General features: G+C 41.3%; 1 protein-coding gene across 1 annotated transcript; it reads left to right on the top strand.

Moving 5' to 3' along the window:
- The first annotated feature begins 19,470 nt into the window (after positions 1-19,470).
- Positions 19,471-70,125, top strand: LOC148034609 (Transducin/WD40 repeat-like superfamily protein). The gene is made up of 2 exons (XM_087679544.1): positions 19,471-20,082; positions 68,200-70,125. The coding sequence occupies exons 1-2, from the start codon at positions 19,732-19,734 to the stop codon at positions 68,995-68,997; spliced, it is 1,149 nt and encodes a 382-aa protein (XP_087535670.1). The 5' UTR covers positions 19,471-19,731; the 3' UTR covers positions 68,998-70,125.
- Positions 70,126-72,089: the final 1,964 nt, after the last annotated feature.

Genomic DNA, 72,089 nt, shown 5'->3' with positions numbered 1-72,089 from the left:
CTAGAGAATGAAACGCAGGAACTCGTGAAGATGCAAAGAGAATACAGACTCCTGATTGTGCAATTTGAAGAGTTGACTGCAAAAACCGATATGATTGAAAAGCTTATGGCCGATTTTACCACCAGGGACGAGGAAAGAAAGCAGGAGTTAGAGCTGTAGTAGAAAGAGATCGACCAATAAGCTGGACCAAGGAAAGGAAAAATAGGAAACCATGAGCAAATAGCTAAAGAACCAGGAGCAAAAACTCGTGTCCCTAGTCCAGAGGCAGGGTGAAAGCATGGAAGAGATGAAGAAGAGAGCCGAGGAATGGGCTGGGAAAAATGAAAGAAGGGTGAAGACACTAGCGTGGCGCCTAGCTCTGGTAGAGAAAGAGAAGATCCTTGCAGAGAGCAAAGAAGAAGCCACCCATGTAGCCTTTAATACCCAGCAAAAGGCTTTCCTAGATACACTGATGGACACCACCCACCCTGACGAAGGAGAGTCACTGAAAGTGGTTAAGAAGAAGCTTAGTATCACACGCAGGGCTACACATGCCACCCCAACCTGCGGAGCTTAAGTTGAGCCTGGATGATCAATGAAAGTACCTGTTACTGGCCGGCCTAACCCCCCAGGAAATTGATGTGATAGTGAATTTGAAGAGGGAACGCAACAAGGAGACCAACAGGGGGATGAAGCTGAACTTTAATTTGATATGGGAAGGTTTAGAGAAGAGGTGATCTCACAACCTCCCTCGCCGCATTCCCAAGAGCAACAACTGGTCGACATATCTACAGAAAGACAAGCTGCGCTTAAGGAAAGAAGAAAAAAGTTAGTAGAAGAAACCAAAAAGCAGCTAAGGGCCAAGCCAGTCATGTAGCTATCCGCACCCCTCCCACCATGCCCTAAGGACATTCCCGCAGGATTCCACGCAGAACTGGTAGTTTGGGAGCGATAGGAAAGAGAAAAAGAGCCATTCACTTTCAGCTTCCTCATGCCCAATCATGAAAGAAAAAGCAAGAGGAACATCACTCAAGGACATGGAAAAAACGACTCACTTGAAGAAGCACTTAGCACTACATAAAATACGCTCACTGCACTTAGGGGTCCTCAAGTGAGGCATGCCCGGAGGCTTCAGTCGGCCCGCTCTGCTCCTAACCCCCTAGCCCTTTTTCTCCCCCACTTTACGCTTAGGGCCCATCAAGGGTAGGACATATCTAGGGAGGTAACACTTGCCTATGGTTAGACCTATCACCCTAAGCTACTTGCACCGCACCTCCCTTTGCACAAATGGGGTCCTCAAGTGTGGGATCCCACCCAGGCTTACATGTGGTTAAATCCACCTCCCCATTCCACTAGCATGAGCATGATGCATCACACAATAAGGTAGCGACCCCCCCTTAGGTAGTGCACTGCACCTTCTCCTTTCAGGCATTACAAAAAGCGACAAACCACCAACTTCAGAGGCCCCCATCATCCACTTGGCATCCAATTGGCATCTCTGACGGATATCATTACCAAGCCTCCACAAGCACCCAAGCCTACATGTGGCCCTACCCTCACTCGAATAATTTGCCAACTGCCTACCATTCCCCAACAGCAGCCACAAGTGCCATGGGACTGACACCGTCTCGGAGGGGGGTAATGTTAACCGAAGTCAAGATGGTGGAGAAAGATAGCGGAAAAAGGAAGGAAAAAGTGGATAAAAGAGAGAAAAAGAGCAAAGACATGCAGGCATCCTCTAAAGCTAAGCTAGGGCAAAAAGTGCAATTTTAAATGAAAGGCGCCTCAAAAAGCTCTAAAAACTCTTGTAAAAGAGTGCCAGGCTCCCTCCTGTGCCAAATATAAAATATTAGATGGGTGTAGGTTAGAGGCATAAGGCTAGAAGATGGAAATAGAGAAAGGACCTTGCCACAACGGCTAGTCATGTAAAAAAAGGGATGGGTACCCATGGGAAATTAGGGTTTTGCATATAAAACCCAAAAAGGGAATGAGAGCTCATTCTTTGGTGTGTGACTAACAAGAGTTCTCTTCTTCTCTCCTCCTTGCTTGTGTGTGCTCTTGAGAGAGAGTGTGTGAGAGTGTGAGGGAGTGACTGTGTGAGAGTGTGAGGGAGTGAGTGTGTGGGAGTGTGTGTGCTCTTGAGAGAGTGTGTGGGAGTGAGGGATCAAGAGGGTGAAGCTCTTCACCATCTCCTCTTCTCTTCTCTTCTCTTTTCTTATGCACGTGGCTTTGGTGGATGGATCTTGGAGATAGAGGAGGCTTGAGGATGCTTGAGCTAGCATCTAGGATCGTGGAGCTACCCGTGTGTGCAAGAGAGGAGGCAACTCATTTCGGCATCAAGGCAAGCTCACTACACTAGTAGGATCAACGGCGCGTTGGTAGGTGAGAGATAGCCATTAGAGCTTGCTTGGAATGCTTGAAACAATAAGCGGTCCATGGGTCTTGGCGATTGAGCGAAAGCTCCCACATCGAATAACCCCAATGGCATTGATGGCACAATTGTTAAAGTAGAGGATGGTTTCCTTCTAGGGCAATCGACAAACAGATGGGTGATTCCACACTCTAGGTATCTAAGGTCAGCCTTCTCTCTATTCGCTTGCTCTCTCTCGAGGCAGCGCGAAGAAATGTGTCTTGGTGTGTGATCGCAAGTCCAACATTAGATTGGCTATTGGTTCTACCCTCCCAGGCCTCTGTCCCTAAGTCTACCTAACACCATCACTAGCACTAGTGATCGATAGTCCATGAGGATGGGGTTTCCCTCTTCCTCATACAAAACGTAAGGATTCACATATGCCTCCTCATCAGCCGGTTCTTCCATGTAATGGATCGGAGCATTGCTCGATGGGTGGGTTATGAAAGGTCCAAGTGGCCTAGGGATGTGTGTGGGATTAATCTCCTTTCTAGAGATGGCCAGTTTCATATCATTAGGCGCTGGAAGAGCCAATGGGGCTCCCCTTCCAAGGAAGTTTGGTGGTCTATTCCCTAGGTATGGCTAGTTGTACGGTTGTGACTATGGAAACCTCCTCGTTGGTAGCCTACCATGCATGGCGTCAAGGCCAAACCTACCGCAATTGGTGCAAGATTGAGACCTAGGGTCCTGACATTTTGCTAAGAGGTGATTTCCACCGCAATGCATGCATTGGACATGTGGGTGTGTAGGTCTCCTCACAATCTCTTGCAGCCTTGCTAGCTCCATCCTCAACTCTGTTAGCTCTTGACTTTGGTCAATGCCTTTCACTTTATCTTGGATGCCTCGAACTGACCGTTTGCCAAATGTCGTGGTTCTCTCTTGGGATTTGGAGCTAGTATTGTCTCTCAATTCGAGTTCCTAGAGCTTCTATATTTGAGCTAGTTGTCCACTCGTATGGCCTCTTCAAAGATCCTAGCTAGCGTGTCTCTCGGCAAGCTTGAGTTGCCCGCCAAGGTCTTATAGAGTTCCCCGTTGTGAATTCCATTTACAAATACTGTGGAGACCGCTTTCTCAATGGGTCTTTCATTAGTCGGGATTCTCTTAATAAAGAGACTCTGACATGGGTAATGTAATCCTTGACGTCCTCCTTGTCCTTCTACTTGACATTCATCAACCTAACTATGAGATTGTCAGAATACCCAGCCTCAAAGAACCTCTTGATGAAGAGACTCTTGAGGTTGTTAAAATTCTTACACTTTGCCACGTCTGAGTTGGTGTGCCATGTCCTACCCTTATCACCTAGGCAAAGGTTGAGAAATCTTGCACGCATTGGGCAAGGTGTGTGAGGCCGTTAACTTCGAAGACTTGCTTGAATTGCTCTACAAAGTTGTACAAATCGGCATTTATCTAGTTGCTTCATGACTACGGGATTTTTGACTAGATCTTGGGGCCCTGGGTGACTCCTACCGTTGCAAGCAATGGGGTTGCTAAGGTTGTTGCATTTTGCTCTACATCAAAGTATTATCTATGAGCCGCTTCTTCATGAGAAGCTTGCTTAGCATCAAATTTGCCTCTAGTGCTCTCTCCCTTTCTGTGTTAGGTCCCGTACAATTCCTATTGGCTAGAGCAAAAACATGCTGGACTTCTCACATCTCAAAAACATGCTGGACTTCTCACATCTCAATGTCTTACTACAACATCCGAGTTTGCTGCTCGTGGTTGTAAGCTACTATCTTCCATACTAGCTGTGCTAATCTCCTCTCCTCCTCAAGGTCTACTATGATGTCTTTCGATGGCCTACCATGGTGGTCCATCCTGGTTTGTAAGTCCTATTTGTTCACCATCTGTTGAATGTAAATTGGGAAATCTTCCAAGTCAAGCTCGTCATTCTCACGGTTGGAGTTGGATCTTGACATGTCTACAGCCTCTTGCTCCAGCAGGATGCAGATGAGGTTGAATAAGTTGGGCAATGTTGTGCCTCCAATGGTGTCAATCCGTCGATGCCTCTAGCGTTCTATATTGGCTCTCTCTTGGTCCTATTAACTGGGGTTATTGATCATTTGTCTAAGTTTGAGGGTTGTCTCCTATTAGAGTGGGTTCGTTTTGCTTGTTATGTATGAGTGTGTTCCTTCTTATTACAAACAGCCCTCAACTTACGTCCACTCAATGTGTGCATGGTGATCTTTTTGTGCATGGCACAAAATCAAGCTTTCAACTTTCAAGTGCACTTCCAGTGATAAACAATATGGGGTACGAATGTAGGATGATGAATGTAGCCCTCGCTCTCCCCATGTTCTGTTTTCGGCCAAATATGGCTCTAAGCACAATTGTAGGTTGCTCTTATGGGTTCCCTAGGGCCCCTACTGCGTCTCTTAGCTTGGTTAGGGTGTAATCAGGATCTGTGGGTCAATTTGGGACTCTAAATGGGTGGAAAGCTAGCGGGTTCTCTAGCTGTCAATTTTAGGTCATCAGGTCGCACTTTCCATACTCAAGAGGCTTTATGAGATGTCAGATGCATCTGGAAGGATGTCAAAAGGTTTCCCTACCGTGAGAGGTGCTCTACCTAGTCCAGGATGCACTAGATCTGGCAAATTTTCCTATCAGCTTCTGGTCCAATTTGCAGTGTCAAATTATCAGAATCAGATTGTTCGATTTCGGTTGGTTCAATTGTCTAAATTGAACAAGCCACATGTCCAATCTGAGGGGTTGGTTGGTGTCCGAGTGGTCCACTTTTAAAAATCAAACTGTCTGATTATTTGAAATTGGATGTTCAAGCTGTGGTTCCAAACGAGGTGAAAATCAAATTGTCAGCAATTCTGGGCATGCCAAGCCACATAAAATTTCAGAATGTAAGAATAGATAAGGGGCAATGTTTGTATATACATGACGTAGTTGAAAAGCACCCGTATGCAACGATTGATCCATGCTTTACCCTGGATCTCTCTCAAGCTCTCTCTCTCTCTCACTCACACTGCTGAGATTGAAATTGAGTCTTCACCGCCTCTTCCTTGGGTTTTAACCCCTCGTTCTAGTATTTGATTGTTGCCTCATTCGTGCTCTTGCCTTGTCAATGGATTTCGATCCCTTTTTTCCTTTGTTTTTGCATTGTTTTGGGCATATTTATAGTAGAAACCCTAAAGCGATTCACTTTGATTTCTTGGTCCTATCCTACTCTAAATGCAACAAAAATCAAATCTCAAGTACTGAAATGATTTATCCTACTTGCTTAATCATTAAATACTCAAAATACTTACTTGCTTCAAAGATTAAATTCCCAAATCTCCTACCTACATCAAGCACCGGTTCGAGGATGAAACCCTACTTCGATGCTTGATTTAAAGCGCACAAGTGCTCAAGCTTGAATCCATTGGTCCAGCAAAATGGAATCAAAATGAAGTGGTAGCCCCTCAAGCACTTTAGTAGCTCCACAATTCATGATGATGCGAGCTCAAGCAAGCTTCTCATCAAGCTCCATCCACCATAGCTGCACGTGCAAGATAAGAGAAGAGAAGAAAAGAGAAGAGAAGAGAAGAGAAAAGAAGAGAAGAGGAGAGGAGAGGAGAGGAGAGTAGAAGATGGAGAGCTTCTCCACCATGGTCCCTCACCCTCACACACTCAGTCCCTCATACTCTCACACTTGCTCTCTCAAGCATAATCATAAGCACTACAAGATATAAGCCTTATATCGACGTTAAAAGCGACGAAAATGTTCATAAAGAAATTTGTCCCCATTGTCGCAAAAAGTGTCGATATTGGCGACACCATAGAACAATCGGTATCATCGTTGTTATCAACGTCACTATTTGCATCGGTAAGAGTGTCACATTTGCGACACACATACCGATGCAAATAATGACGTTGATAACGACGCTTTGCGACACATTTTGCGATGCTAATAGCGATGTATACAGTTAAATTTGCGACGCTAATAGCGATAATAGGGAAAAAAATTTGTGGCAGGGTAGCAAGCTCCCTTGCCACATATAGCACAATGTGCTTTATTTGGGCCGTACAAAATAGTTTTAATAATGTGTATAATGCTTGTGTAAAGGCAAAGTGTACTTAAATCATAACACTGATACATGAAATAAATACATGATTGCATAATGAAAACGACTGGTACAATCATGGCAAGATACTACTACTACATAGAAAATGTCTACACAGATCACATGACCAAAAAAGAAGGGTATGTGAGCTCCAGGGATCCAAGGGCGAGCTATAGATCCTCGCCATCCGAAAGCTTGTCTCGCTGCAAAGGAGCATCGAACGGACTCTATAAAAAAAGAAACAACTACACATCAGTCCACCATACAATAATGCATTCTAATTAAACATAGTAACTACGGACAAGAAAGATGAGTGACTTACAGGCCCGCCGTGTCCATACAATCGGTTAATCAATGCAGTGAGACCGTGCCTCTCTGCATATCGAGTCTCAAGGTAGGTGGGATCGCGATTTGTAATGGAGTGCTACAAAGAAAACAAAATACAACTGTTAGAAATACGATTGTCAGTACAAAGGATATTGCAAAAAAATAAGCAAGCAAAACAAAAGAAAAACTTATAAAGTCCTCCAGATATGTCCTGTGGCCGCCACTCCCAAGATGATGGACCACTCCGGCCTCTAGTCGTGCCCTCGCCACCTCACGCTGTTGTCTCCAACGTCCTAGAGAATTTGTAGCCTCCTCCTTGAGTCGGCGCTAGTCATCCACGTCTAGCCACTCGGGCTTTGAAGCCCCACTCTTGAGTGCCTTGTGTGCATTCGATCATCTGTGTGACATATATGCACGCATGCACTGCATCATCCAGCCCGTAGAAAACCTATCTGCTACAGCTGGTACCGGAAACTCCTCATGCAAGGATGCTACTATGTAGTCCTTGCTCCCCTCCGATATGTTCTTCCAATGATCCAAGACGTTGTGTAGAAAAACTTATTGGCACAACTCCCTCATGCAAGCTATCACCCTCCTCCCCTCATCATTTAGGATGATGGCTCCTGACCTATCATCTACAAGGTTGGCATACCTCTCTCGGGTATGCCTAAGATGGGTCCTCTCCCACCTGCGACCACGCTCCTGGGCATATCTAGAAGACCCCTATACATTTGGTATACTTATCGGGGTAGTATCTATCAGAGTAGCACCCATAGGGGTGCCAACTACGGACGGCTGAACGGAGTGACTAGAGTAGATGTCCCCATAGGTGTGACAAATCTCGGAGGTGACACAACTCCAACAAAACAATGAGATGGAGATACCATGTTCGTAACTCCACAGCAACCACCTAAGCCACATTCTCTCAAACTGCCACGAGAGCGAGGAGTAGCACCTATATCCCGAGCCGACCGTGGGCTCACTGCATCCGGATCTCTGCAGTATCCCCCTAAACCACTCCCTCCATCTGGCCCAAGTCTGGAGCGTCGACCTCGTCTGCTAGAAACTGAGGCATCAGACCGCGCCGACCTAACGGTGTCCGAGATAGCTCTTAGTCCGCCATATCTCTGAATCTCGCCATCTGATCTGGAGACATACGCGTGAAGATCTCCTGTAGCTCCTCGTCGCTCATCCCTCGACTCATCCTGATGATCTAAATATCCATAAAGGTCACCTGCACATACAAAAAATGATGTTAGCATAATCAATATAAATCATACAAAGCATGGTAATATAAATCTTTAAAAAATAATCTTACTTAAAATGCATATCTTATGTATCCTTATAAGCAATTTGTCAACGAATTGAGTAGGTGGATGCTCCAAGTATGAAGTACCCTATGGTCCCATGTCAATCTCCTGACACAACTCTGCATACATTGGAAGGTGGATAGACATGTCACCACAAAAGGATGAGTCCACCTCGTTCTCAAAGAATTCTTGGACTTCTATATTTCTATCATTGTTACCCGATGCTGCCTCCTCTACACGCTCCAAGCTTTCGGTGGCCTCCACCCCTTACAATATCATCCCCTCTATTTTCATATTGTCTTTATCTATGCTCGGAACATCGCTTTGATCATATACTCTTGTACTTTGGGGAGCTGAAGGTATAACATACCACCATCGAGGTTGTTGGGGGTTTGGATAGAAAATTACCTATTCACAATCACGTACAAGAGAGATTTAACTATTGTGACATGTTCATATGAGTTCATGCACCTGTTCACAATAGTCCGGCAACACAAATGTGCCACGCAAATCCGTGTCCATTTTTTTTCAAAATCTATTTTGAGAAATCTAAATGGACCTCGTCAAACTGTTGCTCCAGCTCCTTCAAGTACCACTTTGAACCACTACACATTAAATAGGATCATGGAGAAGCTATGGTAATCTACCGTGACAATACTTTGCAAGTTTCCAAAATACTCCATCTCATCTATAACCGTGTTTGGATCCATTGCTCATCGTCGGCTCTCTTGCTCAAACCTTGCCATGATACCACAATCTATTGTGGAGCGCATTTTGTCAATACGCTCCACACAAAAATGTCGTCCGCGTGACCACGCTACACTATATATTTTGTACTGTACATTGAAATACTCAATTAGTTGTCGCATATAAAATATAGATACGACAAATCCTAAACATGTCATCACCTTTGGACTACATCCCCTTGAGAATTTCCACTCCTCGTTTGAGACCTCCGCCCCTTCGCGAGACCCTACGGTCAAAGCTCCATGCAACCATCGCATTGAAATAAACCACGACATCTCCTCCACGCCCTTGGGATATCGAATCGGTCAATGGCGCGTACTATGTCGAAATTCAGATCGCGCTTCCTCTTTATTTTTCCTAGCTTGCCGGTACCTAGCGAACCACGTCTCCATAGAGGCATAGTGCAACATACAAAAGCGATTCACTTTCTCCTCCATTGTTGCAACATCCATTCTTTTTTCTACCCCATTTCCAACCACCACATCTCCGGTCAGTCTATCATCGTCCTTCAACGACCAGCATATTGTTCTTTGAATCCACTGTTGGTAATCATTGTGAAATATGCACTAGCGCCTCAGACACCAACCAACCTTCAGCCATGCTACCTTCTGGCCAAGCTCATTGTCGCACAAAGCCTTTCAGGATTTTCATGAAGCACTCCAAGAAGAACATCCATCGCGTATGGACAGGTCCAGCAATCTCCACTTCATTTACAAGATGCATAAGAAGGTGGATTTGTATCGTGAGCGCATGCACGTATTTCTCAAAGAGACAGACCATCTCCACTCTGCTCCCCGGCTCACGGATTCAATAGAGGATGTCTTAATCTCCTTCTGTGAGATCCATTGCACTAAAGTCGACAACCTGTAAATCGCCCCGCGTATTTTTGGAGTAAGGCATCCTGCAATCGCGATTGGTAATACAAACTGCCACAAACGAGAAAGCATTATGAACAACAACTACACTCCAAATAGCAAAATACGCATGTCACTTATAATCCATTCGAAGTACAAACCTGACATATCTTATGCCAATCATGGGATTTTAGCCCTGATAATTGGTTGTCTTTAGAAAACGCAGTTCCTGAGAGAACGCATCATACCCGTCGGAGTACGGATAGACTAGACTATTTGCTTCACAATGCGGTCTTATTTAGTGGACAAAACCCAAGGAGCGCAAGGTAGTTGCAAGCGACCCTCAGCACTCGAGTGCGGCCAAAGCGCCTCCATCTTGCCTACCTTTTTCAAATCCATTCATGCCCCTACAATGTCTCTCTTTCCTATGATGTGGTCCCATAGCAAGCTGCCCACGTTCTTAAAAATATGCATGAGATCCAACAAGTGGTCGATCTGTAAGTGGGTCCAATATGGCAACTCGTAGAAAACTGACAAACATCGCATTCCATTTGGATGTGACTCCGTGTGGACCATTTTCAGCTCGTACCAGCTTTGGGCATTCATACGTGCTGGAGGTCGTCCAAGAAAACCTTCTCTAAGTTCATGACCCTCTAGCAAGAAAGCGGCATGTCCTTGATATACCATCTTCTTCATGGTTCATAACCTTCAGGAGTCTAATTGTGGCCCGCACAATGGACATGCATGATAACCTGAGGTAACCAGACCTGTCCCAACACCTCTATCCAGTAAATACAAACTTGAACGAGCTATGATAGATATTACCAACAAGAACGGAAGCCTACTTACCTGAGCACTCTCTGAATCCCGAAAAGTCATGCATGGTCCACATGAGAATAGCTCGAATATTGGTGGGTCATCGACCATCGCACTTACTCATATCTTGCATGGTGACCCCCTCCTCCCACAAAATCTTAAGCTCATCGACTAATGGACGAAGATACACGTCCATATTTTTGACTTTGTAGCGGCCGGGAACAAGTAAGCTAAGGATGAGATGTCCTTTCTTTGTAGAAAGCCATGGAGGGATATTGTAGTTGATAAGGACTATAGGCCACACTATAAGAAGTTGAGCGCAGACCAAATGGGTTCACACCATCCATAGCAAGACCGAGCCGAAGATTCCTTGGCTCTCATCGCGCAAAGCCTGGGAAGGTAGAGTCAATGTGGCTCCATGCGCGTGAATCCGTTGATATTCATTGAACTCCATCTGTGGACATATTCTGCGCATGCCACGTTGTCAAGCTCGCCATGCCAGACGTAAGAAACATGTGGTTTATGCGGGGGATAAGCGAAAAGTGTCTAAGAACTTTTTTAGGGATGGTTTGCCCTTGCAAGTTCTGTCGATACCTGTGAGCACCACACTTTGGACATGTCTCCATAGTCTCGTATTCTCCTCGAAACAATATGCAATCATTGATACATGCATGGATGTTGTTGTAGTCCATGCCAAGCTTTTGTAAAATATGTCATGCATTATCACAAGACTCAGGCATAGTATTTGCAAGTGGTAATATATGATACTTTAGTAACCTGAAAAAAAATCATAAAACACCTTGAAAACGTAGAAATGTTTTTAATGATAGTGCCAAAAATCATAAAACACCTTGAAAAAGTAGAAATGTCACTCTCGCATCGCTCCACCCATATTTTTCTTGCACACTTAGGAGTGCAAGCAATGTCTTCATGCGAGATACTCGGCACCCATCATATAATGGTATGGATGCTTCCTCTCTAAGCGGATCGAAAGTCTCGACATCCATGGGCATCAATGCATCGATCATTACTTCCATCTCAAGCTCCAAGATTGTAGGTAAGTTTGGAAGGCTGCCTGTCTCCTATAGTATTGATGGTATAAATTGGGTAGTACCTTCCAAGTGGTGGATTGGCTCATGCACTCCATCCATCACATATCCACGAACTCTTCTAACTAGCCGCAAAGGGTGCACTCCTCCTTGGGACGAGACGTCACCTCCCTGGATAGAAAATTTGCCAGCCACACCAAATGTTTTTGTATATGGTATTCAATTAGCTTGCGAATACAATGCATGATTGATATGCACTTTTCTTACCATTTGCTCAAAATCTGAGACTGCCTGATCAATGATCTCAGATTGAAACTCGCTAAAGCGTCATACGCGTTCTATAGACAATCAACGTTTTCGTCTAATTGCCAACTTACCTTGAGAGCAAGGACATGGAACATGCTAATTAAGATACGCCTCGCGATCTTGAACATCACGACCTTCATCGTTTTCCATTTTGTCTATGTTATGACAAATAATTTGTTTTTGTTATCATTCTTTTTTTCTTTCCTAAATTGTTTGAGAAGGGATTTCTTCTCTTGTAACTCAACAAAATTAACGTATATAAAGTCTCCACCCACCCATAAATTAATGTATGCCGGCAGAGTATTTCCCATCTTGTGGTATTACACCGGACCTCGCCACCACTCTCTCTTTGTTTTTTATCCATTCATTCTCTTTTCTCCTTCCATCTCTCACTCTTTTTCTCTTTCTTTATTATGTTGTATGTTTATTCCCTCTCTCTCGTTCCTTCTTTCTTTTTCTCTTCCTCTCCCTCTCTCTCTACCACTACCACTACCATAAACAAGAAAAGAAGAAACAACAACAACAACAACAACAACAACAACTACTACTACTACTACTACTACTACTACTACTACTACTACTAATAATAAGAAACAACAACAACAACAACAACAACAACAACTACTACTACAACTACTACTACTACTACTACTACTACTACTACTACTACTACTACAAACAAGAAAAGAAGAAAAAACTACTAGTACTACTACTACTACCACTACTACAACAACAACAACAAACAAGAAAACTAAACAACAATAAACAAGAAAACAAAAAAAAATACTACTACTACTACTATAACAACAACAATAACAACAAATAAGAAAACCACTACTACTACTACAACCACGATTACGACTATGACTATGACTACCACTACGACTACGACTACGACTACCACAACAACAAACCACTACCACTATAATAAACAAGAAAAGAAGAAAAAAAAAACAACAACAACTATTACTACTACAACAAACAAGAAAACTAAACAACAATTATAAACAAGAAAAGAAAAAACTACTACTACAAACAAACAAACAAGAAAACTAAACAACAATAAACAAGAAAATAAAAAAAACTACTACTACTACAACAAATAAGAAAACTATTATTACTACTACTACAATCACGACTACGACCACGACTACGACTTCCACAACAATAACAAACAAGAAGAGAAGAAATTAAAAAACAACAACTACCACTATCACTACCACTACCACTACTGCTACTACTACTACTACGACTACCATAACAACAACAAACAAGAAAATAAGAAATTAAACAATAACTACCGCTACCACTACCACGATTACCACAACAACAACAAACAAGAAAAAAAGAAAAGAAGAAATAAAACAATAACAACAACCTCTCCCTCCCTCTCTCTCTCCCTCCCTTCCTCCCTCCCTCTCCCTCTCTTTCTCTCTTTCCTTATTATGTTTAATGTTTTCTCCCTCTTTCTCTCGTTCATTCTTTCCTTTTTTCTCTTCCTCTCCCTCTCTCATTTCCTCTTCCTCTCTCAATACACATGATTTTTAACAAAAACAAGTAAAAGAAAAAGAGAAAAAACAAAAAAAAAGCAAGAAGGAACAATGCACTCACTACAAAGGCACAAGGATAGATTCGGCGGCTCCTCTTCGCGACGGCGGCTCCTCTTTGCCCTCTGTACACTTCCTCCTCTTCTTCGCGAACGGTGGCGGTGGCAGTGAGAAGCTTTCCTTCTCCTTCTTTCTCTCTTTCTCTCCCTCTCCCTCTCAAATGCAAGATGGAGTTCACTCTCTCTTTCGCTCTCTCTTTCGTTCGTTCGCGCAAAATAACGTGCTTGAGTTTCGGCCACCGTTTTTTTCGTTTGAGCACCGTCGTTATTTGCGTCGCAAATAGCAACGCCACTATTTTGCATCGGAAAGTTCCGTCGCTATGCCTCCATATCCTTATAGTGAAGCAAGAGGATAAGAAAAGAGCTACTTGTGCCACACACCAAGAATGAGCTTCTCATTCACTTTTTGAGTTTATATACAAGGCCTAAATCCCTTGGGCACCCACCCCCTTTGTCCTCTTTTCCTATTCCCTTCTATTTACCTTATCCCTCCACATATACCTGTCTAGACTTTACAATTTGCACAAGAGGAAACATGGCGCTCTTTTACAAAATTTTTAGGACATCTTTAATTAAACTTGTGCATTTCTTCTTTTGCATTTTTCTAAGATTGCTTTTCCGCCTTTTGCCTTTTCTTCTTCTTGTTGACTTCATTTGGTCCGCATTTCGGAATTTTCTTGGATTTTATTTTGCTTTTCCTTTTTTATTGTCCTATATTAGGGTTAACAAACCTACCATATTATGAACCTTTGCTAGTTAGTGATAGAATGTTGAATAGCCCTTGGACTCCAAAACATGGGTCCTTAATAGCTCCCACATTCCACAACCTAATGCAATATACCTCAAGTTGCTACCGACTTAACTACTCTATCTCATCCAAAGGCTAGGCATAGAAAGGTTACCCTTCTGCCATTTGGTGACATAGACCTCATTTGACCTAAGTCAAGACCCTAGGCTCACACATGGCTTCTCATAATAGGGGCCTTACAACTTTGAGCAACATGGTTACCATATAATAGCCCCTTTTTCTATAGTATATAGAGAATATAATTTTTGTTTATAATCTCAATTGGATATGCATCATGGCTTTAATTTATGCACCCACCAAAGGAACCTTTTGATCTCTTCATTCTACTATCAAAACCTAAGGAACCTTTATAATCTCAATTGGATATGCAGCATGGCTTTGATTTATGCACCAACCTAAGGAACCTTTTGATCTCTTCATTCTACTATCAAGACCTTTGAATTCTAAGATATTACAAAACATTTATTTAGGCCTATTATTTTTGCTTTATTGGGGAGTTTAATTTTTGAGGATTTTATTTCCATTTTATAACATGTCAACAAAACTACTTTGTGATTTAAAGACTTTCATCCTTATTTTTATATTTCTTTTTTTCTAATTTGAATATCCCAAGTATTGAAACATCCCCATCACTAGGATAAAACTAATCCCCTATGATTCCTCTTTTCAAAATAAAAATAGACTTACGTTATCCAAATTAGTGACAAAGTAAATTTGTAGCTTAGGAATGTTTGGATTTGCTCTTTTGAGATAATTGTGGATAATGAACATCGTGCATTGATGATAGAAAATTGAGATATTGTAACCAGCCTTCCAAATTATAAGAGGGTTTAGGTTATATAAATGACCTCCAAGCATAGAATGGTGCTACAAAGGGTTGTCAAGAGAAAACCCTTGAGAATTTATAATGAATGCACGACACTCTAGATTGTAACACCCAGTGCTACCATAATTGTCAACCTTACATGAAATGAATAGATAGATTAGAAAAAACTGGCTAGAGAAGTAAATATACCAAACCAATTCAAATTTGAAGATAAGGACCCAAATCTAAGGTAAAGATTCAATAATAAGTAACCAAGTGAAACATAGCAACTAATGGTATAGTAGCCTCACATACTCGAAGAAGAACATACCATCCAATAGGTGAAGAAGTGTGGCATGTCATTACCATCAAAGTTATCTAGAAACACCCTATTCAAATGATGAGAGGGAGGCTCTCACAATCATATACATGTGGAGATTAATAAGTGACAACATTACTATTCTAAAATCATTACATTAACATTACCATCCATCAAGCTTCAATTGTCTTTGATTTGTCATATGCAAACCATGCTTGTGACGAACTGAATTCATTTGAATCTAATTTGACATAGTGTTTCCAAATGTTGAGCATAATTGAGAGCCCATGATACTCACCTTTTTCTATCTCATAATGGCATACTATAATGCAAAAAATACAAAAGACTTGTTGAATACATATACGTATATGTACTATAATCTCTCCTCTCTCTCATCACTTTCCTTTTAATGGAAACTTGGTGATGTCTTTTATTTATTAACTCTTTTGTATCTCAATATCATTCATTATCCTATTGGATTAATGTATTATCCATGCATATATAAAGGAACATTCTACTTACATGCAAAAGGAGATATGTGTGTGTGTGTTAAGGATGCAAATGTACCTCCATATATGCGCGCCCACCGGCCCATAAATGTATATGTGTGTGTGCATGATCCATTGGTATTGAATGCTTCCAATCCATTACAATATTGTAAAATCTTCCATATATTTGTGTAAGCCTTGTAGTAGTGAGTCATAGCTAATTAAACAAGTGCCATTAGAAAACATAATGGATATCCAATGTAATGAAAAGAAAACCATAAGAAACAGTATCTACTTTTTCATTGTATAGGTGCTCTCTCTCTTACAATTCAAAAAGTTTCAAAAGTATTTCTTATGAAAAGATAGTCCAAATGACTACTTACCTCATGTCGATTAGGATTATCATACTCGTTGCTATCATGAAGTAGACCATTCTTTCTCTTTATGTGGAGGGAATTTGAAGAGTAATGTATGTATATGGGAATTGTGCCTTTGGGGCATAGAGTATGATTTATACCATCCAGATGTATGGACATGGAGGTTGGAAACTCCTAATAAGATCAACAAAAGAACTAAATAGTCACACACACACACACACACACACACACACACACACACACACACACACACACACACACACACACACACATTTAAAGACAAAGGCAAACTATACAAGCCTAGCTTGTTGTCATTGTTTGAAAGGTGAAGACCAATATCTTATTACTATTTTATTTTGGTTGTAGGTTCAAAAAGCCTCGCGAACCTCCAGAGGGCTTCTTGAACCTACCCTTTCCCAAACCTCTCCTTTTTAATTAAAATCCCATTTTTCTCATGTTTAATTACCATTTTTGTCTTTCCCCTCCTCTTTTTAATTAAATCCCCCTCTCTCTCACGTGTAGCTTCTCTCTCTCTCTCTCTCTCTCTCTCTCTCTCTCTCTCTCTTCCCTCTCCATTTTTTAATTAAATCAAACTTTTCACAACATCTCTTTCTCCTACTTAAATTAAAAGTTTCTCTGTCTTCTCCCCTTCTTTTAGTTTGATTAAAATTTTTAATTTAAACTTCCTTTTCTTTTTCACTATTTTCTCCTCTTTTAATTCAATATTCTTAATTTTAAATTTATTTTTAAATAAAAAAGAGGAGAGAGAGAGAGCGAGGGGAAAGAGAGAGAGAATTATAGAGAGAAGAAATATAAAATTTTAAAGAGATAAAGAGAATAAAAATGGAAAAAAGAGGAGAGAGAGAGAGAGAGAGAGAGAGAGAGAGAGAGAATTAGAAGAAAAGGAGAGAGAAAAAAAGAAAAATTTAAAGAAAATGAAGAGGGAGGGGGAGAAGAGGAAGAGAGAGATGGGGGTAATAGAGAGAGAGAAGAAAAAATGGAAAAAAGAGGAGAGAGAAAGAAAAGAACAGAGAGGGGGAGAAGAAAAGGGAAGAGAGAGAAGAAAAAGAAGAGAGAATATGAACAAGGAGAGAGTATTATAGAGAGAGGGAGTGAAAATTCAAAAGAGAGAAAGATAGAAAATAAAAAAATTTAAAGAGAGAACAAAGAGAGAGAGAGAGAGAGAGAGAGAGAGAGAGAGAGAGAGAGAGAGAGAGTGTGTGTGTGTGTCTAAGATGAGTCTTAGAGAGAGAGTTTGAGATGAGAGAGGGAGAGAGAGTCCGAGATGAGAGATCAGAGAGAGAGAGAAAGAGAGAGACTTCTGATTTAAAGGGGAGGAAAGAGGTACCTCTCTCTTGCTCTCGCTCTCTTTTTCCCCTCTTTTACTTAGATTAAAAATTTTAAATTAAACTTTCGTCTATTTTTTCTCCTCTTTTAATTAAATATTTTTAAAAGCCTTCTCAAAATTTTCATTCTCTTTTCATTAAATATTTTAAAAAGTATTTTTCTAATTTTTAACATAGTTTTTCACATACTTTGAGAGAGAAGGGAGAAATGGAGAGAGAGAGAGAGAGAGAGAGAGAGAGAGAGAGAGAGGTATCTTTCTTTCCCTTTTAAAATCAAAAGTTTCTCTCTCTCTCTCTCTCTCTCTCTCGCAAAGTATGTAAAAAAACTATGTCAAAAATTTGAGAGAGAGAGATGAGATGAGATGAGAGAAAAAAACTAAAATAAAAGGTAGAGTGAGGGGGAAGGGGGAGAGAGAGGGGGGGAACATAGAGAGAGAGAATTATAAGGAGAGGAAAGAGAGAATAAAAAAGGAAAATAGAGGAGAGAGAAGGAAAAGAGAGGAGGGGGAGAGAAAAAAGTGGAAAGAGAAAAAAGAAAGAGAGAGAATATGAACACAAAGAGAGCATTATAAAGAGAGAAAAGATAAAATTCAAACGAGAGATAAATAAAATAAAAAAGTTAAAGAGAGAATGAAGACAGAAAGAGAGATAAGAAGAAAAAAGTGGAGAGAGAGAAGGAAAAGAGAGGAGAGAAGGGGGAGAAGAAAAGGAGAGAGAAAGAGAGAGGAGGGGGAGGAGAAAAGGAGAGAGACAACATAGAGAGAGAGAGGAGATGAGAGAAAATAAACTAAAATAAAAAATAAAAAATAGAGAAAAAAATTTATATGAGAGAGAGAGAGAGAGAGAGAGAGAGAGAGAGAGAGAGAGAGAGAGAGAGAGAGAGGATGGGGGAAAGGGGGGAAGAGGGGGGAGAAAGAGGAGAAATGGATTGTTGAGCGAAGTTGTTGTTGCTAGCAACTTTGCTTGCCACTTTGTAGTAGCGAAATGGCCTAGTGTTATGCACACACAGAACGTTAGCGTATATCAAATTCACTCTTTAAACAGTAAAAGCCCATGAGTTAGTAAAGGTTTTGTGGAACAAGTGGCATGTTTTTTAATAGAAGAATGATTTCATGAGTTTTTGAAATATACTCGGTACAAGAAAACATGTAAGACTAATTGCCTACATAAATGCATACATGGATGATAAATGCATGTGTATATATGTACACAAATATATGTGTACATGTGAAACAAAACACTATATATAGATGTGTGCACACATGCACAAACATGTATGTATGTGTGTATGCATACATATGTTTGTATAAAATTGTGTATACAAACATTGTGTGTGTTTTAATATATCATATCTTTAAATATTCATGCATACATATATAAGTGTATATGCAAACACATGGAGAAGAGTGTATATATATGCGATGCTATTTATGGCAGGTTATTAGATACTCTTACAACATATTATATATGTAGCTTATTAGATACTCTTACAAGTTACAATGTCTTACACAAGTAGAGCAAATCCACCAGTCCATCCCTTTGAATTGAACCTGGCTTCTTACATTATGCACACAAGTTCAGTGCTCACGAAAAACTTTTTTCCTAGCCAATGGAAAAAATGAGTAGGCATAATCCCAGCTAGTTTTGAGAGGGAAATAGCCGAATTTATAACTAAAACGCTAAGAAATTCACTGGTTTTTATGAAGACATGCTTCAATTTCAACCAATTTTTTGAGAATCTTGCCTGAAAAAAACACACTAAAGAACGCTTTTATGTGAGCACTGCACAAGATGCCTTAACAACTGCTCTAAAGAGTGCCCGTGGATATTTGTTATGCCCTTGAAAGATATCGTTGGATTTTTCAAAGTTAATTTTCAAACTTGTCGCTTTGGGCAGACCTTGCCTTCATATTTACTGGCTAAAACGAGTGATCAGCGATCTGTTCATGATAATTGTCTCTCTCTCCCTCTCTCATCAAACCGTCGAGTTCTGATCGCGCGTCTCTGTCTTTTAAACCTAATTGTCCGCAGCTTTGACCAGAATCTACGTACAGCTACATAGCTCGAGGGCTTTCGTGTCCATTCCGGGATCTCCAGGCCAAAGCTGTGATTAATCTGCTGGAGAAGTCGTGGGCATGATGGCACAAGTCACATTAGACGGCAATGGAGATGCAGTGGAGTTTTGCCCTAACCCTGCGTTTTACCATCTCTTGGCTGCTGCAACATACACTCTGCAGGAAGGGCCACACCCTACTCGAGCTGGCACGCTTTCCTTATTTTCCGTATACGAGAAAGAAGAAAAAGGGGAAGAAGAAGAGGAAAAGGAAAACGGAGATGGTGGCCGTCTTTGTCCTAAGCTTACGAAGGTGCACCAGTTGGCTACCAATGGGATTTTCGACATCAAATGGAAACCGCCTCAAGCTCCAGATGCCCCTTTGCTAGCTCAGGCCAGCGCAGATGGAAGTTTAGTTCTTTACGAGTTGAGAGTAAGTTGTCTGTTCTTTTGAAATTCCAACGGCTATTCCTCATGATAACGGTTAAAATTCTCATTCATATGTGGATAGAAGTTTGATTTTTTTTGTAAGATGAGAGTTCAGTCGTCTTGCGCTGTACAATTGCGATGGCTACTCATAAGTGCTAGGTGGTCTAAAACAATAGAATTCACCAGAGTTTAAAAGTGTCTAGTGCACTCTCGATTCCAAATAGCATAGTCATTTTGGGAGTCCAAATGAGTCACTATTTGCCCCATATATGGAATGCGCACTCTAGGTCTCTTTGTGACAAACTTTACCATGCTTCTACCATGCTTCTACCTCTCTTGAAGAGGTCATGTATCCATCCGATGTTTTGCAGATCCCCCATAAGTAGACCCAAGCAATGAGAAGTGCCTGTAGTCCACAAGATCTTAGAGAACTCTCTCTCTCTCTCTCTCTCTAACAAAACACCCATAGCCACATAGTTATTGCCATTGCTGGTGACAACTTGCACTACAATTTTTTGCACTAATCACCAAAATGGCAGCTTGATGTGCATATATAGATCTATGCTCCTATAATCATTCTCCTTGTTATTGCTGATGTAATAGTGGCACAACACACAAGAATACGGTTCCTTTGCATGAGAACATTAAGATGATATATACATTCCTTCTTCTCTCATCTCTCCATCCATCACATAAGATAGTGTAGCCATATATTTATCAAGTTCCCTTCAAACGCTATCTACACATGTATAGCTTGTTTATCTTTGATCATATGTTTGCAAAGCCTTATGGGATGGGCCTTTCCACTTACATCCAATTCGATTGATGGCTTTGGTTGTCCTTTTTCATCTATTTATATGCGCAACATGCAAAGGAATAACACATTATATAAATAACCTTGCGATCTCAAGAGTAGCCATTGTCTTTGCTTACCTTTGAAGCATTGTTGTATACTTGCACTTTGCAATGATCCCTTTGTCCCTTCAATAGTAGTTGGAGCTCTTGACGAGCTACCACCACCATGCCCACTTCTTGAAGGATGTGGCAAAGGGGTCCTTAAAGCAATAGGACCCTCCATAGATGCACTTATATTTGCTTGAGTTGCCTCTACGTCGACATCCATAGAGTTGTTGTGGCACTACATGAAGCACTAACATCTATCCATACTCTACCTCTCTTTGGGGCACTACGACTTGTGGTAGTAGGTGGAATTTTGGGATGCGCACTTTGTTGTAGAGCTTCATCCTCATTTCTCACATTGACCACAAGACGTTGACACCTTCATTGCTCTAAGCAAGCAAACATATCATTGGACAAATCAAGGCAATTATCAATATCCTTACAATTTACATGGGTAAGATAATTCTTTACTTGTGTAATGCTCCTCGTCAGTATGACATGATAGTAGTTGTATTCCCGTTGCTTCGAGCCCCTAACACGCAACTCTATGCATCAGTGTGGGTGCTAGATGGTAGCAGGGGGATGAGAGAATGAGGAAGGTTGGCTTCTACCTCAGTAGTTGTTGATGATGCATGTGTGACTTCAAAATCTGTCATTTACCATGGCTGAAGCTTGTTGCAAGTAGGGAAAACCAGTAGTAAATGTGGGACAAACCAATTGCAAAGAGGGTGGATAGTAAAGAACAAAGGGAAGACAATTGTAGCTTGTTGAAAACAGTGAATAAGAGAGACAACAATTGCAAATAGTGTGGATAGACAAGAAAAAAGAGTAGAAAGCTGAAGGATGAGGGATGAGGATTAGTAGAAGTGAATGCGACGATGGAAGGGTAGAAGACTGTTGTAATAGATTGTTGAACATAGAGAGAAAAGAGAAAACATAAGAACAGAGGAACACTACAAAGAGAGAACTTTAAACAAGCATGAAATAAAGACCAAAATGCATCAAGTCGGCTAGCATCATACTATTAGCAGTCATGTGTGTCTTGTGTGGTTATCTCTTGCCTGTAAGCCTCCAGATGAGGACGCTTTGACATTGTCCGTGTCTATTAGTTTATGTGTTTTAGTCACTTTAGGTGGAGGGCATATTAATACTCATCTTTTTGTGCACTTTTAGCCATTATTTAAGTGGTTTGACCACATTTAGGGTTTTCCATCTTTTTTGCCTATAGGCAGCTTGCCCTCCCACTTTCATTATCCATCATTGATTCTTTATACTATTGTAGCCTTGTACCTTTAGCCATTGTAGTCACATTGTTCCTTCTCTCTCATGCATTGTCTTTGTTTCCTCTTTTTGTTCACTTTTCTCTTTCCATTGAGTACTCTTACACATACTAGGGCTGAAATAATACATAGACTCACTCATGAGTTGATTAACAAGGATAGAACAGAGTCCAAATAGTGGCTAACAATAGATGTGAAGTAGGAGCGGTAAACAAGTAAAAGAGGGTGAACAATAGGTGAAACAAGTTGAGGATTTGAGGAGAGTAGGTGAAACACAAAGGTGAAACTAGATAATGAATGCATGTTAGCCTAAAACAGTTTAAGTAACTTGGATATAAAAAACTCTTGTCTTGAAACACATTTGGAATCTAAAATGTTTCGAGTGTTTCCTCTTTTTCATTTTGGCAGTTTAAAGCACCATTTCGGGCAAGTATGGACATGATGCTCCAATATCATGTGCACAAGATTTTCCCATGTCGTGGTATCCCAAACCTTAGAGGCAAGGTGACTAGTTTAGAATACATTGTATTTCAGAGATGAAAGATATGATAGCTGTAAAGAAATGCTCTAAATGTCTATAGAAAACACAAAGCTAATTGTACGACAAAGCACATTTTGATAGACAAAGAACATAGTTAGGTTTAGGGTTATAATAACTCAGAGACAATGAACCCAATGAATAATGAAGTGAATAAATATTGAATATACATTGCTCATGTAGCAAATACACTATGCAGTGAATACTGAACCTCGAATTCTCGTATCTCTAGGATCAAGATAGATGTTATGAGCTGTAGAGTGGGTCATACTCCGAACGGATCCCAAATCGTAGCAAGGCAATCTCCGAGTGTCAAATACTAGCAAATGCAGCTAGGGAAGGCTCGATCTGATGAGGACGGTAGTGTAGGAGTGAGAAAATCTAAAAACGCAGGTACCTAAGAAGAGAGGAAAATGTGATAGTTGTTAGGTACAAATGCAGCAAAGAGGAGAGAGAAAGTCAGGGTGGTAGTCAGAAACTGTAAACGCCTCCTATGGAGAAGAGAGAAGATTAGGGCGACAACTCTAGATTGATGGTGAAAGCTTTAGACGCTGACTTTAGCATCAAACGCAACAATCTGATTGTAGGTGATAGCTCCAAGGTACTAGTCGACAAGTGTAGAGTGTAGACGAATGGATGTCCTTTGCAAACGGGATGTGGACAGCATACGGCTCCTGAAACCTGCAAAAACGAGATTAAGTGAGAGTGGTGGGATGCATGCCTATTTGTAAAAAGTTTGGGGCACCCAAATTAAGGTTGTGAATGTGAGACATAGTAACTCTCTAGGATCGCATTTTTAAAACAAGAAAGTTTCTTCATTAATTAAGCATGTTTTGGGATTATTTAAGTTAGACTAATATAATTTTAGCTCAATATCCCTTCTTAGGCCCAAAACTAAGCCACGAGAAGTAGGCCAGCCAAGCCCTTTCAAAAAGTCTCTTTTTATATCAAGGCGTCCCACCCTAAAGTAGCCAAGGCATTAGTTAAAGGGTGCGCGTCGGCTACCTAGTGACCCACCAAGACTATAGAGTCGATGGTTAACTTACGTAGGGAGTCCAAGTGATTGTCCTAGAGAGGCTAGGGCATTAGACCAAGGATGTTTGTTGGTTGTCCATAGGTCTACCAAGTCGTGCAAAGGTGGATGGAATCAACAATGGATCTTGTTTTTTTTGGGAGAGCTTTGTTTCAGTTTGTTCACAAGATTTAGCATTAAACGAGAGTTTCAAATTAGTGTTCATTCCGTTGAGTCATTGTGCCTCAAAGAACGGAAAAATAATGATGGATAGCTCCACTACCTTTGTTAAACAAGCAAAACAATCCCACACACTACTTAAGTGCTTAGGGATTCCTAAGACTATGTGAGTGCGTGCCAATCATATGAAGAATATGTGGAGAGAGACAATATGATGGGAGCAAGCAAGACAAGCAAAGCCAGCATGCAAGTATAGAAAAAAAGGAAAATTGCCTTTGGAGATTGCTATGTGCAATGCCACAAGTATGGCGGATCCAAAGTCAACTACTTCAAGGGTGACCGAAAAGAGATAAATGCGCATAGATGTATGTTTACATGAATAGAATGCCAATGCATGGGGTAATGCAAAGGAAGATGCAAGTTTTCATACTCACACAAAATGCGATGCAACAGTGTCACTTGGACAGTATCCTCATAGGGGAATTATTCACTTGTCCAAGTGCCCTTTTACAATCACATCATCCTGATGGTGCGGATGAAGTTACAGATGTCCATAATGTACAATACATAATAAATAAATGTCTAAATGTGAAAAAGCAATAGCACTGTCACTATCAAGAGAAGAAAATCACCCCCTCTCAATTTGGAAGGAGAAGTAAGAGGGAAGTATCCTCTCCCTGTCAATTTGAAGAAGTAGAGGAGGGAGTATCCAAGTTGATCCGTGGTAGAAGATACTGGAGAACTGGCTTGTTGATTGCTTTGGTTAATATATTTGCAAAATTGTTACTAGATAGCACAAACTCCAGGTGTATGGTGCCTTACTCAACTTGCTCTCTAGTGAAATGAAAATGAATTGCTACGTGCTGTGTCAGAGGGGTGATGATATGATTGCCTGCAAGAGCAATGACACTCTAATTGTCGCAATAGACAACTATAGGCGACTCACAAGGAAGCTGAAGAGGGGCTAGCAAGTTTCTCAGATAGATAGCCTCCATAGTACCATCGAAGAGAGCCTAATACTTTGCCTCAATTGTGGAAGCCGCCACCATATCTTGCTTAAGGCTGGCCCAAGAGATGAGTGCCGTGTCCAAGGTGTAGAGGTAGCCTCCATGGGATTGTCGGGTGTCAGGATCTTTGGCCTAGTCAGAATCAATGTAGCCTTGCAAGCATAAACCATGGCCGTAAGTTTGTCTATAATTATAGGTACACCTTAAATATCATAATAGATGAAGACAAGCAATCCAATGAGACATTCCAGGTGCATTAAAATATTGACTAAGTATGCTAATTGAGAATGCAAGATTTAGCGTAGTATAAATCAACGACATGAATTTTTGCTACAATACAATGATAGGTATGAGTATCAAAAGGCTGACCCGAGGTATCTTTGTGTAGATGGACAGTGGGATCAAAAGGCATGGCCATTGGCCGTTTTTGATCTATGCAATATTGGTCCATTGGTTGTAGGGCGTACTTCTGTTGTGACAGAAAGATACTTTCCTCTTCGAATCTAACAATCTCCTCCCCAAGAGATAAGATAACAAACCTGAGTTGGTCATCTCGAATGTAGTGCAAAGTTGTGCCTTAATTTCTGCTATAGCCATAGAATCGGAGCCAGTGAGTAATATAAATCAATGGATAGTAGGACATAGTTGACCTTGCACTAGTGATACACTCATATAGATTTGGATCATAGGGGGTAGAATGGTATTCATGAGTCCGTAAGAACTCGTCCATCGTGTGGTATCAAGATCTCGACGCTTGCTTCAGCCCATAAAGAGCTTTCTGCCAATGAAATATTATGTTATTTCGGTCAGTAGAAGAAAAGCTGGGAGGTTGCTTCGCATAGACTTTGTGCTCCAAATAATTGTTCAGAAAGGCACTTTTGATGCCCATATGATAGATCGGCCAATTGTGGTGAGCGGCGAGCACAACCAACAAACGAAATGATGTTAACTAAGCGGTAGGTGCAAAGGTTTTCTTATAGTCAATGTTGTGCTTTTGCCTGAAACCTTGCACTACAAGGTGAGCCTTGTATTTGTCTAAAGTATCATCAACCTTTAGCTTAGTCCTAAAAATCCACTTCATCCTGATGACTAGCTTGTAATGAGGATGATCCACCAATGTCCAAGTCGCATTTCAATCAATACTATCCAATTTCTTCTTGCCTCATGCCACAGAGGGTCTTGGAGAGCCTCTTGTTGTTGGCTCAGAATGTGCAATGTAATTAGTTGTAAATAGTGATGCATATGAAGCTTGAGAGACGAGTGGAGTAGATCTTTTAGGGTCCTCCGGAGTGTAATCGGATGGAAGGATCCTCGAACCTTGCATGGTTTGCTGATACTGGCGAGGTAATGGGTCTCGTGGAGGAGGTCGGGGAGCCGAACTATTTGCAGGAAGGTCAAGAGTGGGTAGTAGGCCGGGCTTAGTAGGCACCATCTCAAATGATGTGAGTGGAGGTGAGGACGAAGAGTTCAGTGTGGAAGATTGCACTGTGTCCCTCTCATCAAAGTGACATGCCTCCTAAATGATTACCTTGTTCGTCTTAGGATTGAACAAATGATAGGCTTTCACTTTAGAAGAATAGCCCACAAAGATCAAGAGATTAGCTCGTGGAGTGAGCTTTGCTATCTTGTCATCAAGAGCGTGTGTATAAGCAATAACAGGTTGAGAGCCAAAAAATGCCTCATACAGAGTTTTTTTTATAGTACCGCAGTTGGACATCGGTTATGGATGTACATTGAAGTGTTAACAGTCTCGACCCAAAGGCGCTCAGGGAGCTCTATTGTGAACAACATAGAGCATACCATATTCAAGAGTGTCTGGTTTCTACGCTCTACGACTCCATTTTGTGCGAGGGAGTTGGTAGAGGTTAGGTGGTGTATTGGCCACTAGAATCAGTTGTCATAGTATCCACATGACGACTAGTTTGGTTATGAATCAACAGCACCCAAGCACTAAAATAAGTGAAGGCATTGGACTTGTGCTTTAGGAAGTATACCCACATGTATCTAGAGAAATCATCCACCATAAAAAAGAAGTATAATGCGCCATTTAAGTCGGCAATGAATGTGGGACCACAAAGATTTACAAGAATGAGCTTAAGGGGTTCAAGAGCACAAGGGATAGACTAGTGAGGAAAAGGTGTACCATATTGTTTACCTAGATGACATGCTTTACAGGCCTCTCGAGATAGTTTTAGGTGTGGAAGGCCCGCAACTATCCCCTGATGCGACAACTCATAAAGAGAGTCGTAGCCTAGATGTCCTAAGCGAAAATGCCAAAGACGCTCAGAGTCCGTGGGCTCTTGAGTAGTGGCCAAAGCTTGGAAGCAATGGAACTCCGAATGATCGGCAATTGGCTTGGTAAGAAAATGTGTCATGTGATAAAGGCTATTAGGTTGTACCTTCCCTCTAGCAATCACTAAACCATTCTGAGAGTGGAGGACCTCAATTGTGGTAGCTGTGAAGAAAATTGCTCACCCCAACTAGCAAAGCTGTTGAACAGACAACAAGTTCATCCCAAGCTGGGAGACATGATAGACATCATCTAGTGAAGCTAGTTTCGGACCTTGTTCAGTGGGAAAATTGATGCGACCTTGCGCTTGAATCTTGACCGAGGAGTTGTTTCCAATGTGGACACTCTTGGCTATAAGGACTCGAGAAATAAAAATGGATGCTATAGGAGTCATGTGATGGGTAGCTCCACTGTCCACAAGCCAAACAAGTGTTGAAGAGCTCGATTGTAATGAGTGGGCCTTTGCAATCACCTCATTAGGAGGCAACTCGCAGATATGAATGAGACTCGCATTAGATGTCTCTAAGGAGACGATGTGGGTCTCTATAGACCAGTTAGACAAACCCTCTGGAGTTGAGTAGTTCATCAACCGTGATGACGGACCGGTGGTAGTGTAGGTTTGGTCTCGCCATTGCCCCTACTGGGGGTTGCCACCACTGTGCTTCCCTTGCTAGGGGTTATCTTGATTGGGGTGTGGGGTCTTGACTCTTGGATTTTGGTTGTGTGTCTCTTACCTTGGATCGACACTTGTTATAATGGCTAGTCTTTTGACAATGTTGATAATACCTATTCTTCTTAGGTATATTTTTCCATCCAGGTTTAAGAGTGGATTGAGTAGTTCCTTGGGATTCACTAGTGTTATTTTGATTTGAGTTTTGTTTGCCCTTGCCTTGTTGCCCCCTCCAAGAAGATGCAACAAGAGTCCCCTCTATCGAGGACGTGTTAAGAAATTGATCGAACAACTGTATATAACACAACAATTGACACTCAAACTCATAAAATGTGGTCATCTAAGGTTGTGAAATCACTTGCTACACAAAATCAAAGTATTTTCTTGGCATCTTGTTAAGAAACAATGTAACCTGATTGTGAGAGGACCTAGGAGCCCCAATGGTTGAGAACTCAATGAGGAGATGCTGATACTCAGCCAACTTGACTTTCAAGTCATCCTTGTTTGTGATTTTAAAATTTTGAAGCTCATGATCTAAATTTATGTGATGGATTCTATCATGAGCCACATAGCGGTCAGTCAAGTGTACCCAACGCTCAGATTCTAAGTCGAAATCTGAAGTTGAGAGTGAAACTCAAGCAATAAGCCCTGCATAAGCTCGACAGTAGTGGAGGCGTTACAAGACTTCCATGAGCGGACGATCTCCTATGGAACAAGGGTGTGATCAGGTTGGGGTTCCAACCCTTGCACTAAATCCCATAGGTGCTGAGAGTCTAAGACATGCCTTATCAAATTTGACCAAGTGGTGTAGTTTGACCCATTGAAATGAGTCTTGTCATTAAAAGCATGCTTGGCGGATGAAGAGCTAGAACCATGAGGTGTCTGTGAAGATCGATAGGGGTGATAAGATGGAGGATAAGATAGTGGTAGTGTTGGTGGATAAGGAGGAGGAGGGGGTAAAGGTGGATAGGTAGAAATAGCGTGTTGATGTCCAATGAGTGCCAATTGTTACGAAGGTATTGAAACAAACATAGGTCCATATGATACTGTAGGTGTAGGTGTAGGTGGTGCATTGAGACACAATAGCCCTTTCCAAATGTCGGTTGGGGTACAACATAATGACCTGATGGTCCACTAGGTAATGCCATAGAGGCAAACTATGGTACCAAACGATTCACACTCGAGTATGTTTGGGATGCACTCCTAGAGGAATAACTCGGAAGTGTGTGTGTGGGAGGTCGAGTCTACCTCACTGGTGCACCACCTAGAAACGGGTATGTAGAGGTCCTAAAAGCTGTCTAAATGTGCAGAATCTCTCGGTGTGGTGTGTGGTGGATAATGTGGTACACTTAATGGATGTGGGAAGGAAGGTGCAATGAAAGATGAGGAAGAGATGGGTGAGAGCTCATATGGATTTGTGATGGATGTTGTGGAAAATGTCCATTAAATGCATTAGATGAAGATGTACCTACTCCAAATTGACCATGGGAAATAAAATCATTTGAAGGAAAAGGAAGGGAAGGAATACTGTTTTACTTTCATTTTCTTATCTAGTTTTGAGTTCATGAAGAAATACTTGTCTTTCTCATTACTTGGAAACCAAAGGTTGCTTTGAAGAGTCCCTTCTTGATAGGCATCCCCCAATCCAACATAAAATATAAAATTAGTTGGCATAAAGTCTGAAATAATAGGGTTCATACTTGGCATTGGAGAAGAGAAGTATTGTGGAATTTGAGTATAATCCAAGCTAGGTTCCACTTGCGGATGGCCGATCCGTAGTGGAGATTCCGAAGGTCTTGTAAGATCATTAGTTCTATGTACTGAATGTAAAGGAAAAAACTCAGACTTATCTTCAACCTCTTACTGAGTCCTATGCAAAAGCCTCAAGGATAAAATCGTACTCAATAGCAAAAATACAATATGGTCTGTGGACTCCATGGTAGTTCGATGGTTCTCCGTTCATGTTAGATTGGGCAGAGCAAGTTGAGAAGCCCACTCCTGATCGTTTTTGTCCATGTTTGGCTATGGAGACAGGAGTGGTATTGTGAACATGTTTGAAGTCATCTAACCCTTGTGTTCTTCTTGCTTTCGGGAATGATCTTTTTGATCAAAGACCAAGGTTTCTCAAAGAGTATCTAGCTCTGATACCATGTGAAGAAATGCTGTGAACGCAAAAAACACGCAACCAATTATACGAGAAATCACAAACTGATAAACACAGAACACATCTAGGGTTAGGGTTAGGGTAACTTAGAGAGAGTGGACCCAATGAATAATGAAGTGAATGAATATTGAATATATAGTGCCTATGCAACAAACATACCATGGAGTGAATACTGAACCTCGAACTCTCGTATCTTTGGGATCAAGGTCGAGGTATGAGCTGTAGAGTGTGTCGTACTCCAAACGGATCTTGAATTGTAGCAAGGCTGTCTCCGAGTATTGAACACTAGCAAGCGCAGCTAGGGAAGGCTAGATCTAATGTATACAGCAGTGTAGGAGAGAAAAACTAAAAACGTAGGTACCTGAGAAGAGAGAAAAATCGAGTGATAGTTGTTAGGTACAAATGCACCAAATAGAGGAGAGAGAGAGTCAAGGCGTCAAGTGGAAACTGTAAACGAAGCTTATGGAGGAGAGAGAAGATTTAGAGTGACAGCTCTAGATGCTGACGTTAGTATCAAATGCAATAATCTAATTGTAGGCAATAGCTCTAGGGTGGCAGCTGACAGTTGCAACGTGAAGGTAAAAACGAGATTAAGGGAGAATGGTGGTTGCATGCCTATTTATAGAAAGTTTGGGGCAGCCAAATTAGGGTTGTGCATGTGGGACACAATGATGTTTTCTCAGCCGAGAGTGAATGTGCAGAGAGTTGACAGCAGTAGAGTGAGAGAGTGAGCACGACACTTGTTGTTCGGTACAAAGACTAGTGTACCACTTTTAGGTTTTGAATATATATATAAGAGTATAAGAAGTGAAGGGTGCGTTCACACCCACACACTTGAACTAGGTAAAAAAAAGGCACGGTGAGCCTTTATTCCCAACAACCTCCCACCTAAAGGCAATGTGCTTGAAGGTAGAGGAAAGAATCAGCTAAGTCTATGTATGTACAAAATTGAAAGACACATATACTATTCAACCCCCATCATTTGGTGGCAATGAGCAAACCGCTCGGTTGGAAGATCCTTCGTAATAAGGTCTGTAGGGTTATCATCTATATGTACCTTGACAAGCTCAATGACTTTGCTATCAAGTACATCCCTCATAAAGTGATACTTTACCTGTATGTGCTTTGTCTTTGTATGAAAGTTTGGATTCCGTGCTAGCATGGTAGCACTCTGACTGTCACAGTGGAGGATAGAAACCTTTGTAATCCCAAGCTCTCTTACTAGACGTGAAAGTCATAAAGCCTCTTTGCATGCCTCTGTGGCAGCCACATATTCTGCCTCTGTAGTAGACAATGCAACACACTTTTGTAGCCTAGATATCCAAGAGACTGCTCCTCTTGTGAACATGAACACATATCCTAAAGTAGACTTCCTGCAGTCAGGATGGCTAGTATAATTTGCATCCATGAAACCGACAACAGATGTCTTCTGCTTACCAAAGTAGACACACAAATTCGTTGGGCCCTTAAGGTATCTCATGATACCCTTCCGTGCTTCCCAATGCTTTTTGCCAGGATATGCCATGTATCTGCTAACCACTCCCACCACAAATGCAGTGTCACGACGTGTAGCAACCATAGCATATATCAAGCTACCAAGAGCTGAAGCATAGGGTATCTTGGCCATTTCAACCTTTCCATCATTTGATGTAGGGCTGTCATCTGCACTAAGTTTCACATATGGAGGTAATGGTACACTAATAGCTTTTCCCCCCCTCATATTGAAACGTTGCAGAACTCTCGTAATATACTCCTGCTGTGACAGATAAAGCAGACCCTTTGATCTGTCTCTCAATATACGCATGCGAAGAATGTGATTTGCCTCACCAAGATCTTTCATAATAAAGCTATTGTGTAGACTCTGCTTCAAGGAGTCCAAGGCATGAGCATCCTTGCCTGCAATTAGCATGTTATCCACATATAAAACCAAGAGAATAAGGCTGCCATTTGCTACCTTCTTAGTGTATAAGTAGTGATCAACTTGAGAATGATAAAATCCTTGAGATTGCATGAATGTATCAAATTTGTGATACCATTCTCGTGGTGCCTGCTTCAGCCCATACAGACTCTTGTTGAGTTTACGTACCATGTGCTTTTTTCCCTTTGCAACAAAACCATCAGGCTGTTGTATATAGATCTCCTCATGTAGATCACCATGTAAGAAGATGGTTTGTACATCCATCTATATGAGTTCCATGTCCTCAGATACAACCAAGCCCAAGATGGTTCGCAAAGTAGTCATTTTGACTACAGGAGAAAAGATTTCATCAAGATGAATTCCATGTTCTTGCTTGTACCCTTTAGCAACCAAGCGTGCCTTGTACTTGGGCAAAGAACCAGAAGTGACTTTCATTTTGTAAACCCATTTGCAGGGTAGCACTTTTTGTCCTTTTGGTAAATGTACCAAATCCCAAGTGCCATTTTTCATGAGAGATTCCATTTCCGATAGCATTGCTTTTAGCCATTTCTTACTATCCTATCTGCTCATTGCTTCCTGGAAGCGTGACGATTCACCACAATCTGTTAACACGACATAATCAGCCACATATCTATTTGGTTGTTTTACTCCAGGAACAAATCTATTTGGCTGTTTTTGCACTCTGGTTGACCGACAGACCCAGTGGTCAAAATTTGCTGGCTATTCAGCCTGGAAATCTGCATTAACAGCTTACTGTTCTGCAGGTTCAGCATGCTGTATAGCTGGTTTAGGTTGTTCCAGATTCACATGTTCTTACGGAATTTATGGGACATCATGCACAAGATCTTAATGATCATTTTCAGCATCATTCCCTGCATTTTCAGGGCCATTTACAGCAGGTTGCTATCCTATTGGTATATCCTCCCGGAATACAACCCTTCTGACCTCCTCTGTTCTTTCGAGCTGTTTGTGCATGCAATCTTCCTGGAAGATGACATCATTGCTGCGCACTACTTTTCTTTTCTCAAGATCCCATAATCTATACCCCATCTCACCTTTATCACCATATCCTAGGAAAATACATTTACAGGACTTTGGCTCAAGTTTGCTGTGTTCTTCCTTGCATATGTGCACAAATGCCTCGCAGCCAAACACTTTCAAGTGTGCATATGACGGTGGCTTTTCCGACCATGCTTCTTGAGGGAACCCCCCCCCCCCCCCCCCCCCCCGGCAAAGACCTGTTTGGTGACCTATTAATCAAGTGTACGGTTGTCATAACAGCCTCTGCCCAAAGACCGTGGGTAAAGTAGCATGTGATAACATTGTGCGGACCTTGTCTTGAATGGTACTATTCATACGCTCTGCAACACCATTTTGGGGCGGATTATGAGGGGCAGTAAGCTCCCTTTTAATCCGTTTGTTGTAACAGAAGTCTTGAAAGGCTTTGGACACATATTCCCCACCATTGTCAGAGTGAATGCACTTTAATGTCTTGCTGGTTTGATTTTCAGCAAGTGCCAAGAATTTTTTAAATTTATCCAAGGCCTTTTCTTTGCGACGGATTGGATAAACCCATACTTTGCGTGTGGCATTATCAACAAAGGTAATGAAATACTTCTTCCCCCCTAAAGATAATCTTGGCATTTGACATACATTTGAATGTATTAACTTTAAGGGTGAAGACTTAAGTGCTCTAAAGAGATTTTTTGTGTGACGTTTGAGCATGTTTACCATAAATACAATGTTCACATTGTTCAAAATCAGCATATCTCAAAGACAGTAAATAACCCAAATGAGAGAGCACTTTCATTCCAGATTGACTCATGTGTTCCAACCGGCTATGCCACAAAGAAACACTTGGTTGCTCAGTGATGGTGACAACGTGGCCATGCACACTAGATATATGCAAAGGATACAATGTATCACTTTTGGACCCCTTTTGGCAACAATGCGGGAGTCCTTACATATTTTCCATTTGCTATCCCCAAAGGTGGTGTTATAGCCTTCATCATCTAGTTGCCCTGTGCTTAGCAAGCTCTTCTTGAGCTGAGGTACATGTCTCACATTATGCAAAACAAACACGGAGCCATGCTGAAATTCTAGTTTCACATTGCCAATGCCTATAATTTTACATGCATAGTTATCCCCCAAGTGGACAACACCACGTACGCCACCGTTGTAGTCAGAGAACCACTCATGATGTGGTGTGATATGAAAGGACGCACTTGAATAAAGTATCCAAGTGTGCATGTCATCCTCAAAATTTGCAATCAATGCATGTGCATCCAAAAAAGAAGCAAGAAGTACATCATCGTCATTGTCATTATCATGAGTGACTACATTAACCTCTTCTATTTTCACATTGCTCTTTTTGGCAGGCCGACTGTCCTTATTTTCAGCCTTGTTGGCTTCATTGTTTTTGTTTTTGCCTTTCTCTTTCTTCAATTGAAAGCAATCTTGTTTGTAGTATCCTTTTTTGCCACAATGATGGCACTCCACATTTTTTCCACGAGATTGAGTTAAACTCATTCAAATGTAGAGACATGGCTGTACCCTCTTTCATGCGAAAGTCCATCAGTTTTTTCAGCCAATAAACCTTGTTGGCTGCACTTTTCTTAGCATACAATTCTTCAAGCCTTTGCCACATTGCATATGCTGAATTCAGCTTCTCAATGTTAAAGAGCAAGTTGTCTGGCACTGATAGCTCAATGGTAGAGTGAGCAAGCTCGTCCAAGTCATCCAACTCGTCTTGTTCCATGTCTACTGGTTTGATTCCGTTTGTTTTGATGGGCTTTACATGTTTCTTTTGCACCAAGACATTGTAGCATTGTTTTTGCCAAATTGCAAAATTATGTGCACCCTCAAGTTTCTTAATGTGCATAAGATTACTGCTGTCATTATTTCCAGCCATAATTTGTAATCCCAAACTGACTAACCAGTCACCAAAGGAAAGCCCAAATGTGACACAAGTGACGACAGTACACAAGAGTACCAACCAGCAATGAAAATCCCAAGATTGTAGAAATTTCAGATCTGCAAATAGATTTTTAGAAATAAAAGGTGTCTTTTACTGCACTCCTCAAGCAATTATTGACACATTTAGAGACTAAGTGTGACATTAATGTGACATTAAAAGTGATATTTAATGTCACATTAAGGTCATAAATGTGGAATGTGACATTAAATGTGATATTTAATGTCACATTAAGGTAAATCTAGGGGAACATGCACGAGAATGACCGTCCGGGCTCTTGGGCGCCCGAACGGGGTTAAGGGGAGCCTAGAGAGTAAGGGAGTCCAGGAATAGTAGGACTCCAGGAAGTTGACGGCTGGCAAAGGGATCAGGTTAGAGGGCCAGGACTTATCTAGGCGTGGCTGGGAGGTGAAGGATACTCGTGCTTTCCATCGTTTTTGAGTTTTCGGACTCTCCGTCGGACTCTCCGTCATCTATCATTGGTATCAGAGCCTATGGTTCGGGGTCTCAGATCGATAATCGTTCGTCAGGTTGTCAGACGCCAGTCAGGCCATCAGTCTTTGTGAAGTTGCGTGAGTACCTGGCGCAGTAAGAAAACGCGACGGGACGGGCCGTGAAGAAAAACGGAGAAGCGACTCGTCACATTAGAAGCGCAGCGCCACGTCACATCGCTGAAAACGAGATGGGACGGGCCGTCGGAACGCGCAGTGAAGGAAAACAAAAAGAAGTGCAGCACCACGTCACGTAAGTGACATCTAACGTTACGGGGACCCGTTGCAGAAACGTTACGGGCAGAAAAAGAAAAGAAACGGGGACCCGTTTCTGGTCCGTCGACTGGCGAAAGGCAAAAAGGGGATTTCGTTTCTGGTCAACGCCTGCACAACGAACCAGAACCAACGTGAGATAACACGATTCCGTTTCTGGTCAATAAAAGAAGAGCTTCAGCTGCATCAGTTGAGAGGCATCAGCCGTGAGGCAAAATGTGTCACGATTGCTGTGCGTGAGACAATTGCTGTGAGACAGACAGAAAAATATCATACACGACTGAAGCCACAGCCTGCCATTAAAAATCAGGGAAGTACTTTACTTGTATGCAAATTTCTTATTTTTGCTTTTCAATTCCAGTGTATTAATGGCAGAAAAAGGGAAAGAAAGGGTAATGGAAAGTTCTAGTTCCGGGGATCAACCTATGGTAGATCCCCATGAACCAGACATACAAGAAGAACAATGGGAAGAATTTTTTGCCACGAGAGAGCAATTTGATGATCTTTCTGCTCGTGTGCAAACTCAGGGGGTTCAAATGGAATTTTTAACTCAAACACTTACTGAAATAAAATCTCAGTTAACTTTATTGTTGGAAAAATATAAAAATAAGATAGAAATCTCAGATGTCCCATCTTCATCGAAAGATTTAGATGTGACTATGCGAGATCCTAAAGAACCCCAAACTTATCATAAATTGAGGGATAATCCGGTTTTAAAGGATATGAAACCACCTCAATTTTACGGGGAGGAAAAAGATAGGAATAAAGATACAATCTTTAATTTCCTCCAAAAATGGGAAGATTTACATAAATTGAAAAATACCCCACCACATCTCCAAGCACTGGAGGCTAGTTTAACTTTGGGGCCTAAAGCATATAAGTGGTGGCGAACTTTAAAGGAGGCGAATAAAATACCTGAAACTTGGGCTCAATTTGAATCCGTCTTTTTAAAAGAATTTCTTCCTGAAAATGAAATGGAAAGAAATTGGAAAGATTGGGATTATGTCAGACAAAAGGGACGACCCCTACTGACATATCTGGAGGAATATCGTGAGATAATCCTCAAACTGAAAGGAATTGATGAATTCCAAAAAACAAGAGAATTCATTAGGGGATTGGATAAAGCCTGTAAAAAGGAAGTAAAACGGAGTTTACCTAAGACGCTTGAAGAGGCAATTAAATTTGCATTAATTTATGAAGATAGTACGCGTCCTGGTACACTCACTAGTCTCACTGATATGGAGCCCAAGTCTAAGGAATTGGAAACCTCAAAATTTGTGGGCAAATTTAAAAGGAAAATGCCATTTTTCAAGGGTAGAAAACAACATTTTGAAAAGAAACCATATATGAGGCCAAAGTTAAGTCCTGATGACTTTGATAAGGCCAAAAAAGAAAAATTGTGTTTTAATTACCTATCCCCTAACCATGCTGCTTGGAATTGCCCTCAAAAGAAAAAGGGGGAAGACAAAGGAAAGGACAAGGGCAAGGGAAAAGAAAAACAAATCCATGTAGTGCAGACCTTAGAATTAAAGGGCCATGAAAAGTATAAATCTTTAGAGGTCTTGCACATGGATGTACAACATAAGTGTTGTACGTCAACTTCTTTGTGGCAGCCTACTTTTGGGCCACATGATTTACTTAGAGTACATGGATTGATAGCTGGAAAACGGGTTAGAGTCATGATTGATGACTCTGCCACACATAATTTTATAAATTATGCACTTGTCAAAAAATTGAAATTTCCCCAACAAAACAGTGAGCATCAATATGTTGTTCGTATGATGCAAGGCCAATACAATAAAATATGGGATACAATGGTATCCAATTTGGAAATCGAGATTCAAGGATATAAAGATAAGCTTGATTTCCAAATAATGAACATGGAAAGAGCTGATATTGCTCTAGGGAGGGAGTGGCTATGGGGATTGGAACCATCCTTAAAACGTAGCTATCACCATAATACACTGGAATTTGAAAGGGATGGTAAGACTTTTGTCATTCAAGGTGAACATGAAGTATCTAATAATCCTTTGCTGTGTTTTATTGAAGTTCAAAAGCTGATAAAGAAGGAAGTTTGTGAGGTATATATGCTATGGTCTCTTCCTGTACAGAATACTTTTACTTTCTGTAATATAAAGCAACAATTTTCTTATGTTTGTGAATTGAATGTTAATAATGAATTGAACAGTTTGTTAGATGATTTTAAAGATGTGTTTCCTTTTGATTTACCAAGTGGCCTTCCACCAGATAGGGTTGATATAAATCACCCAATTGATATAAATAAGGATACACACCCAATTTCAAAACCACCGTATAGGTTAAGTGAAACACAGTATCAAGAAGTTGAAAAACAAATTAAGGATTACCTGGATAAAGGGTTTATTCAACCCAGTAATTCACCTTGGGCTTCACCAATTTTATTGGTAAAGAAAAAAGATGGTTCTATGCGACTTTGTGTTGACTATAGAGCACTTAATAAAATAACGGTGAAGAATAAATTTCCTATGCCCAGAATGGAAGATCTTTTTGATCAATTACAAGGGGCAAAATTCTTCACAAAGATAGACTTAAGATCAAGTTATCACCAAATAAGAATTAAGGCACAAGATGTTCCCAAGACGGCATTTCGTACTAGATACGGGCATTATGATTTTTTGGTGATGCCTTTTGGCCTCACTAATGCACCAGCTACCTTTATGAAGCTGATGAATAGTGTTTTACGGCCCTATCTAGGACATTTTGTAGTAGTCTTCTTGGATGATATCTTGATCTTTATTAAATCAAGAGAAGAACATTTGGAACACTTACAATTAGTATTCCAACTGTTAAGAACACATTCCCTTTATGCAAAGAAAACTAAATGTGAATTCTTTGCACAAGAGATCAAATATTTAGGGCATATAATCTCGAAAGAGGGAATCAACATGGATCCAAAAAAAGTAAGGGCAATTATTGAATGGCCACCTCTAAGGAACCTGGAAGAGCTGCAGATCTTCTTAGGTTTATCTGGATTTTATCGTAGATTCATTCGAGATTATGCCAAAATAGCTGTTCCAATGACAGACCAACTTAAAGGGAAAGGGAAAAGTTTTAATTGGGGAACAGACCAAAATGAAAGTTTTCAAAAACTTAAGGTAGCTATTGCTACAGCTCCAGTATTATTAATAGTGGATCCCAATAAACCATTTGTGGTTGAAGCTGATGCCAGTGATAAGGCAATAGGCGCGGTCTTATTACAAGAAGGTCGACCAGTTGCTTTTGAAAGCAAGAAATTAGAACGTGCAAAACAGAACTACTCTGTTTATGAGAGGGAGCTGTATGCAATAGTACATGCAATGAAGAAATGGAGGCACTATTTGTATGGTGCCAAACTTTTGATTTTATCGGATCATGAAAGCATTAAGTGGCTTAATGATCAGCCAGATTTACACGGGCGTAAAGCCAGATGGACCGAACTCCTCCAAGAGTTCAACTATGAGATCAGATATAGAAAAGGAAAGTATAATATAGTAGCTGATGCACTCAGCAGAATGCCCATCATTAATGAATTGAGTTTTACTCAGTTCACTTCCAATTTGCTTGAATCTTTAAAAGGGAAATGCCAGGTTGATCCGGCATATTCCAACATATGGGAAGCAATAAAAAATGGGGATCCAACTGAAAGTGCTTCTACTGAGGAAGGAATATCTGAGGATGTTCAACAAGGAAATGGAGCATCAGGGGTTGCTCAAACTGGATTCAAGTAGAACAATTTTACCATTGATAATGGTTATTTACTCTACAAGGGTAGGGTATGTGTCCCGAAAGATATAGAAATAAGGCGCCAGATACTCTTTGAGTGTCATGATACCCCTAGTGCGGGACATCCAGGAGTTAATAAGACTTATAGTCTTATTAAAAGGCAATTCTATCGACCTGGAATGAATAAGGACGTCCTTGACTATGTGGTCAAATGTAATAAATGCCAGGTTAATAAAGCTGAAAAATTAAAAATGGGAGGACTTCTCCATCCATTAGAAGTTCCTTTGGGAAAATGGGAGAGTATCTCCATGGACTTTATTGTTGCTTTACCTAGAACACAGAGGGGGCACGACTCTGTGTGGGTGATTGTGGATAGGTTAACCAAGATGGCTAGGTTTATTCCAACTTCAACTGATGTTAAAACACCAGAATTGGCTAGATTGTTCGTAGAGAACATATACCGATTGTATGGCCTTCCGGCAAATATAGTTTCTGATCGGGATAGAAAATTTGATAGCCATTTTTGGCGTGCGGTATTTAGGAAATTGGATACTAAACTTAGCATGAGTACGGCGGATCACCCGCAAACAGATGGGCAAACTGAAAGGGTTAACCAAATTCTTGAAGATATGCTTAGGGCATATGTAAGCAAAAGGCAAACTAATTGGGAAGAGTATTTACCGATAGCAGAGTTTGCATATAACAGTGCCAAGCACTCTTCCACTGGATATAGTCCATTTATGTTAATGTATGGGTTTCAGCCCAGAGCTCCTTTTGCAGTAGGACTGCATAAGGAAAAGGTTCAGGCAGCTAAAGATTTTTTGGAGGATATGAATAGTATGTTAAAATTTGCTCAAGAAAATATTAAAAAAGCTCAAAATTGAGCTAGAGCATATGCAGATCCTCACCGAAGAGACATCTCCTTTGAAGAAGGAGAATTGGTCTATCTTAAGGTGCCTGAACAAACTAAAACTATGAAAAAGCGACATTGTCCAAAGCTTTCACCAAGGTATTGTGGTCCTTTCATAATACTTAAAAGGGTGGGAGAATTGGCTTACAAGCTCCAACTACCTGCTGGTAGTAAAATACATCCAGTTTTTCATGTAAGCAAATTAAGGAAGAAGCTGGGTGATTTGGATAATCTAATCTTAAATCATGATATTGAGGAGTTATTCTATGATCAATCTAATCCACATGAACCAGAAAAAATATTAAATGTTCGTAATAGACGAACGAGGAATACTATTTACCAAGAATGTTTGGTTAAGTGGAAAGATTGTTCAGAAGAAAGCTCAACATGGGAGCGAGTAAGTACTTTAAAGAAAATGTTTTCCAATTTACAGTTAGACCTTCCAAGTATCGTTTTCGAGGATGAAACTGATTCTTAAGGGGAAGGAAATGTGACATTAAAAGTGATATTTAATGTCACATTAAGGTCATAAATGTGGAATGTGACATTAAATGTGATATTTAATGTCACATTAAGGTAAATCTAGGGGAACATGCACGAGAATGACTGTCCGGGCTCTTGGGCGCTTGAACGGGGTTAAGGGGAGCCTAGAGAGTAAGGGAGTCCAGGAATAGTAGGACTCCAGGAAGTTGACGGCTGGCAAAGGGATCAGGTTAGAGGGCCAGCACTTATCTAGGCGTGGCTGGGAGGTGAAGGATACTCGTGCTTTCCATTGTTTTTGAGTTTTCGGACTCTCCGTCATCTATCACTAAGCCACCAGTTACATGTGAAATCCCCAAAATTTCTTTGCAATTTCTGCTCTAAAGGCATTCCCTAGCACAAATTTGACAATTTTGATCAAAAGCCCAAAATTTTGAGGATAATCCATTCAGATTGCATCAACACATGTACCCAAGTGCATATAGTGGGCAATTCTTGCACAAATTGATGAAATTCTGCAAAAGCACCAAATTTCTCGGGTCTGATGTGCACAAATTTCAAGAAATTGACTCAACCAAGAAAAAATTTCACTTGTATCTAAAAATCTCCAAAATTTCCGAGACCCGTGTACTCAATGTCTGCAATTTATGGATTAGGTCATTGAAACATCTGTTCTATACCAAATCTGGGAAAAGCCCCAAATTTGCAAGAGTAGATGTGCACAGATTTGTATTCTGTGCTTGTACGCACGAACGTCCAGTAGAGAAGGGAGAGGAAACATAAAAAAAATTCAGATTTTAAAGAAAAAAGAACATTGACTGCTCATTCCGCGTCTGCCACCTAACGACCGTGAGTATGTTTGGTCATCATTTCCTGGTGGTCACGTCTGCAGCTTGTCGTCGTGTCTGCCCGTCATGTCCGCGTTGAGCCTGGTAGCGTGTCGCCTAGGCCTGGCCACCTGCAGCGTGTCGCCTACAGCCTGCAGCTTTTTGACTGCTACTCGTCGAGGTTATTTAAGTATGTGTTGAGGTTATTTAAGTATGTGTTGAGGTTATTTAAGTCGGACTAATGTAATTTTAGCTCAATAACAGGAAGTGTGAAGAAATACTCTAAAACACAGAAAACATTATACCAATTGTACAACAAAGCACAAATTGATAACAAAAACATAGTTAGGGATAAGGGTAACTCAGAGATAGTGAACACATTGAATAATGAAGTGAATAACTATTGAATATACAATGCTCATGCACTTGGGAGGAAAGGACTTCGGTCCCTGCCATACTAACCTACTCTTCGAGAAAAGATGGAAACACCCTTTGGAGTAGGAAGAAAATAAATAACAGAAAAAAAAGAAAAAACTAATAAATTATTATGGGAGAAAAGAAAGCAAATTTTTGTTATAATAGGCCTCACCTAAAGAAAAGGTGGAAAATATCCTTGAATGGGAAGCTGGCTGCAAAAAAGGTGGTACCATCCTGTAGTCTAGATTAGTTGACTCATCATTCGAACTCTCTAGGATGTAGTCTTGAAGTTGCCTCCCTTGATGCGCTATAACTTGTCACTCTGCAAGTGTTCGACTCCTCCAGCAGACAAAAGCGCCTACATTCAAACTAAGTTTTTGATATATCAGCTACCTCCCTTGGTATGCCTCTTCAACTCTTGTATCTCTAGGATTAAGGTAGAGGGTATGATTTGAAGAGTGTCGTACTCGGAAACAGACCTTGAAATGCAGCAAGGCAGCTTTCGTGTGTCGAAAACCAGCAAATGTATCCAAAGAGGTTGGATTTGATACAAACAGGCACAGGAGAGAGAGAGAGAGAGAGAGAGAGAGAGAGAGAGAGAGAGAGAGAGAGAGAGAGAGAGAGAGAGAACGTAGGTACCTATGGAGAGAGAAAAATTAGACAATTGCTAGAGACTGGGTGATTGTGTAGGAAGTGTAGGTGACAGCTAGAGGAGAGAGAAACTAAGCAAACACAAATATTTGACAGACGGCGATTGTGAGATTGATGGTGATAACTCCAGTTGATGATGTTAGCACCAAACACAAGGTTCAAAGTGCAGACGACAGCTCTAGGATGCAGGTGATAGCTCACAGGTGGAGTTGGAGACTGGAATTAGATGCCAGATGATGGCATACAACAAGGGAAAGGTTTAGCTGCGATGTCCTCCATGAACGGGGTATGAACTACAGAGATGACTCCTGAAACTTGTAAAAATGAGATTAAAGGAGAGTGGTGGATTGCATGTCTATTTATAGAAAGTTTGGGGTATCCAAATTAGGGTTTGATATGTGGAACACAGTTACTCTCTAGGATCATGTTTCTTATAAAAATAATAAGGTTTCTTCATTGATTAAGGGTGTTTTGGGGCTGTTTAAGTCAGGCTAGTGCATTTTACCTTAACATCCCCTTGCAGGCCCAAAACTGAGCCATGAGAAACAATTCTTTTTTTAAAAATTTTCTTTTACCCCAAGGTGTCCCACCCTAAAGTAGCTAGGATATCGAGAAAAGGGTGCACATCGGTTGTCCAGTGACCTACCGAGACTATAGAGGTGATGGTTATTTTACCAAGGGAGCCCAAGTGATTACCCTAGAGAGGCCAACGCATTGAACCAAGGGTGCTCGGCTCTGCCCAAGGGCTGTTATGGGAGTATTAGATTGTACTCCAGAGACTAGACTAGATGCAAGGTTCGTTACAAGAATTCTGATTAAAAGATAATCCCACATAGGGGCACAAGGTACAATGATAACAAGATATGGAAAATCCCACAACCCAGGACCGTAGGTATAGACAAGAGGACTGGATAGGATATTAAGGATCCCACAACCGAGGACCGTAGGTATGGATACAAGATATCCGAATTACAAGATCTCCCTCGACGAGGATGAACAAGATACAAGACAGTACTAGACAGGATCTCGTACTAGGACATTAGAAGATGATGAGACAACATGAGTATAATGGAAGACAAGACAAGACTAGATATCATGACTAGACAATAACTAAAATTGGAACTTGAAGTTACTTACTTGGAGGTCTCAACTCCTTGAGCTCCCAAGACTGGCATTGGCAAGATTGAGGAGCTCTATGGTGAGCCCCTCATTTGATAGGTGTTGGAGGGCGGCTAAAGATCTTCTAGAATGTTCCATGATGACATCATTGATGATATAGGTGATGACATGGTATATATTCTAGAAGGTTCTATGATGACATGGCAAGGGTGGGTTCACATAGTCGGCTCAAGAATGTCATGTTAAGGATGCGTTCGCATGGGGTGTGGCTTTATATGGCATGAACAAGAATTAATCACTACACTTAATCATGGCATGTTTGTGACATCCCCCCCCTCCTCTAGCGACGAGTTCCATGAGGAGTGGCTTGGTGGTTTGATCCAAGTTTCGTTGGATTTCTCTTGTGAAATTCTTTAACTATGAGAGGTGCTCTTTGGAGATATTCTGAAGGTTCCCAACTGCGATCATTGATGTCATATCCTTTCTAGTGAGCAAGGTATTCCAATCGACCTTGGGAGATCCTTTAGTTGAAGATATGCTTGACCTCAAATTCTTCATGATCGTGGATTTGGACAAGTGGTGGGGGATTAGATTTCTTCCCCTTCAGTGGTGAGCTATGGTATGGCTCGAGGAAGGAAACATGGAAAACTAGGTGGACCTTCATGGTGCTGGGGAGTTGGAGTCGGTAAGCAATTGGGTTGATTTGGGCTACGATAGTGAAGGGCCCAATGGTCTAGCTTGGTGGAGGGCCTTGTTGTTTGGAGATTATGCTTGAGTAACCATACTTTATCATCGACTTTGTATGCTAGATATTGGAGATGATGTTGGTTTGTATAGTGCTTATACTGATCCTGAGCCTTTTGGATTTGTTGCTTGAGTTCTTGGTGTATATTTGCTAGGTCTTGAGCTTTATCTTGGGGAATACGGTTCTTTACTTGATTGGAGAGATATACATCCATCCTTGGATGCTGGCCATAGTTTGCAAAGAAAGGAGTTGGCTTGGTAGATGCGTGGATACTATTATTATAAGCAAACTCTGCAAAGGGCAAGAGCTCAAACCAATCATTTTGATGGCAGTTGATGGTGCAGCGGAGATATTGTTCCAAGAATCGATTTACCCGTTCTGTTTGACCATCAGTCTGTTGGTTGATTGGTTGTGGATAACTTAACTTAGACTCCAAGGAGGTTGCAAGGCTCTTTCAAAAACTATGAATTGGGGACCCCTATTATTGATGATGTCGTCTGGGAGTCCATGTAATCTGAAAATGTATCTGAGAAAGAGTCTAGCAGTAGCTGCACTTGTGATGGTCTTGGTGGTAGGGATGAAATATGCCATTTGTGTGAACCTATCTACCACAACAAGAATAGAGTCATATTTATTTGATTTGGGAAGATCTGTTATGAAATTTATGGACAGAGAAGACCAAGGTCGCGCTGGAATGGACAAGGGTTGCAAGAGGCCTTGTGGTTTGTGATGAGGTACCTTGGCCTTGTTGCAGGTATCACATGATTTTATATATTCCTTAACTTCTTGCCACATCTAGGGCTACCAAAAATCTCTTGAAATAAGCTCTAAGGTCTTATTAACTCCAAAGTGTCCTGTTGTTGGGATGCCATGGTGGTGTTGGACTACTTGGAGTCTCGGCTTTCCTAGAGGGATGTAAAGTAGATTCTAATAGTATAATAATCCACTAGTTTCTTGAAACTCAGAAACTTCATTTTCTTTTCCCTCTTGATTTTTTATCTTGACATTGTTAGCCAAATCATCATGCGGCAGGGCTTCATGGATTAATTGGATCAGGGTAGGGTCGTCTTGGTGACAACTGGAGATGGCTGCTAGCTGGAGGTGCTCTGGCTTGACTAGTATTTCTCATTGTTGATCAAAAGCTTCTTCTCTCTTCTCAGGTGCCAAGTAGGATATTCTTAATAGAGCATTTGATTGGCATTGTTGGAGTCCTGAGCAATAGGTGATGACAAAGTCACAAACATAGATAAGAAGTTACTCCAGTGGGACTTGTCTTCGATTATAAGTATTCTGGATTTTTGTGATTTGTATATTCAATAACTTTATGGGTTGCACCCTCTAGATGATGATGCCAAGTATCAAAGGCATTTACATGCCGCAGTCGGGCACCGGTTGAGGATGTATACCGAAGTGTTAACAGCCTCGACCCAAAGGTGCTCAGGAAGCTGTGCTGCGAACAACATAGAGCGTGCCATTTCCATGACTATGCGGTTCTTATGCTTTACGACTCCATTTTGAGAGGGGAAGTTGGTAGAGGTGAGCTGGCGAGAAATGCCATGCTTCTGTAGAAACTCGGAAAACTCGTGGGAGATAAACTCACCACCGCTATCACTCCTCATACACCCAACACGATGACCAGTCTGTTTATGAACCAACAGCACCCAAGCAGAAAAATATGTCAAAGCATCTGACTTATACTTGAGAAAGTACACCCACATGTATCGAGAATGATCATCCACTATCAAAAAGAAGTACAACGCGCCATTCAAAGCAGCAGTGGATGTCGGCCCACAAAGATCAACATGAATTAATCTAAGAGGTTCCTTAGCTCTATGTGTAGAGTGTTGAGGAAATGGGATACGGTGCTGCTTCCTGAGCTGACAGGCTTTATAGACATCTCAAGCTAGCTTCAGGCATGGAAGGCCCTCAACCAGCTTACGGCGTGACAACTCATAAAGTGAGTCATAACTAAGATGCCCTAAGCGAAAATGCCAAAGAAGCTCATTTTTCGTAGGCTCCCAAGATGTGACTAAGGCCTGGAAGCTATGGAACACGGAGCCTTTGGCGGTCGGCCGGTCAGAAAGTGTGTCATGTGGTATAGGCCATTAGGCTGTGCCTCACCGCGAGCAATCACTAAACCAGTTAGAGTCAAGGACCTCGACTGTGGTACTCGCATCTGATGTCTCTATGGAGACGATATGGGCCTCTGCAGACAAGTCAGACAAGCCCTCTGGAGTTGAGAACGTTGTCGATTGAGATGACTGTGCGGTGGCAGTTTGAGTCTGACCTTTAAATTGCCCCTTGCCATCACCTTGCCTCCCCTGTTGGGGGTTGCTCGACTGAGGGGCGGGGGTTTGAGACTTAGGTTGTGGTGCTGTGCCTCGTGCCTTTGATGGACACTCGTTGTCAAAACGGCCAGCCTTTTGACAATGTTGACAATACCTATTGTTTTTAGGTACATTTTGCCACCCAGGTTTGAGTTGTGACTGGGAGTTTCCTTGAAAATCCCCAGATTGATTTAGCTTTTGAGTTTGATTTTGATTTTGAGTGGAGGTTTGGTTTGGTTTGCCCTTCCCTTGTTGCCCTTTCTGAGAATGAGCAAGAAGAGCCCCCTCTGAAGAGGAATTCATATGAAACTGATTGAACAACCGTGTGTAACGCAACAACTGACACTCAAATTCATAGAATGTAGGCAAGGTAGGCTTTAAAACTATTCCTTCCACAAAATTGAAGCATTTCTTGGGGAGTTTATTTAGAAACAATGTGACCTGATCGTGAGAGGACTTGGGAGTCCCCGTAGTGGAGAATTCAGCGAGGAGACGCTGATACTCAGCCAACTTGACTTTCAAGTCATCCCGGTCAGTGATTTTGAAAAGTTGAAGCTCATGGTCAAGATTAATACAACAGGTCCTATCTCAAGCCGCATAGCGGTCAGTCAAGTGTGCCTATCGCTCTGACGCTAAGTCAAAATGCTGAAGCTGAGAACGAAACTCTAGCAATAAGCCCTGCATCAACTCGACAATAGCGGTGGCATTTCTAGCCTTCCATGAGCGGACGACCTCGTATGGAACAAATATGGGTTCGGGTTGGGGTTCCAACCACTGCACTAGATCCCATAGGTTCTGTGAATCAAGGATATGTCTCATCAAATTCGACCAAGTAGTAAAGTTTGACCCGTTAAAACGAGTCTTGTCATTAAATGCATTCTTGGCAGAAGATGAGCTAGAACCACGAGGTGTCGGGTGGGTGGAGTAAGATGATGGTGGGAAAGATGGTGGAGGTGAGAGTGTCTGATAAGAGTAAGAAGGAGAGGGAAGATGTGGGTAGACAGAAGTAGGCTGTGAGTGTCCAATGAGTGCCGATTGATGCGGAGGCACTGGAACATGAATATTTCCATAAGGTGCCGGTGTAGGTGGAGGCACTGGGACACAATAGCCTTGTCCAAAGTAAGGTTGGGACACAGCATTATGACCAGAGAGTCCACTAGGCAATGCCATGGAGGCAAACTGTGGAGGCAACTGATCCACACTCGGGAGAGATTGAGTGGGATACCCAGGCTGCAACGATCCTGAAAGTGTGTATGAGGTAGGTGGAACACCACCCGGCTGAGGGAAGGATGAGGTCCTAAAGGATGTGCCTATGTTTCCATAACACCTCGGAGTGATGTGCGGTGCGACATGAGGTGTCTGAAATGAAAATGTAAATGGTGTAAATGGAAGTGGTGAAGCAACGGAAGAATGTGGTGGGATGGGTAGGTTTTGAAAGTGAGGTGTATGAGGTGCAGATTCTTTTTGTTCATTTTTATCATTTAAAGACTGAAAATGAAACTGTGAAGATGATGATACACCATATAATGAAGTGAAAGGAACACCAAATTCATTCTGATTATGTAAAGTAGACGGAAAAGAAGGAAGGACAGAAGAAGAGTTACCTGGCTTTTTCTTATAATCCCCGCGACGTGTGTTAACATATAAGAATTGGTCCTCTAGAGGACCTTTTCCGTAGTCAATAGACTGGATTCTTTTCTTCACATGATCTCTACCAGTATATTTGCAAAACAGAAGAGGTAAAAGAAGAAGGCACAAAAGACGAATCAAAAGTACCTTGCACCAGAGAGGACGGAAGAGTCTGAAAAGATGGAACATACTCCGGATCTTACTCTCCAAGAGGGGGGCCCATCCCTGATGGGGATCTCGACAGCTCTGCAACATCATCAGACTTACGCGCAACATTTGAAGAGTGAAATCCATGTATACCTTCATTTAGAAGCTTTTCTTGAAGGGCAATCCTTCGGTCAAGCTCCTCAATCTTCTTTTGTTGATAGGCTATGATCAGTTTATATCCCTCAGAGGTTAGCTTGCCTATCTTTTCCATGTACTCAGATGATTCTCCCACCATGTCGGAACTTTGTGGAGCAAGCTTATTGACCCACTCTCGCTCGGTTCTCGGCATAGACTGATCTGGAGACTGAATCGGTATTGATGAGTTCGAAGTCATTTGAATCTATCGTTGTTCTTGCTTTTTGCGAAGAGCTTTCAGATCAAAGGGTTAGGTTTCTCAAAGAGTACCAGGCTCTGATACCATGTAAAGAAAAATACCCTAACACAGAAATATAAACAGAAACCGTACGACAAAGCACAAACTGATAAAAAGAACACTGTTAGGGTTAGGGTTAGGGTTAGAGTTAGAGTAACTTAGAGACAATGAACATAGTGAATAAATGAAATGATATGACTACTAATAATACGATGCTCATGCAACAAACACACTATGCAGTGAATGACTACTAAACCTCGAACTCCTGTATCTCTAGGATCAGGGCAGGGGTAATGAGCTGGAGAGTGTGTTGTACTTCAAACGGATCAAGAATCGCAGCAAGGCAGCCTCCGGATGTCGAACACCAGCAAACGCAGCAGTGAGAAGCTGGATTTGATGCAAACAGCTGTGAGGAGAGAGAAAGACTAAAAACGGAGCATGCAAGAGAGAGAAAGACTAAAAACGCAGGCAGGACAGCCTGCAGGAGAGAGAAAGACTGAAAATGCAGGTAGAACAACCTGCAGGAGAGAGAAAGACTGCAGTGACTGCAGACAGGAGAGAGAAAACTGTCAGGGCGGCAGTTGGAGCTTGCAAACGCAGCAGTTTGCTGGATCATGGCAGGCTGTACGACAGCAGTGCAGATGAACAACAGTCAGTCGCGAGGCAGAAACAACAACAATAGTGTGTGGAGGGCTGGAAACAGGCGCCAGGCTGTAGGGAACAGTGATGGACAGCAAGGGCTGAGATGTCCTCCGTGACTGGGGTGTGGGCAGCAAGCTGGTAACACGTGAAACTTGCAAAAACGAGATTGTAAAAGAGTGGAGGGCTGGCTGCCAATTTATAGAAAATTAGGGTTCTAGATCCTCTCCCACTTAACTTTCTCGATCCGCTCTCCGTTTTAGGGTTTTGGCTAAAATAAGCCTAAAATAAGCATGTTTTGGGGCTGTTTAAGTGGCTAAGTGCATTTCTTAGCACAATAGGGACACTTTGATAGTTTTGGCCGAAGGCAGGGATTCCATGGTCACATGTTTAGAGACATGTTTGGCAGATTGGTCTTGTATGTCCTGAGTGACACAGGTAACATAACACAGAGAGCTGCTATGATTCTTCTCTATTTTCAGGTGGTGCTGTTATGATCGACATCGACGTCAGATACTCTCCATGGCATCTTGGTGGTGGGCTGGCTACTCCTTGCTTGGATATCCATGGTTCTTCTGGTGGTTCTATGTTGTATCGTTTATGATTCCCCATCATTGTACTATTGTATTGTATCAGATCACCCTTGATTTGAGAGAGGATGTTAGCAGATTAGTTAGCTTAGTTGTGAGTCTGTGCTGCAGAGGTTGTGGCATTGTATGCAGCATTTTATGTAGTATTTTTATAGCGTGTCTTTTAGGGCTGGAGAGCATTTAATGCTGGCCGACCAACATTAAATGTTGTTCGACTGCATTTATTGCTCCCCTTATTTTATGCCTATTTATTGCTGGGCTCCTTCTCTGTATGTACTTCAATCATCACTTCTGGATTCTTCAGGGGAGAGAGGAGCCGATGTCAGGGCGCCCACACAGCTAGTGACTCATTGTTGTATGCTGCTGTCTCGTGTTCAATATGGATTCCGTTTCCCGAGCATACATTTGAGTTCTCATTTGTATTATTGTTCATTCATTCATTCTTTCTCGTCTTGTGTTTCAGTAGTTTATTTCAGCATGTTGTTTATGCTTCCATTGTTGTACCACTTCTGATAAAACTTTCCCAAGGTTACTTGCTGCATAAGAAGAAAACACTCCAAAGGTGAAGTTACATGAAATGAAGCACCATTGTCAACAATCCACGATTGTGACAAACCATCACGAGTAGACAACAAGGCATCTAACATATCCCTTTTAGTGTTATACATGTCTTCCACTATCATAGTATGTGGATTTGAAGATGCAACCAGCAAATTAGTATCTTTATCTTCTTCTATCTCCTCAATAACAACTTTAGATACTATATTAGCCTTCTCTATTTCTAGAGTTGCTATCTTTCTCATTCTTTTTGTCTTTTGCATTAGCCTGCTTCTTACGCTCTTGCTCCTTTTTATAGTACCTGCAAGGTTTTTTATGCCCTTTGCGTCCACATTGATAACAAGTGACGTCTGCTTTTGGTTGTGATTTTTGTGTTTATTTGCAACATTTGACCTCTTTTTAGTTTGTCCTTTTACATTGTACACAGATCCACTGTTTTTCCCACTTGCCTTGCGTCTAATCTCCTCATTGAGAATAGAACCACACACACCATCAAATGTCAAGTTGGGGTTGTTGCTTAATGACATAATCAATGCTTTCCATGAATCTAGCAAAGTCATGAGCAAGAAGATAGCCCTCAGCTTAGGATCAAAAGCTGGCAAGCGTGCATCTTATAACTAACTCAAAATACCAATGAAAGCATTTAAATTCTTTGAGGCGGGCTTAGACTCATCAAGCTTCAAGTTGACCAACTTTCGCATGAGATGGACTTGATTTAAATGCTTTGAGGTGGGCTTAGACTCATTAAGCTTCAAGTTGACCAACTTTCGCATGAGATGGACCTGATTGACAGGAGTTGTATTCTCATACGTAGCCTTGAGTTTCTCTCAAACTGCATATGTAGTGGTGAGTCCCTTGATATCATCTAGGGTATTATGTGTGACTGCCATTTTGACATAAGTGATGGCTTTCTTATTCATTTTAGCCCATTGACAAAGCAACAGGTTTATGTTATGCCAAAGCATCATCACAATCCTTCAGAAAAAGTATACCCTTCATACGATCTTGTCAGAAGTGGTGCAGCAATGGAAGCATAAACATGTGCTGAAATAAATTGCTGAAACACAAGACAAAATAGAAAGGAAAAGAAAGAATACAATATAGATGAGAACTCAGATGTATGCTCGGGAAATGGAATCTATATATCAGACATGAAATTGTCGCATACAACAGTGAGTCGTTGGCTGTGTGAGCATTGGAACCAACTCCTCTCTCCACGGGACCTCTAGGTGGTGAACTCACTAACTGAGGAGGAGGAGCCTAAATATATAGGCATGAATAATGCCATAAAATATGTCAGGTTGGCGAGCATTATATTGGCCGACTGACAACAATAAATGACATAAAGCATAAAATGCTACACTGTACACAATAAAAATGCCTAAAATATCTACATAATGTGCCCAGTCCACAATACATGCTCAGACTTACACATGAGCTGACATACTCTGCTAACACCCTCTCTCAGATCATGCGTGATCTGATACAATACAATGATACAATGAGAAATGACTCATCATAGTCCATACAACAGAGAACCACTACACAGACACAGAACCATGGATACCCAGGCAATGGGTGATCAAGCCACCACCAATGTGCCTTGGAGAGAAAGCCTGATGTTGATGTCGATCGTACCAGCTCTTGAAGATAGAGAAGATCATAGCAGCTCTCAATGGCTATCAACAATGCCATTGATGTAGCACATGTGACCATCTTGTCACCAATGCTGTAGTGCATAAATGACCATGGATCCCCTCCTTTGGCCAAACTGCCAAAGTATCCCCTCATGTGAGCTCCAGACGAAAGGCACCCACTCTCTGTCAAATAACCAGCCCATCATGAACTTGGATGTCAATCCTAGCTCTAGGATTTGAACCTGCCAGACTTCGGTTGGTGCGTCAGGGAAGTCTCTCTTTGGATCTTGTGCATCTGTATAGATGTATAGATGAGGTGCATCTGTCCCATCTCAACACTCTCTCACACTTCGTCTCTAGCACTAGAGAGTCGTGAGGAATGGCCTCATCACCGCCACTAGAAAGCAACTGAGGAAGGGGCTACCAAGCCCTTTCCACAATCCGAAGAAGAGGATCCCTTTTGTGCCTTGGACTTCACCTTGGTCGGAGGATCTGAGTCAGAATTTGAGGCAGATGATGACTTGTCATAGGAGTCTGCTTTCCGCTTCACCTTCTACTCTTGTTTCTTCTTGGAAGTTGCTAACTCTTTGCAATCCTTCCGTAAATGACCTTTCTTCCCCTAGTGGTAGTACTGGGTCTTCGACTTTTTCTTCGAATCTCTCTCTAAAGCTGCAAGAGCCTCATTGGAACTTGATGAAAGCCTCCCGTGTAACCGCAATGATGCCTCATGCTCAAGCAGCATGGATGTCATATGTGTAAAATTGGCAGGAGTTGATGATGTGTATGGAGGAGCCATCTGTAGAGGATTTAGAAGAGAATAGAGAAAATAAGGTATTTGGAGAGGGAACACAACCAAACCACAAGCACAGATTGCTGAAAATGAGTTCACATGCAGTATTCACCAAAATGAGAGTTCACATGCAATATTCACCAAAATCTGACCAAATCAAGAAGAAAATTGTTGCGAAAAGTCAAAAAATCAGCTGGAAATTGCTTGAAATAGCAAAAACGGCCTGAAAATGTAGTCGTCAAGCCAGGAGGAGATGTAGAAGCACCAAAACATAGGCTGGAATCGACATGCAAGCAGTATAGGGGTTGATGCCGGCTGTACGGATGCCGACATCACCAAAAACGCAGGTAAAACAGGTCAACAAGTTGGAATAGCAGTTGCCTCACCAGCAATGGTCAAAACAATTGTAAAATCGGCAAAGAAAATACAACGGGAGCATAGATCCTGAAATCTGATACCATGTCAGAAGTGGTGCAGCAATGGAAGCATAAACATATGCTGAAATAAATTGCTGGAAACATAGACAAAATAGAAAGGGAAAGAAAGAACACAATAGATATGAGAACTCAAATGTATGCTCGGGAAATGGAATCCATATATTAGACATGAGACTGTTGCATACAACAGTGAGTCACTGGCTGTGTAAGCACTGGCACCGGCTCCTTTCTCCATGGACCTCTAGGTGGTGAACTCACTAATTGAGGAGGAACCCAGAATATATAGGCATGAATAATGCCATAAAATATGTTAGGTTGGCCAGCATTAATACTGGGCGACTGGCAGCAATAAATGCCATAAAGCATAAAATGCTACATTGTACACAAAAAAAATGCCTAAAATATCTACATAATATGCCCATGCCACAATACATGCTTAGATTCACACATGAGCTGACATACTTTGCTAACAAATCTTTCTAAAGATCAAAGCCATTGCCGCCAAATTTGCGAATCTCAAAAAGATTATTTGTGCTAGATGTAGATGGACTGCCAGCCATTTATAACAATAAAAATTGCAATAAAATGCTGAATACTTTCAGCCAATAGCAAGGTTGCTGAATATAACAGCAAGTACGCAAACATACACTTCCAAAAGTGCCCAAGAAGTAGATATTTTGCTGCAATTTCAGTCCCAAGGGCTGATTATAGCATATACATGAACCAAATCTGATATATATGCATAAAAGACAGCTCCCACTTCAATACTACATCACCATAATGCCCAAATGCAATAACCCAAGTGCTATATGTACCATTGTTTCATTGCACAATGGGCATTTAGCAATACATGTATCAACAGAAGGTGCCCTTTTACAACATTTAATACATCCCAAGTCCAAAATTTCTCCCACTCAACAGTGAATCTTCTGTAATTTCATTGTCAAAGCACAAATTGGCTCAAAATACATCACCGATGCGAAAAGCCCCAAAATTTGTGCAATAAATCTGCCCCAATTGCATTAGTATATCATCAAGAGTATCAAATACGGGCAAATGTTGTAGAAATTTCACAAATTTTGCAAAACCCCCAAATATTGGGATCCAAATGTGCATAAATTTCAATGAAATTAGCTCAGCAGAGCAAAATTTCACTTGTACATGAAAAAACCCAAAAATTTCAGGGCAAATGCGCACAATGTTTGCAGTTTTTGGGTCAAATGAATCTGTTTTGCATGAACAACATCGAATCTAGGAAAAGCCCCAAATTTTCAGGTACAAATCGTCACAAATTTGAGCATTGTGCTTATGTGCGTGAACCCCCGTTAATGAGCAAGGGAGTTGCTTGTATGAAATAAAATAATGTATTAAAAAATGAGAAAAATTGCCTTAATCGTGTCAAAATGCAGTCGCAGTCCTAGCAACAGTCTCGCGTGACCTCCCATGACCTGCGCCTGGTCGCCACTTGCAGTTGTGTAGGTCAAATGTTGATGCTGCCTGATCAAAAACTGACCGCCAAAGTGATCCCGACAGGTCATGCCTATAGTTGCGCAGTTTGTTGGTCGCTGGCTGCAGCTGTGCAGATTGCTGCTGGTTCGAGTTGGTATTGATTGATCATACTTGCCTCTCGCTCACCAAAATTAACCGTCGATTGGTCATGCCTGTTGACTCCTCACGCATACGTTTGTCGGAGCTTTGATACTAGTTTGAAGGGCAAGCGGAAGTGTCTGAGTAGTGTGCGTGGCAAAGGAGGTGTATTCAATAGCAGTAGAGAGTGTGTAGAGAGAGTGGAGACTTGAGATGGGTGTGTACCAGTGTGATACACACAAAGAATAAAAGAATGTATTTATACTTAGGGTACAATACACTTACATCCACAAGGGTGCGGTCACGTGTAGAGTAAATTTATACATACAGTACACTTACACCCACAAGGGTGTGGTTACATGTACAAGTAAATTTATACACGGGAGGAGTAAAAGGGCCTTTACACCCAACAGGAGCAAGCAAGATGAGTAGAGCCAACATGCAAGCTTAGGGAAAAACTACCGTGGGAGATTGCTATGTGCAATGCCACGAGTATGGTGTATTTATAGTCCACCACTCCAAGGGTGACCGAAAAGGGATAAATGTGCATAGATGTATGTTTACACGAACAAAATGTCTACATGGGGTAATGTAAAGGGAGATGCAAGTTTTCATGCTCATATAGAAGGTGATGCAACGATTAATGTCCTTGGAGGGAATTGTTCACTTGCCTAAGTGTCCTTTTACAATCATGCTATCTTGATAATGTAGATGAAGTTACAAATGTCCATAATGTACAATATAAAGTAAATTAATGATTGAGATTGAAAAATGGTAAATATCATCACTGTCACTATCAAGAGAAGGAAACCGCCCTCTCTCAAACTGGAAGGAGAAGTAAGAAGGAAGCACCCTCTCCTCGTTGAAAAAGTAGATGATGATGTACCCCAGCTGTGATCCGAGGTAGAAGATACTGGAGAATAGGCTTGTTGACCGCCTTGGTTAAAATATCTGCAATATTTATATAGGAAGGTATAAACTCTAGGCGAGTAGTGCCTAGCTCAACTTGCTCTTTAGTGAAGTGGAAGTGAATTGCCACATGCCGTGTCTGAGGTGTGATGATCGGATTGTCTGTAAGGGCAATGGCACTTTGGTTGTTGCAATAGACAATTGTAGGCACTTCACAAGGAAATTAAAGTACGGCTAGCAAGTTCCTCAGATAGATAGCCTCAGTGATATTATCAAAGAGAGCCCAATACTCTCCCACGGCCGTGGAAGCCGCCACTATCTCTTGCTTAGGGCTAGCCCAAAAAATAGGTGCCGTGCGCAAGGTATAGAGGTAGCCACCATGGGAACGTTGGGTATCAAGACATCTTACCTAGTTAGAAACAATGTATCCTTGTAAGGATAAACCATGACTATAAGTTAGTGCATAATTATAAGTACATCTTAAATATCTTAACACATAAAGACAAGCATAAACGATGACTATAACCTAGGGTTTGCATTGAGGAAACACATTATGTATGACCAAAATTGAAACACAAAGACAATAAAACTCAAACCTAAACGCAAAACGCAAAAAACTCAAAACTTAAAACTCAAACACAGAGAGAAGAAACTTTGAAGTGAATGAATGTTGTAAATGAATGGAAGAGTGTATAGAATACCCAAGGGTAGAGCAATGCGGTGTCGGAGAGTGATGTCCATTGGAGATGGATTGTGAGTGTTGTAACCACTAGTTGGAGATGAGAGAGTGCTAAATAATGAAGGGCAGCAGACTGGTCACCAAAACACATCAGTTAGAGGCTGAAATCTGATAAACGCAATAGTATACCGCCAAAGAAGGTTGGAAGTTGATAGGAGAGATGGCATCGGCCTATTGCTTGACACCAGATACTGAAAGCGCAGGTTGATTAAGTGCTATGATGACACAGCAAATGGAGACCTTCAAACAGTAGGGTGATGGCTGAAAACAGGCCGCCTAGGGCTAGATAGTATGGGCTGCACTTGGTGATGGTTGGACAACGGACGGTAGGTGGCTGATGGCTGAAATCTACACGGTAGAGTGAGAAACCTACATAAAAGAATGAGGCTGAATGGTAGGCAACTTGTCTATTTATAGATGTTGAAGTGTGCTCCAAAAAAATTAAGGTTTTGGGGGATCACTGAAACTCTCTCAAACTGCACACCAAATTTACATTTTTCATTAATTAAGCATGTTTTGGGGCTGTTTAAAAATGCTAATAAGTTGTAAAGCGTATTTTAGCTCAACACCCCCTCTTAGGCCCAAAATTAAGCCTAAAAGGAAAGGCCGATAATGTTTACCCCAAGGCGTCCCATCCCAAAGCAGCCAGGGTATTGGACAAAGGGTGCACGCCAACTACCCCGTGGCCTACCAAGACAATAGAGGCGATGGTTATCTTACCAATGGAGTTCAAGTAGTCACCCCATAGAGGATAGGGCATCGAACAAAGGGTGCACATCGGTTGCCCAGTGGCCTACCAAGCTCTACAAAGACGGATGGAACCACATTGAACTTTTTTTTGTTTTTTTTTTGATGCAAAGTTGATTTTAGGGGTGGCGGCCGATTAAGTAACAATGACTCAAAAGATGACAATAGGGATGATACACCCAACATATCACAAAATAGCACAATCTTACCCAACCATTCGAGGATGTCGATGATGAGGGAAAGGTGATGGAGTATTATGTGAAGAAGGATGGTGATGAATCCACTAGTGGAAACAACTTAGAATCCATCCAATGATGCTTTGCACAATGAGATTATAGTATGCTACATACTCAAGAATGCTCATGTAGTAGGTGCCACTTAGATAGTGTCCCTTGTGGTTAAATTGTTCACTTGCCCAAGCACCCGAGTACAAAGATGATGAAATCATGCAATGCATAGGGGATATCTCGGACATGCCATGAACAAATGTATGGATTAATTCTTGCTCATCCCATATGAATCCACATCCCATGGGAATGTACCCTTAATAGGACATCCTCGAGCCAACCATGTGAACCTATCCTTGCCATGTCATCATAGAATCTTCTAGAAGATATGCAATGTCATCGCCTACATTATCGATGATGTCATCGTAGAATCTTCTAGAAGATATGCCATGTCATCACTTACATCATCGATGATGTCATCATGGAACATTCTGGAAAATCTTTCTTTAGCCGCCCTCCAATACCTTTTAAAGGAGGGGCTCGCCATAGAGCTCCTTAGTCTTGCTAATGCAAGTCTTGGGAGCTCAAGGAGTCGAGACCTCCAAGTAAGCAACTTCGAGTTCCAGTTCTAGTTCTTGTCTAGTTATGATATCTAGTCTTGTCTTATCTTCCATTATACTCCTGTTGTCTTGTCACCTTGTAATCTTCTAGTACGAGATCTTGTCTAGTATTGTCTTGTATTTTACCTATCCGCGTCGAGGGAGATCTTGTAATTCTGATATCTTGTATCTATACCTACGGTCCTTGGTTGTGGGATCCTTCATATCCTATCGAGTCTCGTTGTCCATACCTAGAATCAAAGGTTGTGGGATTTTTCGTATCTTGTTTACTTATCACTGTACCTTGTGTCCCTACATGGGATTATCTTGAAATCAAAATTCTTGTAACAAATCTTGCATCTAGTCTAGTCTCTCGAGCACAATCGTACTCCCATAATAGTTTTGCAAGACTGATTTTCTAGCCCTGACCCTTGAAAGAATTGTGGCCTCCTTCAAAACCTCCAACAACAAATTCAAGACTCTAGTGAATCACAAGTGCAACTTCAAATAGAATACATTGTGCATCTAGGCCCTATGCTTCAAGAGATGCAAGATCAGATGTGAGACTTATAGAACAATAGAGGAAGTGAACAAATGATTTTGCGTGTTTATCAACCCCCAACAAGAGAACCCAAGATCAACATGCTAGAGAAGTTCAATGGTGACTGTCTGAAGTTTAGGAGATTCCTGCAACAAGTAAAGCTCTATATCCGCATGCAATTGGATAGGTATCTAGATGATGTTTCCAAGGTGAGATTCATTGGGACTTTTTGCTTTGTGGTCAAGCTTTATCATGGTTCACCCCAATCTTGGAAAAGAAAATGCTAGTACTTCGTAACTATGAGGTATTTCTTTGCGAGCTCACTTCCACATTTGAAGATGTAGACACTAATTGAGTAGCAAAAACAAAACTTCGGAAGCTACGACAAGGTAACTGCCTTGTCTTTGCTTATGCATCTGAAATTAGGCAATTAATCTCTGACCTCACTTGGCATGAGGAGTATTTTATTAGTCAATTCAGATGGGGTCTTCAAGATGATATTAAGGACCTCATGCTCACTATGCCTAAGGGAAAAACACTCAACGATTATGTCATGCAAGCCATCCAATGTGATAATAGATTGTTCGAGAGGAAGTAAGAAAAGCAAGGAGAATTAAGGCCTTGCCAATGGAACCGAGCCCCAATCAAAGACCCAATTAGAGAAGAAACCAAGCTCGAACCGATGCAAATAGATAATACCAAATTCCAATGCTTGACCCCACAAGAAAAGCAAAGATGAAGAGAGAATCATCTATGCTTATATTGTGGAAACCCTGGACACATTGCCCTAAATTGCCCTAATAAGAGGTCAAGAATCCCAAGAGTTGTTGCAACAACCCTGGAGTAGGAAAACGATGATGTTTGGTTGTGAATGAGACCATACAAGTGGACCTTGATATAAGAAAGCGTCTCTTGATTCCAGCCACATCCATGGAAACTTTCCTTGTCACAATCCAAATGATCCTATCAAGAAAGACCCTTTCCTCAAAGCTTTGGTCAACTCCCTGGCCTCCTCATGTTTCATTGATGATGCGTGTGTGAATAGATACCAGATTGCAGTACTCCAAAAGACCAATCCTGCACCAACTAAAGTCGTGGATAGAAGACATCTAGCATTTGGAGATATCACCAAGGAAAATTGACCACTCATTATAGCTCTTGGCGATCAGAAATCTCTTGTATGCTTTAATGTCATATCTAGTCCTGCAAATCCAATCATCCTTGGGATGCCTTAGCTAAAGAAACACAACTGAGAAATTGATTGTGTTAAGCAAAAGATTACACGTTGTGAAAATCAAGGAAAGTTGACATATCTAGGAGCCAAAGCTTTTATGCACACAACAAGGCAGGAGCCGATCTACATGACATATCATATACTAGCTCAAGAATCTAGTAAGGATGAGTCAATCAAGCTACCAAGCCAATTTCAAGAATTCCAAGATGTCTTTGAAAAGAAGAGTGCAGATCTCTTGCCCGAGCACATACCATATGATTGTGCTATAGAACTCCATGAGGGGGCTCAACCACCTTTTGGACCCATCTATAGGCTATCCCCTGATGAACTAGCTGAACTACGCAAGAACATTGATTAGAACTTAGCCAAGGGGTTCATTAGGCACTTGAAGTCTCCTATTGAGGCCCCAATTCTGTTCGTGAAAAAGAAAGACGAGTCACTTCGAATGTGTGTGGATTATCGAGGACTCAACAAGATAACAATCAAGAATCGATACCCTTTGCCGTTGATACCAGAGCTTTAGGAACGCCTTGGAAAAGCCAAGATCTTCACAAAGATTGATCTACGAGGGGCTTACAATCTTGTACGGATTAGAGAAGGAGACGAATGGAAGACAGCCTTTCGCACAAGGTATGGTCACTTCGAGTATGTTGTTATGCCATTCAGTCTCACCAATGCTATTGCAGTCTTTTAACATATGATGAATGATATATTAAGAGAGCATCTAGATGGTTTTTTAGTTATATACTTTATTGATATCTTGATATTCTCAAATGATCCAAAGGAGCATGAGCACCATATAAAATTAGTTTTGGAAAAACTCCAAGAAAAAGTACTATATGCAAAACTTGAGAAGTGTTTTTTCCATCAGACATAAGTGGAATTCTTGGGGTACAAGATCTCCTAGAGGAATCTTCATGGACCCTAAGAAGATTGAGACTATTCTTGATTGGCAGACACCCACATGTGTCCGCGATGTCCAATGTTTCCTTGGCTTTGCCAACTTCTAGAGGATATTTATCAAGGATTACTCAAAGATGGTCACACCACTCACTAGACTCGCAGGAAACTCAAAGTTCTCATGGATTCCAAAAGTGGAGAAGGCCTTCTAGACCTTGAAGAGACCGCTTTCACTACTGCTCCAATCCTAGTCCATCTAGATCCTACCAAGCCATTTTTCTTGGAGACCGATGCATTAGACTATGACTTAGGAGCCATCTTGTCCTAGCATGGAGATGATGATCATATGCATCCAGTGGCATTCCACTCAAGGAAGTTCTCCCCTGCAAAGATAAACTATGGGATCCATGACAAAGAACTCCTTGCCATTGTAGATGCCTTTGATACTTGGTGTCAAGGGTGCAGCCCATAAAGTTATCGTCTATACAGATCACAAAAATCTAGAATACTTTATGAAAACCCGCATCCTCAATTGAAGAAAATCTCGTTGGAGTAGCTTTTAATCTAGGCTTGACTTTGTCATCACCTATTGCCTAGGACGCCAATAATGCCAATCAGATGCTTTATCAGGAAAATCCTACTTGCCACCTAAGAAGGAAGAAGAAGCTTTTGATCAACAACGAGCAATACTACTCAAACGAGAGTACCTCTAGCTAGCAAGCATCTCCAGTTGTCATCAAGACGAACCTATCTTGATCCAACTAATCCATGAAGCCTTGTTGCATGATGATTTGGCCAACATCGTCAAGAGAAAAAATCAAGAGAGAAAAGGAAATGAATTTGTGAGTTTTAGAAAATTAATAGATTGTTATACTATAAGGATCTACTTTACATCCCTCTAGGAAAGCGAAGATTCCATGTACTCCAACAATGCCATGAGACCCTAGCAGCAGGACACTTTGGAGTTAATAAGACCTTAGCTTATTTCGAGAGATTTTTGGTGGCCCTAGATGTGGAAAGAAGTCAAGGAATATATAAAATCATGTGATACTTGCAACAAGGCCAAGGTATCTCGTCACAAACCACATAGCCTCATGTAACCCTTGCCCATTCCAGCGCGACCTTGGTCTTCTTTGTCCATGGATTTCCCAACAGATCTTCCCAAATTAGACAAATATGACTCTATTCTTGTTGTGGTAGACAATTTCACAAAAATGATACATTTCATCCCTATCACCAAGACCATCACATGCGTAATTATCGCTAGACTCTTTCTCAGATACATTTTTAGATTACATGGACTCCTAGACGACATTATCAGTAATCAAGATCCCCAATTCATATCTAGTTTTTGAAAGAGCGTCGCGACCTCCTTGGAGTCCAAGTTAAGTTATCCACAACTAATCATCTAATCATCCACAAATTGATGGTCAAATAGAACGGGTAAATCAAGTCGCGGAACAATATCTCCACTTCTCTACCATCATAATGATTGGTTTGAGCTCTTGCTCTTTGCAAAGTTTGCTTATAATATTAGTATCCATGCATCTACCAAGCAAACTCCTTTCTTTGCGAACTATGGTCAGCATCCAAGGATGGATATACATCTCTCTAATCAAGTAAAGAACCCTAGTGCTCGAGATAAAGCTCAACATCTAGCAGATATACACCAAGAACTCAAGTAACAAATCCAAAAGGCTCAAAATCAGTACAAGCACTATGCGGACCAGCATCGTCTCCAACATCCAAGATACAAAGTCGATAATAAAGTATGGTTATGCAGGCATAATCTCGAGACAACAAGGCCCTCCACCAAGCTAGACTATCATAGATTAGGCCCTTCACTATCATAGTCCATATCAACTCCCCAACACCATGAAGATCCACATAGTCTTCTATGTTTCCTTGCTTGAGTCATACTATAGCTCACCACTAGGGGGGGAGGGAGAGATCTAATCTCCCACCACCTGTCCAGATCGAAGATCATGAAGAATTTGAGGTCGAGTATGTCTTTGACTTGAGGATCTCCCGAGGTTGATTGGAATACCTTGTTCATTGGAAAGGATATGACATCAATGATTGCATTTGGGAACTTACAAAACATCTCCAAACCGCGTCTCTTAAAGTTAAAGAATTTCACAAGAGGAATGCAACGAAACTTGGACAAAACCACCAAGCCGCTCCTCATGGAACTCGCGTTAGAGGAGGGAGTGATGTCACAATCATGCCATGATCAAGTGTATAGATTAATTTTTGCTCATGCCATATGAATCCACACTCCATAGGAATGTTGGATATCCTTGAGCCAACCATGTGAACCCACCCTTGCCATGTCATCATAGAACCTTCTAGAAGATATGCCATGTCATCGCATGCATAATTGATGATGTTATCATGGAACATTCTAGAAGATCTTTAGCCTCCCTCCAACACCTATAAAAGGAGGGGCTAGCCATAGAGCTCCTTAGTCTTACCAATGCCAATCTTGGGAGCTCAAGGAGTTGAGACCTCCAAGTAAGTAACTTCGAGTTCCAGTTCTAGTTCTTGTCTAGTCATAGTATCTATCTTGTCTTATCTTTCATTATACTCCTGTTGTCTTTTCACCTTGTAATCTCGTAGTATGAGATCTTGTCTAGTATTGTCTTGTATCTTACTCATCCCCATCGAGGAAGATCTTGTAATTTTGATATCTTGTATCCATACCTACGGTCTTGGGTTGTGGCATCCTTTATATCCTATCGAGTCCTATTGTCCATATCTACGGTCTCGGGTTATGGGATTTTCCGTATCTTGTTAAGTTATCATTGTATCTTGTGCCCCTACATGGGATTACCATATTCATTGCATTGCACTTAGCTTTGCATTTTTATTTTTAGTTTTGTTTTTCGGAGCATCCAACTACTCACCTTTGTGCTTATGGACTTTTTTTTCTCTCTTTTGTAGGGTTTTGTATTTCAGTAAAGAGCTAACATACAAGCTTGCACTAGTCCTTGTTGAGTTGGAGACAAGAGATGCTTGCTGTTCCTTTCATGGTTCCATCTACTTGGAATTTTTCTCTTCTACCAATACAGAGACTTCCCCTCCTCCGACGGATCATACATCTCTCTTGATGCTATCGTGGTGGTCTTCTATCCTTGCTCTTCCAGTAGAGATGCTTCATCATCTTCATCCACATGGTTGTCGGCACCACACGAAGACCAACATCTTCATTCTCCTCTTCCTTCTTGAGCATCGACACCCAGGTTGAGAGGGGGTTTCTACCCTTCTAGGTGTTCTACAGGTTTCAGCACTTGTTTTCAACATCGATCTTTCCCCCCTATTGTACCTTCCCCTATTATGGGAGCTCTAGACTATGCTTGAGAGACTAGAGTAGATGCAAGATTTTTTACAAGAATTCTGTGTATAGCGAGGTAGGGAAGGGATCTTTGAAGGTGTAGTGGATGTCCTAGGAATAGACGCGTGAAGTGTAATAGGCGAGCCACTAGGAGAAGAATTAGCCAATCCTTCAGAGTAGTGAATGAGATAGGTTGTTGAGATTGTTGGCGTGCCACATATCCAATAGCCGCTGTAGTAGATAGAGCAGATGTGGGAGGTGTAGTCCCACTAGATTGGCTAGTTGGAGTGGAGGCAGTCGTAGTAGTTTGTGGTGATTTTCTAGGAGAAAGACCTTGGGCCTTGGTATGACACTCCTCGTCCACATGGCCCGACCTTCGGTAGTGTGTGAAAATCTATTTTTCTTAGGAATTTGTTAACAAAGGAATCATGTTTCTTTGATTCCGTGGGAGAAAGTGATGTCATTCTTGTTTTGGCTTGTCTTTGCATCTTGTAAATTCTTGCCGTTGTTGGTTTTTTCTCCCGAAGAAGAGACAAACAATCCTCGCGCCTTTGAATGGATATGTGTGGACTTCTTGGGACTTGATCGTGCAGCCTCGCGTAACGGAAGAATTGGCTCTTAAACTTGTAGAAGGCTAGCAATCTAGTTAGTGAGTTAATGTGCTAGATAAAATGAAAGTATTTGGCATGCAACTTGTTTAAAAAAAACATGACTTGCGTTCGACTTCAAGGAGCGAGTAGTGGCAATCTAGATAGTGAGATAATGTGTTGGATAAAATGGAAGTATTTGGTGGGCAACTTATTCAAGAAAAACGTGACCTGATTATCGTCTGGCTTTGAGGAGCTAATAGTGGCAAACTTGGTGAGTAACCTTTGATATTCCACCCACTTGACTTTCAGATAGTCCCCTTGCTTAATGGAAAAATCCTGAAGCTCAAAATCAAGATTGATATGTCGAGTGCAATCTCGAGTGGCATAGTTGTCAATGAGATGACTTCAATACTTTGATGCGAGGGGAAAACGCTGTAATTGAGAGTGGAAATGAGGAAGCAACACGTGTTTTAACTCAACATTGGTTGTGGCATTGCGGACTCGACAGATGTGATCAAGGTAAGCTAATTGAGGGTCCGGCATATTGGTACCAACGATGAGGTTCCAAAGTCCCTAAGATTCAAGCACTTGTTGCATAAAGTTTGACGAAGTGGTGAAATTTGACCCGTTAAAATGAGTCTTATCCGTGAATGCATTTTTGGCCATTGCAACATGAGTGGTAGTGCTAGGAGATAGAGAAGATGTATAATGGAGGCAGGGTGGGGGAGTGGAGTACACTTGGGAAGGAATCCCAGAGTTTCCACCATGCACGTGAGAAGTGTGTACAATGGCTATAAAGGTGGGTGTGGATGGATTGGGTATGGGCATAGTAATTGCCTGTGGAGCCCAAGGTGGAGGGATAAGGCCATGGGGAGCAGAGGATGTAAATTCTTGCATAGGAAAAACCTAACGGATGTGTGACGATAGTCCGTAAGCAGAGGATGGATAGATATCCTGGTGTTTGAAAGGTCGTGTGGGGGGTTTGTGTGTCAAAGGGTGGCATTTCCCCCAATGATGCACCAAGAGGTGGAGGGAATGGAGGGTAGATAGATGGCGGGATGGAGAAAGAGAAAGTGTTAGGAGCGGAGATGGAAGATCCAACCCCTAGTGTGCTTTGACCAAAGGTGGAATGTAGTTGAAGATTTTGGAATGAAGATGTGAGTAGATCAGAATGTGGAGAAGGTAGTGGTGGGATGGAAGGGAGTTGAAAAGTGTGGTTTACTTGCTCAAAAGAAACAGAGGGCAGATATATACTTGATGAAGAGTATTTGCTTTGAGAGCCTTCTCTATTAAAGTTAACATATTGAAAATTATCCAGATCTTGCACAATAAAAGAAGAATCAGGAGAGGGTTTTGGATCATATGACTCAAAAGGTTTATACAAACCTAATACAAGGCCTGGTGGAGATAAAGGAGATAGATTGCCAGACTTGCCGAGTGTCATAATCCCTCCAAGATCAGAGAGATGGCCAGTTTCACCAATCGGTCCAGATGGAGTAGTAGCACTCATTGGAGAAGTGCAAATCGAACTATACGTGACTCAGGGTGAAGGTGTGTTTGCCTTCTTCTTGAGACCATAATACCTTCTCAGAGCCTTCAATGATAGAGAAGCTTGACAGGGCATCATAGGATTCGAAGAAGGTGCTTGAGACATTATGACCTGGAATCGAGTCGTGTGTGAGTCTCGCACAAAGACTAGCCTCCACAATTACCGCAAGGTACTCTTTAGAAGAGCACCAGCTCTGATACCATGTGAAGATATGCTGGGGTTTGCACTAATAAAACACATGTACGACCAAGACTGAAACACAAAGACTTAGATAGAGACAAGCAAAACTCAAACCCTAAACCCAAAATGCAAAAAACGCAAAATGTAAACATAGAGACAAACACAAAGAGAAGAAATTCTGAAGTGAATGAATGCTGTAAATGAATGTAAGAGTTTATAGAATGCCTAAGGACAGGGCAATGTAGTGTCGGAGAGTGATGTCCACCATAGACGGATCTCGAGTGATGTAACCACCAGTTGGAGATAAGAGAGTGCTCAATAATGAAGGGCAGTAGGCTGGTCACAAAGCACAGCAATTGGAGGCTGAAATCTGGTAAATGCAGCAGTGCACCACCAAAGAAGGTTGAAAATTGGTAGGAGACATTGCAATAGTCTATTGCCTGGCAGCAGATGCTGAAAACTGTTAGGTTTTACTTTTGCAATAATCAATCAAGTGTCGAGTAGTGACCACACTCTCTCTTTACTGTTGTGCACACTCTCCCAAGCTGAGCTACTGCTTTTCATCTCCAACAAGTGGTATCAAAGCCAGCTCAGCCCTGTCCTGCACCAGCTTAGCTGCAGCAGCTCCGCCCACCAGCTGAGCTCCAGCTGGTTCATGGCCTGTAGCTACCTCAGGTTGCTGCCTTTCAGACTGTCCAGCCAGCTGCACCACCCTGTGCTTGGTGACACTAGTAGCTTTGCCTGCCTTGTTGCTGCCCAATCCGTAGCCCTGCCAGCCTGCCAGTCTTGTAGACTGCGCCACTTGCAGTCCACTTGCCTCCAGGAGCTCGGCCAATATTAGTTTGAATTATGATGTCTCTTATAAGCTGGAGTTTCTGCATGTTCCCACTCTTAAGTATGCTTTATTCAGTGATAGGTAACTGTGCGTTTGCCATACTCTATCTAATATTATGAGTTGTGTAGTGCTAACAAGCAAGTTGCTTTAGCTGTCATATCACCTGGATGAATGCAACAGCTGTCATCAATTACATTTTCCAATGAAATCTTAGTATGTAGAAGTAGATTGACAATGATGTTTGCATAGGAGCCTTTTGTTAGCAGTTATTGTTAGCTTTAAGGTTATTGCTTGGCACAGAATTTCTCATGCTCATTTAAACCATCCAATTCTCAAGAGTGTATAGTTACTTTCAGCTTTCTTTTGAACTTTACAGGAAAAATCTACCCTAACAGAGGTTTCCAAGGAAGACATCACCAATGCCATGTGTTTGTTGTTGGATTGGGATCCTTATTTTGGCAAGCAAATTTGCATCAGTCATTCTGATGGTCACATCTCTGTTCTTGATGTTGGAGGGTCAGCACCTGAAACGTTACAAACTGGTGTTGCACACAATTATGAAGCTTGGTCTGTCACTTATGATATGTGGAGGTCCAACGTCATCTACAGTGGTGGAGATGATTGCCATTTTTGTTGTTGGGATTTGAGACAGGGCCTCTTCCGACCTGTATTCAGGGAGAAGGTGACTCACCAAATGGGAGTTTGCACTATCCAATGCAGTCTGCATGATCAGAATGTTTTGGCAACTGGAAGCTATGATGAAAATCTAAGAATTTGGGATGTTAGGATTCTGGATAAACCTCTGTCAGAGAAGGCCTTGGGGCTTGGTGGAGGTGTTTGGAAGCTGAAATGGAATCCTCATCACAAAGACTTGATAGCTGCTGCTTGTATGCATAATGGTTTGTCTCTGGTAAACATTCAAAATGATCCCTCTTGTATGTTCGAGTACAAAGAACATGGATCACTTGCTTATGGAGTGGATTGGTTTAAGGGCCCTACTGAGAAAAGTTCACATGAACATAACAGTGCCAGGAACAACCTGGTTAGTAAGGACCTTTTCATGAAAGAAGATAGTGGTGAAGACTCCTGTTTTCTTCTTGCTTCTTGTTCATTCCACGATCGATCTCTCCATGTATGGAAACCTGTTGTGTCTTCTGGAAGAAATATGTTCTAAGTCAGGTCCTTTTATGCCTTCCAAGATTTACAATCATCTTCACATTTTTTATATAAGGAGTGTAATTACATGCTTCAAAGAACAGCAGTGTATTAAGTGGTTGTAACAGCACTTGGAAAGCAGCAGAAAGAAAGCAGAATTGAATCACAGGAGTTGGTATAGAGAAAGATGGATCTATGCATCGCTACTGATATTTATGTACCACTGCTGTCATGGACATTACGGTATAGGAGACAGATCTGTCACTCCTATACAGACACCTGACAGTAATGGATTTATCTGAAGCAGATTGCTCAGGCTTGGAAACCCACAGCAATGTGGTTGGATGGAACTGTTGCCAATGGAAAGATAGTCTCTGAGAGAGAGAGAGAGAGAGAGAGAGAGAGAGAGAGAGAGAGAGAGAAGAAACTGAAGGTGAAGAGACCATTGGCAATTCATGAGGTGGAGGGGGTTACATTGACCCATCTCCTCATCCCCACCACCCTCACTAATCTTCCTTTTTTCCCGTCCCTCTATTCCCCAAACCCCCCTTATCCATCTCTAAATTCTACCAAATTTCCATTCCTCACCTTATTCGAAGGTTTAAGAAGAAATTAGAGCATCTTAAAGATAGTCCCACTCATTCCTTTGACTCTAATCTCTAACCTATCCAGTTGGAGACTTGGACCATGGACCAAACCCTTGATACTCTTCCATCTAGTATTGAAGATAAAGTTTCAGAACAGTCTTTTGAGCGTTTGATCAAAGTGCCCTTTGAGCAATTGTAATTGGAAGACCCAAGAACACTTGGGAGATAAATTGGTCTAGCCAATTTAATTGTCGGTTGGTTAGACTAATTTTTTGGGAACTAAGATAATTATTAAATTAATTTTCAAAAAAGTTAAGCTGAAAATTAATTTAATAATGCAAATAATGCTGAAAAATGAGATTATAAGGTTGTCACTTGGCCAAACTTGACCATGCAAGTGGGAAAGGTGTTTTTGAGGTTGGGGGGAGAGGGTCATTTCAGCCTTGTGCAAGTTGAGAGAGACAAAGAGAAGGTTGCCATAGTTGCTACAACAGTTGACAAGCAATTTCTAGCCAACAAGGGTTTGTGAGAGCTAGTGACATGCCTTAAAAGACAACGGCATTAGGTGACAATAATTTGAGATTTGTTTCAACCAATCAAACATCATATTCGGTGTGTTAACTTTCATGGTTGCTTAGATAGGGCAATAATTATTTTTTTCCATTTTATTGTGATGTAAGTTTGAATTTTCTCTATTCAGCATTCTCTCATTGTACCTTTGTTTCATGAGCAATGATCTAGGATAATCCTCACTCAATTGGAAGATACGAGAACATGAGTGTCGGTATGAATATGTGACTTGGTGTTAGCCTCTAATAACTCGAGTTTTGACCTCAACAATCTTGCTAAACACCTCAAAGCTATAACAAAAACAAAGTAGATTGATACAATAAATCCCTATACCACCGTCCAGCCATCCTAATAAACTTCAGAATCCTATACTCATCAAGAATAACTTTTGATACCACAAAAGAAGAAACAAGATTATATATTCAAATATCGAGGGATATCAACAACATTCATTAAGTCATAGCAATTAGAATCTACATTGAATATAAAACCCAGAATTTGCAAGGAACATCGATTGACAAGAATCTTGGCTTCTCTCTCCAAGAGCATCGACTTCCAGTAGAAAAACAACATGTACTAGTAAAAGCTTTGGATGTTGATTGTCAAAGGTTCGATCTTTTCTCTCCACAAGTATCGACCTCCTAAACTTCTAGGTGAGTAAAGGGCCTTTCGAGCTTTTCTCTCAAGCATTGACCTCCCAAACTTCTAGGTGAGTAAAGGGCATTTCAACTTAGTGTTCACATCTCTAGCTTCTGCACCACCTTATTGGTTCCTTAATCCTTAGAACTATAAATTGTGCCAATCATCCCGTAGGAATGTAGAATAGTATCTATGTATACAAACAAGATTGCAATTTGTGCTCACAACAATTGCAAACTAACCCATCCTAACATTTGGATTGCATCATTGATATAACCGTTTTATCCTTTACATTCCCTACTTCTTGGTCGTAAAACTTTGTGGAAGATCCTAAAATGTAGGCAAGCTCCCAAATAATCATGGGGTTCCATCAACTAATGCGATGCTAACATCCAAGCACCCTTATTGTTATTGAAGAAATACAAGGTGTCACATTCGTCAACCAACCCAGCCACACCCTCTTGATCTTTTGTGAAATATATAGGCCACCCCACACGATGAGCATAATTTGTTTCTTCACTGTACCGCATGATGTTCATGATGATAAAACTCTTGAATCTCTTATTGCTATCTTTTTCAGAATACATGCCTTTATCCCCCCTATCTGTGTTGTGGTCCCCCCTCCAATATGGCCACCTTTCTCATATTATAATCCCTTTCTCCAATCAACACAATTTGCATTTTCTAAGATTTTCTTTTAAACCTACATTTAGCTTTAATTTCTTGCTTTTTCTACATGCTTCTTTGTGTGTATTTTTAATGAATATCATCAATATTAAAATCACATATTGTACTTGGATACGTTCATATGCCCAAGCATTTACGAAATATTTGAACATTTATTGCTTGTTGTCCCAATAGCTATGCTCCACAAAAAGTCACTGAAGATCTTGTTGTGCTTCATAGTTGTCTTCAACCTCTCTCATATCTTTCTCAAAATCCGCAATCTTAGCAAGAATTTGTATGTATCCAAATAAGAAAACCATAAATTTCTCTAAGCACTTTTGCATCCCAAAAGACATATACATACCAATAAGCACAATTTCATCCCTTAACTTGGTCTCCACAAAGTAATAGATTTGACCACACCTCAAATCCCATACTACTTTCTCATCAAGTATTAATCCCCATGGCTTCATCACATACAATATTCTTTGTAACCTTGGACACTACTTATTGTTACATACATCTAACAAATACTTTGCCAAATCCTATAAATAGCCTCCTCTATCAACATAGCTTGGTCCTCTTTGATAGACAACTTGTGTAGCCTTGTCCAACATAAGTAGAGTGCCAATATCCTTCAAAACATTCT

The sequence above is a fragment of the Lygodium microphyllum genome, chromosome 6 (assembly GCF_053477565.2).
Source record: "Lygodium microphyllum isolate KBCC chromosome 6, Lygodium_microphyllum_v1.1.10, whole genome shotgun sequence".
Classification (NCBI taxonomy): domain Eukaryota; kingdom Viridiplantae; phylum Streptophyta; class Polypodiopsida; order Schizaeales; family Lygodiaceae; genus Lygodium; species Lygodium microphyllum.
This window is presented reverse-complemented; position numbering and strand designations above follow the sequence as displayed.

Bases quoted from the DNA above. Each gene is read 5' to 3' on its own strand.
- LOC148034609 (XM_087679544.1), top strand. From the start codon at position 19,732: ATGATGGCACAAGTCACATTAGACGGCAATGGAGATGCAGTGGAGTTT. The intron at 20,083-68,199 runs GTAAGTTGTCTG...TGAACTTTACAG, and splicing joins TAGTTCTTTACGAGTTGAGA to GAAAAATCTACCCTAACAGA.